Source organism: Rhinoderma darwinii, chromosome 2 (genome assembly GCF_050947455.1).
Source record: "Rhinoderma darwinii isolate aRhiDar2 chromosome 2, aRhiDar2.hap1, whole genome shotgun sequence".
In the NCBI taxonomy this organism is placed as follows: domain Eukaryota; kingdom Metazoa; phylum Chordata; class Amphibia; order Anura; family Rhinodermatidae; genus Rhinoderma; species Rhinoderma darwinii.
In genome coordinates, this window is record NC_134688.1 from 52,645,853 (window position 1) to 52,717,941 (window position 72,089).

Here is a 72,089-nt window from a genome sequence, read left to right on the forward strand (position 1 = left end):
ATTAAATAGTCTTAAAAAGCTACCGTATATTATCCTAATAAGGCTCAGCAGTAGCCAGGGCCGGCCTTAGGGGTGTGCGACCTGTGCCATTACATAGGGCGCATCCCTCCAGCAGGTGGAACGGGGCGCTGCGCTGGCTCCCTTCCACTGCTTGTGTTTTAGAAGCGGCCGGGCAACTCAGCATCTGCCTTTCCGCCCAGGTGCTTCTCTCACTGACATCGCGTTTCTAGCAGCGAAAATCGGGATTCCTCTAGGAGATGGGGGCATTGGGGATTGGCATTTGTAAATTGCCCACATTGTGACCCCCCCCTAATGTCAGTCATGGACACCTGGGCCTGGGTGTGACTGCAACCTCTTCACCCCTATAGTTATGTTCCCTGGGTTTACACTAACATTACAAAATGTTTTCAATGTCTGACTCGTCCTGTGATAGAAAATGAAAGGTGTGAAAGTAAATATATTATTATTCATTCTAGATATGGGGTTATTTTATGTTTATTCCATTATGTATTTTACAGACATTTATGACATCTGAATATGTGGCACCAGTGACAGCCGACATGCTAGGACATACACTGTATATATGTAAGTATTATAGCAAATGACAACCTATAGAAATTCTATAATCTGATGTCATCCAGAATGTTCCTATAGAGACACATGACAAGACTGTGGGAACAAATTCCCCAATGTTGTTCATCCAGGGCCTGTCTTAGGGGTGTGCGACCTGTGCGGTTACACTGGGTGCATCACCTGTCACTAATGAATGAGGCGCCACTGGTCTTGATGTCTGGGGCACCCATTGCTTGAACACTCAATCCCACTCTTCATGTAAAAAAAGTAAAGGGCACTGGTCAGGATGCAGATGCAATTCCTTGATAATGGATTACATTACAGTGTGGCAGACAATACTTGTCTGGCAGTGTTATTTGGGCACTGTATGATTGCAGTATTTGAGTACTATATTCTACGCCATAAAGCTGAATTCAGACGCTGCAGATTTGCTGCGCGGCAAAATTCACAAGTGTTACAGGTGAATAGTTACAGTCTCAAAAACTCATCCACATGTAGCAAAAGTAAACGCTGGGAATTTTGCTGCAGCTTTATATTATTATTATTATAGAAATGCTCCATAAAGAAGATATTATGGTATTAGTAATATATAAGGGACTTGTTATTTATGTAATTTTCTAATACACATTTGGCTTATGGGGGAGCACACAGCGCACACAGAGTGTCTACATTACCAGTACTGCAGTCTGTGCGCCACCATACAGGTCCGTCCACATGAAGTTGCTGTGTACATGAGCCCTAATGTACATTTCCTTCATTGTTGGGTGGTCTATACTGAGCACACGTCTGTCTGGAGAAATAAAACTACACAATTATTGTTTTTTCCAGGACACCTTAAGATCGGCTGCCTGCTGCCAGGGGGACTCTCTGAAGCAATATTTCATCTATGCAAGGTGCGTCTCTTATTAGTTGCTATATGCAGTATCCACCAATACCCTCCACAGTTAGAATGACACTTTTTGTATGTCCTGGGTCAGAATGCCCCTTTTGTATGGCCCCACAGTAATGAAGCCCCCTTTTCTAAGCCCCGACTCAGTCCTTTTATCCCCGATATTAATAGTGCCCCCTTTGCTCCTATAAAATAAAAAATTATACTCACCTAATAGACGACCAACCGGGTCAGACATTTCGCTTCCTCCCTGTGCCGTTATTGTTTGTCCAATTTCAGGGGCGTATGGAGCCCCAGAGCTGTGGGCCACCCCAAATCCCTGGACCCCAGCCGGTCATCCTATTTACCCCTTTGGTAATTTTACACTGGTTGGGGACTGGACTCTGTTCTAGATAGAAATGTTGCCATTGATTGAGATTTGTCCTAATACATTGTCTTTCTTTCTCCTAGAATTAATTCCTCATAAGAGTTAATGATAACCACACGTCCCAGGAGGGCAGATCAAAGATTAAGCAGAGCCCTCCACCTCACATCACATAACGTTCTACATTCAGTCGGATGTATTCAGTAGGAGAGTCCAAGGTCAGTGTATTTTATTAACTGCATCTCTAAATGATCACATAGTGTGTATTACTGGTCAATACTGAAGAGGGCACTACCACCATAGATGGCCTGGGCACCCTCAACTTACACTGCCGATTCGGCATTTAGGGCCCAAACCTATAATATAAAAAAACAGAAAGATACAATCCCTAGTTTATTGACTGGGTGATGTTATTTGGGCACTGTATGATTAAATTATTTGGACACTACATGGTGCATCATAAGGGGGAGGACGTCACAGATACTGCACATGTCACCAATAAAACTAAGGCCGGCCCTGGATGTGACACAATAGCTGCCACTTGACATGCCATCCACACGGACATGACCGCTGTGGCCTAGCAACTAAAGACAACAGAACCACCAGCGCAGGAGCCACAGGGAATTTAAAAAATGAGTAGGGACAATTTGTTATTTTTAGCCATATGCGGCTTAGACTAAGGTTTATGAAACTGTCAGAGAACCCCTTTAATAATTATTTTGTCTGTTGAATCCAGAAATCCAATTTACCATTTTCTACTCTCTCTACTCCAGTCCAAAAGACTCCACAAAAGACAAATTAGAAGTTTTCCATTAAGGATAAGATTATATAGAAGAATAACAATAAGCTCCTGGTCCCTGATACAAAATCTATACCAGGGTCCTCCAACTATTATGTGCCATTATACTGCTGGTGTTATTTTTGTGGCAGAGGGGCATTGGACTCGCCCTGTGATAGAAAATGAAATGTGTGAAAGTAAATATATTATTATTCATTATAGATATGGGGTTATTTTATGTATGTGCATTAAACCCATTATGTATTTTACAGACATTTATAACATCTGAATATGTGGCACCAGTGACAGCCGACATGCTAGAAGATCCACTGTATATATGTAAGTATTATAGCAAATAACAACCTATAGAAATTCTATAATGTGATGTCATCCAGAGTGTTCCTATAGAGACACATGACAAGACTGTGGGAACAATCTCCCTGATGTTTTCAATAGGCTGAACATATATTTGTTGATATGATGAACCATACTAAGCGCACGTCATAATATCTTCACAGTTTATACTTTTTGTTCCAGAATTTCTTGAGATCGGCTGCCTACTGCCAGGGGGACTCTCTGAAGTAATATTTCATCTATATGCGGTATGCCCATCATTAGTTACTTTATACAGTATCCACCAGTAGCTCTGTACATTGAAAAAGTAATGAGCGGGCAAAATACCAAGAAAGGCGTACCAGTGGGGAACCTTGGATAGTTGGTAGGAATAGGCATAATGTAAGTTAGGGGTATCTTTGTCCAAAATGCTGGCCACATGGCTCGGTTTGGGACTGAACGTAGGTGTAAGGTAATTGGGTGAGGGAGTGTAGGGGGATTTTAGACAGCTTTGGTCTGCCAAGAACATTTGCGATGTGTCAAGGCCTGGATGCAATAGACAAGGACTTAAGTGAGTTTCATTACACAGTCATAATCTGCAGGCATAGGTGATAATGGACACTGGCAGAATGTTTTTATATTTACAGCACTCAAGCGGAAAGCAATAAAAGGTGCCAGGATATTGCCACGTATAGAGCCCCCACAAGTCATGCAGCACAAGGACCTGGACTTGGGGTGTACTGGATTGTTTGGAGCAAATGGCATCAAGGAAGCAAGGCAGGTATCCTCAATGGTATCATTCTAGCAAAAATTTGAGGGAACATGGCACGATGATGGGCCAAGTGCCAGGATCCTTGCGCAGGGATCCAGGGTCGATGAAGGCAGCAATATCCCAGTAGGGCCTCATAATCTCAACATGGGAGAGGGACACCTTGGGGTTGCCAAAATGTTTAGAACACGGGGTACTGGCACAATGTTTGGAATTACAGGAGCAGCGCATCTGGATGTAAAGAGAAGCAGAAGAAGGCAACAGTAGCTGGTTGAGTCTGATTCTGATCTGTCAGATGATAATAAGTGGTCTGATGTTGGGGATAGATGGGCTAATGGGCAAGACGTTTAAGATACTGAAAAAAATGTTTACGCAGGATAAAGTAAAAAGGTAAAAGCGAGGAGGCGTGATACCGAAAGCCAATCCTTTACTGGAAAGAGGGGGTAAAGTTTGGGGCCAGGAAACATGTTTGTTGATTTCTACCTACACACACTTGTCCCAGGAAATGTTGGGAAACATAAGGGAGGAAAGGCTTGTCTAGTTTTTGTGATGTCTATGGAAGATTTTGTTTAGTATTGCAGTGTTATGGTGGTGGAGCAGGACCCCCTTATTGATCAGGTGCCAATAAAAAGGGATGGTGCCTGTGAAGCAGGCTGGTAAGTATAAAAAAAATACATCTGTCGCATCTAAAGGAGGCATCAGTAAACGATGAAATAGACAAGGAGTTGAGTGAGTTGCATCATTAAAGCAGAATCTGCAGGCACGGATGACAATGGATACTTGCAGAATGTTTTTTTGTGCCTACAGGACTCAAGTGAGAAGCAGTGGAAAGGACACGGATATCGCCACGGATAGGGCGTCCACGAGTCATGCAGCACAAGGAACTGGACTTCTGATGTAATTGACTGTTTGGAGGAGATGGCGTACATTTGCGAAGAATGTAGTTGGATTTCGAAGCGCGTAAGCAGTCTTGTATCATCACTTCAACATGCCGTGTGGTTTATAAAATTTTTTTCTAATAAAGTCATCACATTGTCATGAGGATTGCTGGACCGTATTTTCTTCTGTTTACTGTATATTTATTGGACAGTGCTAACGCCATACAGCCCTCCCTGTAGAGAACGCCATACAGCCCTCCTGTAGAGAACGCCATACAGTCCCCCTGCAGAGAACGCCATACAGCCCCCCCTGTAGAGAATGCCATACAGCCCCCCCCTGTAGAGAACGCCATACAGCCCCCCCTGTAGGGAACGCCATACATCCCGCCCCTGTAGAGAACGCCATAGAGCCCCCCCCTTGTAGGGAACGCCATACAGCCCCCCCTGTATGGAACGCCATACAGCCCCCCCTGTAGGGAACGCCATACAGCGTTCCCCCCCTGTAGGGAACACCATACAGCGTCCCCCCTCCCAAAAAAATGCGACCTACAGTGTGTCCTACAAAATACATGTATCCCCTATCCACAGGATAGGGGATACATGTGTGATCGCTGGCAGCGAAAGCTGCTTCTATCCTCTCCTCAGGGTCCCCGGCAGTCACTGACATCCGGAGACCCGACATTCAGCAGCCCGATCGCGCGGGCAGTAAGTTAAAACCGGAGTCGTAAAAAGTCTATGGCTCGGGTTTTAAGGACCCTGACCGCTGGCCGTAAAAATACAGCCAGCGGTCGGGAAACAGTTAATGGCAGAGCGGGGAGATACCTCCCTGCTCTGCCGTAGTGTTCAGTGGCGTCCCGCTGTAGCAGCCATAGCGGCTGCCAGCGGAGCCTCCGGCCATGGTGGGGGCCCGTGCTGGCGGGCGACACGGGCCCCCTCATGCCGCGGGCCCCGTAGCAGCCGCTACAGCTGCTACGGCAGTAGTTACGCCACTGCTCAGTACATATATACAACAACAAAAAAAATCTCAGTGTTATGACTGCGGACCTCTATCGCTCACCCTGTGATGAACGGCCGCGACCGCAACTTCCTGGCCACCTCCCCAGAGACCACGGCTGGCACGGCCTTCCCTTCCTGGAGTGTGCGAGGAGTGCCTTAAAGGGCCAGCGTGCGCACTTCCTAAAAGTTTTCAATCCTACCCCAGTGCACCCTGGATTATAAAAAGGTCTCTGCCCTTCCACTCCTTGCTTGAGCGTTGTTAGTACTTTTCCCATGTTTGTATTGCAAAGGGTCCCTTAGTATTTTCCTGCTTGATCCCAGAGTTCCCGTTCCCTGCATCCTATTTCCTGTATCCCTTGCTGTTTCCTAACTGTGCCTGCCTTTTATCAGAGTCGTGTGGTACCGCCGGCTGGATATGCCACGTCTGTGTGTCATCTACCATTCCTGCTGCCATCCGCTTCGTCTGGCGCAACCTGCCACACCTAGCCCTATCTGAGCCGGAGCCCACGGCCTAGTGGGTCCACATACGGATGTAGCCATCTTTAACTTGACTCTGATAACTTGTTGCAGCATGATATCACACAAAAATAATTGAAAAGGTCAAGATAAGGGATCTTTCCACTGTGTATTTAATGCGTTATTAGTCAAGTTAAAGTCATCTACATATGTTCCCTAGATTGTGACAGTACGCTCAGGCCATGGAACCCGCTGGCCAGCCTAAGACCACAGTTCAGGTCATACAGACGGATATGCGTGACCTATATGCACGTCAGCAATTACTAAGGGGTGGACCCCAATAGTATATATTGTATCTATATGCACGTCAGGATCAACTCCTCGTGGCTGTAAACTCCATCATCGCCCGACTGGATCAACTTCCTGTTCCTTCCCCAGAGACTGCTGCCGTTCCACTGTCTAATACTCCTACTGTCTGTTTTCCGGATCCACAGTTGCACTGCCTCTTTTTCCTCGCTATGACTGCGTGCTCACCATTTCTCCTCTGATGAGGCGAAGGTAGCGTTCATTATTTCCCTCCTCGCTGGCAAGTCCTCGCATGGGCGAACCCCATCCTGGAATGACAGGGGCCCAAATTTTCGGACTTAGCCCTGTTCTTACAGACTTTTTGTGACGTGTTCAAGAAGCCGGGTCGAACATCCTTAGCAGCAGCCACTCTGCTAACCCTCAAGCAAGGGGGTCCACAGCAGGAGAGTATGCCATCTCCTTCCGTACCCTGGCAGCAGAGTTGGCATGGAACAATGAAGCATTGGTGGCGACCTATGGCATGGACTGTCCTCACACACCATGGACGAGCTGGCAGCCCGCGACCTCCCACCTACCTTGGATACCCATATCCTGTTGGCTACCCGGGTCAACATGAGGATCCAGGAACGCGATGAGGAGGTTCAGTGGAGAGACGTTTTCACAGATTAGCACCCTCGTTCCAGAGACCACTACTGCCCCCTCTTGTTGCTCTACCTGAGGAACCAATGCAGGTAGACAGAGTCAAGTTGTCCGAGCAGGAGAAACAGCGCTGACGCTCTTCAGGTCTGTGTTTGTATTGCGGCCTTAAAGGCCCTTTCGTGCGCCAATGTCCACAAAAGCCGGGAAACTCCAGCTCCTAGAGAGGCAACTCTAGGTGGGATGATGCCAAACATCAAAACCTCTTCCAAATTATCTATTCCTGTGACCATCATCTCGGGAGAGATATCACACTTCTCCTCTGCCTATTTTGACTCCAGGGCAGCTGCAGATTTCATCCAGCAGGATTTAGAAGACCGACTACATCTACCCACAGTTCTTCTGGAGAGATCCCTTGCTGTTGCTTCTGTAAATGGACTACCATTGCCCGATCCTATTGTGGCTATCATGAAACCACTTACGTTACAAATCGGAGTCCTTCACTCAGAACAGATCAACTTCCTCGTCCTGCCTAAAGCCATCAACCCGGTTCTGCTGGGTCTGCCTTGGCTTCGTCTACACGCCCAGGTCCTTCACTGGAGTTCTGGAGAGGTCCCCCAATGGGGGCCAAGATGCCTTAGCCGCTGCCTGCAACAGGTCCGCCCTGTTTTGCCTCCACTGCCTCAGTCACTCTCCGATCTACCATCTCATTAAGCCAGTTTTGAGGACATCTTCAGTAAGAGCAGGTAGATAAAAACAGTGGGAACCTGGTGGGATCCACTGTAAAAAAGAGACACCATCCAGGCGCAATACTTTTTTGAGAAAAAAAATATATATAATTAATTGTCTAAAACATTAGATCATAATAAAACATACATAAAAAAGAGAGATAGAGGGTCGATTAAGGTACAACGCGTTTAGTGTAAACAGAACCACTTTATCAAGTAAACATGAGACCATAAAGTTTTTTCCAGAGAACCCCTTTAATGACCACCGTGAAAAGGCGTATTGTCATTAAGGGGTTAAATTCGCAGTGTTGGACGGTCATCTCCAGTTTACTGTTGTATCATTATTATACCGAAATTTATATTATATTATATAATATAATATAATAATATATTATATAATATATATATTATTATATTATACCTGTTAGGAGATGATGTCACCCCCAGATGAAGGCTGTGCCGAAACGTGCGTCGTTGTTGGTGCCATCCCGGTTGTGTCATATAGATGGCTATATATTGAGGCATGTTATTTCATATGCTGTACTCTTTTGAACATGTGTTGCACCTATCCTAGGACCACCACTACTTGTATTTAGCTTCTTGTCCATGTCCTTGTCCATCCTGCACTATTGTAAAGACAATTTATATTATATATGGTATATATATCCTTATTTCATATATATTGCTTAGCACTATACACTTTATAAATAAGATGTATCCGTATTGTTATGGGCATGTGTTCACCCTGTGTATTTCACTCTGGAGATGTTGCTATATCTATTGTGTGACACTTTTTATTCATTTGTCCTCTATATTTAATAAAGTTTTTTGATACTTTTCAAAAGCATCACTATTGGTGCTTGGTGCCATTATTGTTTAGGTCAGGTTTGCCCCCTGCCGCTAGGGGCTGTGGGGTAACACAGCAGGAGGCGTGTGCAGATGCCTGAGGGACTCAGTGGTGTGCCTGCTGAACATGGTGGGCGGTTCCCTGGTGAAGGGTGTGGGTCCATCCCAGGTTTTCGCGTGGGCGGTCCTGTTTCATTTTCCCTTGTTAACCCTCTTCCGGTGAGTTATGAGGCGGTTGCGGTCTCAGTCCAGACTGAGACACCTAATTAGGTAAACAGGGATAACTTGGCTGTGTATGTCTGCTTCGAGGGATCGGTGCCCATCTTAAGCAGGAGGTCAGGAAACAAATAGGGAAGGATGAGTATGTGGAGATGTTCTCCCTCCTCCCCTTGGAGAAGTTCTATCTGGATCAGGGGAAGAGGGGCTAGAGCATAAAAGAAGGAGGAGGAGAAAAGGCGTTATCTCCTGATTCCGCAAATGTTTACCAATTGGTTAATATGGTGAACATTTTCATTTGCGATTCTAGCTAGAGTGATTTGCGAAAAGACCCCGGAGCACTGCTCGGCCCTTTTATGTTTTATGGATTCTATTGGGGAAGCATATAGGGTGTATAAGGGCCTGGTATGGCTCCGTTATGATAAAGAAGTCACAGTACAGCTGACACTAAGCTTTATGCAGAACATAGTGGAATGTCAAAAACAGCAAAAAAAATCAAGAGAATCAAAAGAAATTTAATAAAACAACACCAGTCCCAAGTGAATATAATTTGTAATGTTGTAGGGGGGTAAGGGAATGATAATGCTGGGAACTCACTCTGTTATACTCTACTTAAACCCTATACACACACAAGAAACAGAGTATAGAGCCAAGTATATATGAAAAGAATAACAAATTTTATTAAATACATATAAAAACATACATGTTAAAAAGGTACATGAGTGGAGAGACTCTATATGATATGAACACAGGTAAGTAGGAAAACCAAGTGTATGGTGTGTTTAAAGTCCTTATATTAAGGACATATGAATAGGGCAGTGTGCTATCGTATATAACGTTAGTTGTTTGAGTGTGAGCTGTTTTGTTAAGGACAGAAGTGTCCAAAGGGTGTTTTCTAGAGTAAAATACTCCCAACATTAATAACTCAGATAGCCTTACCCATAATATTAGTCCTGGTAGCCTGGATACCTGTGTGTAGAACAATAAGATGTAATTTTTTATCAAAATTTCTTATTTTCACAGGAAACAAAATACCCCATTTTGTTGCCCAATTTGTCCTTGGTGCGGCAATACCCCATTTGTGGTGATAAACTGCCGTTTGGGCCCATGGGAGGGCTCAGAACGAAAGGACCACCATTTGGCCTACTGGAGTTTTTCTGGTGTAAAGTCATGTATGCAGAAGCCCCTGAGGTACCAGTACAATTGAAACCCCTGAGAAGTGACCCCATTTTAAAAACGACACCCCTTAAGACATTCATCTAGAGGTGTAGTGAGCCTTTTGACCCCTACAGCCCCCTACAGCGCACTGCGCATGCCTGGGATCCCTGTACGCGTCGGGGATCTTTGGTGTGCGCTCCAGTGCTGGGGGCTGGAAGTGGGGCATGCCTCACTTCCGGTCTCGGCAGATGACGTGCGCCGGAATCTCCTTGGACTGAGTTTCACTCGATTCACCTGGGGCTTGCGCTACTTATACCTCATATCTCTTTAGACACTTCACACCCCTTGAGGAAGCACATCGCGAAACGCGCGTTGGGGTTTTTCTACTCACACTAGCTCGACTCTCTGCATTTATCGTTTATTATGGGTAAGTTGTTGTATTAGTGGGTGGACGTCCGGCTTATCTAGGCTGCAGTCTGTGTACCCCCTCTCTTTCAATTTATATGATTGATAGTCTGTATACTCTTTTTAGATCTTCGCGTGACTGTAGGTCATACATCACCTGTTATTTATGATACTTTATCTTTATAAATCTACCCATGCTATTGCTGTCTTACAGTGCTGTTGTATATGACTTGCGTCATGATTAATACTGGTCCATTCACTTTAGTCTGTGTATTGTACACTGCCCTTCATTTTGCTACTTAGAGAGATTCTTGCTAGTTGTGTTCTAGTGAAATTATTCAGAGTCTTCATGTCCAGCTCTGTACCTTTTTATCTTTCATACATGTTTCTATATGTTTAATAAAATTATTTTCTTTTAATATTGGCTAGTATGCTCCTTTGTGTCTTTAGTGTATATCATTATATACGGGAGTTGCCCTCTCTCTTATTAGGGTAGTATGCTATACCTTAAGCATCCAGCCCCATACGTGCTATTTGAGCTGGTTTTTTGTTTATAATTCTGCATTCTGTGTTTTTCACAGCTACTGGTTCACAGCTTAATATGAATTTCAGAGCCCGTGACGATACATGGCTCTTACAACTGGACAAGATATTCAATGAGGACCCTGTTTTAGTTTCAACCAGTGGTGATAGGGATAGTAGAGAGCTCAGTAACAAATTGAAGCTCCTTTTAAGTAAAAGAACTAAAATTTGGTGGAATAAGGCCTTCCTCACTAAGTATATCTCCCGTGGCATGATACCTAGGGGACTTAGGGTTCAAGTGTTTCCCTCATTTGAAACAGAAAATGACGAATTTAAACTAAAATGGGAAAAACTGGCTGATATTTGCTCCATGGGTTTTATGGACCTTTTGGTCCAGTCGAACTCTAATACATTAGTCGACCTGGAGAAGGAGATAGAGGAGTTACAGAGTACCCTTAAAAGAGATTTCCCTAGTGAGATTATTGTTAAAATCCAAGATGATTTAGATAAGGACTATCTAAAGTGGGAAAAGGATATTTGTGCCATTAAATCTGGGAAATTTCAACGTGATTCCCAAGACTATCTTTCAAATAAAGTATATAAGTGGCGCATGAAACAGGGTCGATCCAGATCCAGATCACTTTCCCACTCAAGATCATCATCAGTCTCATCCCGAATGTCAGGTGATGAGGGTAATAAAGCGAGGGACCCTAACACCAATATCATCACTGGGACTAATCAGGGATCCTTTGGTCCAAGGCGGCAGTATGATAGAAATGCCAAGCATAAGAACACACGCAACTATCAACAGGACAGGAATCCAGCCAACAAATTAGAGGTAATAAACCTATCCTCACATGCCCTCTCTGATGCCCAATGTGAAGTCCTCAGTAAAGGGTTGACTTTTTCACCCACTAATCATTTCAATTTTTTTACAGCGTTGAAGGACCTTCACTTATTTTCCCGCAAACTGATTTTGAAAAAACTTCACAGTAGGAGTGGTGACAATTTTGTTGCTTCTTCCGAAATGGAGAGAGAAGCCCTACAGGCTCTTGAGGAGCTCTTGCGTGAACAGACTATCGAGGTAACAGGTCCTTTCCCTACGTCTATCATCCCCAGATCCACGAGGTTCCCCCCTTTGTCTCTGTGTCCCCAAGTTGAGATTTTCACCAAATTGGTGATAGATGAATTCAAACTTCTATCTACCCGAAGGGAGGGTGATAACCTTACCTCTCGCCAAAGGAAAGCATTGAGTGAATTACAACTGTTGAGCGATGTTGTCATTAAACCAGCAGACAAGGGGGGGAACATCGTGGTCTGGCCTGTGGTCAAATACGAAAGGGAGGCCTTTAAACAATTGCGTGACAGGAACACATATGTTAAATTAACACATAGCCCCGTGTCCTCTTTTTCATCGGATTTAGTCAAAATCCTTGATAGAGCGCTGGACAAGGGACTTATTCCTAAAAAAATCTATGAGGGACTCCTAACAGATGATCCCAAGATACCAACGCTCTACTTGTTACCCAAAGTACACAAGAACCTTGTGGATCCCCCAGGACGCCCGATCGTGTCGGGTATGGGAGGCCTCTGTGACCCTATCTGCAAATTCATTGACTTCTATCTTAAGCCACTAGTCACTGACCTACCCTCATACGTTAGAGACACGACGGAAGTCCTGGGGAGATTAGATGGTATCCAAATTGAACCGGATATGCTTTTAGTCACGGCAGACGTTGAGTCCCTTTATACCTGTATACGGCATTGTGATGGGATGGAGGCGGTCCGCTTCTTCCTGGGGACTAGCAACCGGGATGTAGAAATGTGTGATCTTATTTTAGAATTGTTGCAATATATTTTGACTCACAATTTTTTCGTTTTTAAGGATCACTATTATCTGCAGACCACCGGCACTGCCATGGGCGCGGCCTGCGCGCCATCCTATGCAAACCTGTTTCTCGGTCTTTGGGAGAGGCAGGTTTTCCTTGGGGGTGGCGCCCAGGCCGCCGAACATGTGCAGTGTTGGTTACGATACATTGATGATGTATTGTTCATCTGGCAAGGGTCGGAGAGTGAATTGACTGGGTTCATGCAGCAGCTTAATCTGAACCCGTATAACATCAAATTGACATATAAATCTCATAAACAACAAATAGAATTTTTGGATGTTCAGATTTTCGCTGACTGTGATGGATTTCTTCAGACGGATGTTTACCGTAAATCCACATCAGTCAACTCTCTCCTGCATGCATCATCTTTTCATACTCGTCCAACAGTTAAAGCCATCCCGGTTGGGCAGTTTCTCAGGATGAAGCGGATCTGCTCCACAGACAGACTCTTCGAGCGCCAATCAGACGAATTAAAATCTAGATTCGCTGATAGAGGGTACAGTACACGTCTCATTAAATCTGGGTATAGCAGGGCTAGGAGAACACCGCGATGTGACCTTTTAAGAACTAAAACATATCGACCAGTAGACAATAGTGTACGTTTCATTACTACTTATAATAGTCAATGGGACAAAATAAGATCAATCCTTGAACATCACTGGTCGATTCTGAGATCAGAACCGTGCCTAGCTAAATGTCTTCCCCTAAAACCCACGATGACGGCCAAAAGGAGCAAAAACCTTAAGGATCTTCTTACTAGGAGTCATTACGTACCTAAACATACTAACCCCTTTGGCCCACGGGAACCCACTATTGGATGCTATCCATGTGGTGGTTGCATGGCGTGCCCTAACATTAGTAGAGCCAAAGACTTCTCAACAGCTGATGGATTAAGAACATTTAAAATCAGGGAATACATCTCCTGTAGCTCTACATATGTAGTGTATTATGCACTATGTGCATGCCCCAAGATCTACGTTGGCCTGACTTCTAGGCAGCTGAGGATTCGCACAAGGGAACACGTTCGTGATATCTCTGGGGCGAAAACAATAAGTGATCTTGGACAGCTGAAAACGCTGCCTAGACACTTTAAACAATTTCACAATTGCAATCCTGTCTCTTTGATGATTCGTGGCATTGAACATGTACATTGTGGCATCAGAGGGGGCAATCTGAGGAAGGTTCTAGCCCAAAAGGAGTGCATGTGGATTGTGAAATTGGGATCCATGACTCCCGTTGGTCTTAACGAACAACTCAATTTCACCTCTTTTCTTTAGAATCCCTCATTTCCACTGGTTTTTAATTTGGATTTTAATTGTGTGTGTCTGCTTTTTCTTAATCATTTAGGTACTTGCTATTCCATAGTTCTGACAGCTCCCTGTGATGAGAACTCGTCCTTCTTGATCTATATGCATCTGGAAAACGGAGGGAGAAGAATTCCTGGCTATTCGTAGCCTTACCCTTCATGGGGGATATAACAATCCCCCCAACTATATGTCCGTTGTCTAAATATCACCTTTGTTTACACAGTGTATGTTATTTGTAATTTTACATATATATTTTTCTGATTTTTTGTTATCCATCCTACACCTGTAAATTTATGTTATCAGTATTGATTCTATGTGTCTGTAAGGTCACCTTATGGTGTATGTAATTCACTTTTATTATTTTTTAATTTTTTATCTTAATCACCGTTTATGGTTACATTATTACTTCCCCTCATATTTTCAATATGTGTGGGTCTTATAACTCACTTTCACTTATATATACTTTTATTTCTATTTTTGGGTCTGATGCTAATATATATGTCCTTTTTCATTGAGTTTCTGACACTATACTTGTAATATTGCTCATTGGATATTTGTTTTTTCTTTTTTAACTTATGGTATTTTCGGCTTATACTGGAGAGATCCTGACATAGCCCATTATAGGCAGTAGGACACTAGTACATATCTTTCTTCTCCTCCCGTGCTCACCGTCCAATCAGGTGCGCGCGTCCTCTGCGCGACGCTGGTTTGTGGCCGGCCCCCTTCCTTGCCCCCTACAGCGCACTGCGCATGCCTGGGATCCCTGTACGCGTCGGGGATCTTTGGTGTGCGCTCCAGTGCTGGGGGCTGGAAGTGGGGCATGCCTCACTTCCGGTCTCGGCAGATGACTGCGCCGGAATCTCCTTGGACTGAGTTTCACTCGATTCACCTGGGGCTTGCGCTACTTATACCTCATATCTCTTTAGACACTTCACACCCCTTGAGGAAGCACATCGCGAAACGCGCGTTGGGGTTTTTCTACTCACACTAGCTCGACTCTCTGCATTTATCGTTTATTATGGGTAAGTTGTTGTATTAGTGGGTGGACGTCCGGCTTATCTAGGCTGCAGTCTGTGTACCCCCTCTCTTTCAATTTATATGATTGATAGTCTGTATACTCTTTTTAGATCTTCGCGTGACTGTAGGTCATACATCACCTGTTATTTATGATACTTTATCTTTATAAATCTACCCATGCTATTGCTGTCTTACAGTGCTGTTGTATATGACTTGCGTCATGATTAATACTGGTCCATTCACTTTAGTCTGTGTATTGTACACTGCCCTTCATTTTGCTACTTAGAGAGATTCTTGCTAGTTGTGTTCTAGTGAAATTATTCAGAGTCTTCATGTCCAGCTCTGTACCTTTTTATCTTTCATACATGTTTCTATATGTTTAATAAAATTATTTTCTTTTAATATTGGCTAGTATGCTCCTTTGTGTCTTTAGTGTATATCATTCATCTAGAGGTGTAGTGAGCCTTTTGACCCCACAGGTACAGTGTAAAAGATAATGCGCAGCAGATGGGGCAGAGTGAGATTTGCAATTTTCTATATATATATGGCATGTCCGTGCCCGATATAGTGTGCCCAGCATGTGCCACTGGAGATATACACACCATAAGATGTAATGTGGGTTCTCCCGGGTACGGCAATACCCTACATGTGGCTGTAATGATAGGGGTAGGGAAACAGACAAGTGAGCCCTAATCTACCCGCCACTCTGTCCCTGCCTACTTGCAACGACCCGCCCTAGGCGACGGGGTACAATTGGGCGGCGGTCCCTACGCTCAGTAAGTGCACGAGACAAACAGACAAGGGTACACAAAGCTAAGGGAAATGGGGCAACAAGAGAGGTGAACGAGCCGAGTCAAACCAGGAGTGTACGAGGTACCAAACGCAGAGCAGAAGAGTAGTCAGTAAGCCAGGGTCAGTATGGAGCAGGATCAAATAGTCAGGAGCTGTAGCTGGGCCAGGAAACCACACGAGAAGAATCACAAGCACTGGAGGAACAGGAAAGGCAGGTATAAATAGACAGAGGGCGGGAGCTAGCTGAGTCTGGCCAGGCTGCGATAGGCTCTCCCACTCCTAAGCCTGCCAGCCTGAGTGGTGGAAGCTGGAGTCAGTCTCAGAGACATAGACTCAGGTGTCGACTGATTACCTATGGGTGTTAACCCCGCTGTGCCTGGCAGATCCTTTACAGTAACCCCCTTTTATGAGGGGCCACTGGACCCTTTCTAAGTGGACCTGGTTTATTGGGGAAACGAAGGTGGAACTTCCTGACCAATACCCCAGCGTGAACATACTGAGCGGGTACCCAAGTCCTCTCCTCAGGCCCGTATCCTCTCCAATGGACCAGGTACTGGAGGGAGCCTTGGACCATCTTGCTGTCCACAATCTTGGCCACCTCGAATTCCACCCCCTCAGGGGTGAGAACGGGAACAGGAGGTCTCCTCGAGGGAGCTAAGGACGGGGAGCAGCGTTTAAGGAGGGAGGCATGAAACACGTCGTGTATTCGAAAAGATGGGGGCAACTCCAGTCGGAAGGAGACAGGATTGAGGACTTCAATGACCTTATACGGCCCAATAAACCGGGGAGCAAATTTCTTGGACGGGACCTTAAGGCGCAAGTTCCTAGACGATAACCACACCAGATCCCTGACCATAAAGAAGGGGTTAACAGAACGTCTTCTATCAGCCTGAGTTTTTTGTACGCTCTGGGACGCCTCTAGGTTCTTCTGAACCTGGGCCCAGACTGTGCACAGTTCCCGACCCAATCATATTGACAGTCAGAGATAAAACACCTTAAATATTGTTCTAGAGATTGATTAGTCCTCTCAGTTTGGCCATTAGTTTCAGGATGGAAGGCAGAGGAGAAGGACAGATCAATCTCCAACTTTTTACAGAAGGCTCTGCAAAACAATGAAACAAATTGTACCCCTCTGTCCGAAACAATATTGAAAGGGACCCCATGGAGACGCAGGATGTGTTTGACAAACAAGGTAGCTAACGTCTTGGCATTGGGTAGTTTCTTGAGGGGCACAAAGTGGCACATCTTACTGAAGCGGTCTACTACAACCCACACCACCGACTTGCCTTGAGATGGAGGCAAATCGGTGATAAAATCCATGGAGATATGGGTCCAAGGTCTCTGGAGAATGGGCAAAGAACGTAGTAAGGCCGCTGGTCGGGACCTGGGAGTCTTGGACCTAGCACAAACTTCACAAGCGGCAACGTAGGCCTTAACGTCTTTAGGCAACACAGGCCACCAATAGTTTCTGGCAATGAGGTGTTTGGTACCCAGGACGGCTGGATGACCAGATAGTGCGGAGTCATGGTTTTCCCTAAGTGCCCTTAGCCGGAATTGCAGGGGAACAAACAGCTTGTCCTCAGGAAGGTTCCCGGGAGCTGAACCTTCATCAGCCGCGATTTCTGAGACTAAATCAGAATCAATAGAAGAAATGATTATACCAGGAGGCAGAATACAAGCAGGATCTTCCTCTGAAGGGGGGCTGGCCATGAAGCTACGCGACAGTGCATCAGCCTTAATATTTTTAGACCCAGCCCTATAGGTAACCAAAAAGTTGAAACTGGTAAAAAATAGCGCCCATTGAGCTTGTCTCGGGTTTAGCCTCCGGGCAGATTCTAGGAAAACCAGATTCTTGTGGTCGGTAAGGACCGCTACCTGGTGCCTAGCCCCCTCCAGGAAGTGGCGCCACTCTTCAAATGCCCATTTAATGGCTAAGAGTTTGCGGTTGCCAATATCATAGTTACTCTCAGTGGGCGAAAACTTCCTGGAGAAGTAGGCACAGGGACGGAGATGGGTGAGGGACCTGGTACCCTGGGACAAGGCAGCCCCCACTCCCACATCGGATGCGTCAACTTCCACGATAAATGGCTCCATTTGGTTGGGCTGAACCAGCACCGGGGCCGAGATAAAGCACTTCTTAAGGACCTCAAAAGCCTGGACAGCCTCAGGAGGCCAGTGGAGGAGATCAGCACCTTTGCGAGTGAGGTCCGTAAGAGGCTTAGCGATGACCGAGAAGTTAGCAATAAATCTCCTGTAATAATTAGCGAACCCCAAGAAACACTGTAACGCCTTCAGGGAGGCAGGTTGGACCCATTCCGCCACAGCCTGGACCTTGGCGGGGTCCATGCGGAATTCATGAGGAGTGAGGATTTGACCCAAAAATGGTATCTCCTGTACCCCAAACACACATTTTTCGGTTTTCGCAAGCAGTTTGTTTTCCCGAAGGACCTGGAGCACCTTCCTGACATGCTCAATGTGGGAGGACAGGTCCTTGGAAAACACCAGTATGTCATCAAGGTACACTACAAGAAAAACCCCCAGGTAATCCCTTAAAATTTAATTTATGAAATTCTGGAAGACCGATGGAGCATTACACAACCCAAAGGGCATGACGAGGTATTCAAAATGACCTTTGGGTGTGTTAAACGCAGTCTTCCACTCATCCCCCTCTTTGATGCGGATAAGGTTATACTCTCCCCGTAGATCAAACTTAGAGAACCATTGGGCCCCCTGAACCTGATTAAAGAGATCAGGAATCAAAGGAAGGGGATACTGGTTCCTTACAGTGACCTTATTCAAGTTACGGTAGTGAATGCATGGCCTAAGACCACCATCCTTCTTCCCTACGAAGAAGAAGCCAGCACCTACCGGAGAAGTAGAGGGGCGAATGTAAACCTTGGCCAGGCATTCCTGGATATACTCTCTCATGGCTTCACGTTCGGGACAAGAAAGATTAAATATCCTACCCTTAGGGAGCTTAGCTCCTGGTACCAATTCGATAGCGCAATCGTATTCTCTATGAGGAGGTAACACTTCGGAGGCCTCCTTAGAGAAAACATCAGCGAAGTCCTGCACAAACTCAGGTAGCGTGTTCACCTCCTCAGGGGGAGAAATAGAATTAACAGCAAAACATGACGTCAAGCATTCATTACCCCATTTGGTAAGCTCCCCAGTATTCCAGTCAAACGTGGGATTATGCAACTGCAACCAGGGAAGGCCTAAAACCAAATCGGACGATAATCCCTGCATCAACAGTACAGAGCACTGCTCCAAATGCATGGAGCCAACAAGGAGTTCAAAAACAGGGGTATGCTGTGTAAAATAACCGTTAGCAAGAGGAGTGGAGTCGATACCCACTACCGGAACAGGTTTAGGCAAATCAATCAAAGGCATAGCTAGAGACATAGCAAATTCCACAGACATGATATTAGTAGAAGACCCTGAATCCACGAAGGCACTGCCGGTAGCAGACCTACCACCAAAAGAGACCTGAAAGGGGATTTTATTACGTTTCATATTTACGGGAAATACCTGTGCGCCCAAGTGACCTCCCCGATGATCACTTAGGCGCGGAAGTTTTCCGGCTGCTTATTCTTACGCCTAGGACAGGTGTTCACTTGATGCTTGTCATCCCCACAATAGAAGCAGAGACCATTCTTCCTGCGGAACTCTCTACGTTGTCGGGGGGACACGGAGGCCCCGAGTTGCATAGGTACCTCCGAGTCTTCCGTGGAAGAGCGAAGCAACGGGACCTCGGGAGGTAACATGGGGGAGTCAGAGGGGAAAACACAAAAACGTTCAAGTTGTCGTTCCCTGAGACGTCGGTCAAGTCGTACCGCTAAAGCCATAACCTGGTCTAGGGAGTCAGAAGAGGGATAGCTAACTAGCAGGTCTTTCAGGGCGTTCGACAGACCCAACCTAAACTGGCACCTTAAGGCAGGGTCATTCCACCGAGAAGCTACGCACCACTTCTTAAAGTCAGAACAATACTCCTCAACAGGTCTCTTACCCTGAGGTAAGGTCACCAGCTGACTCTCGGCAAAGGCAGTCCTGTCAGTCTCGTCATAAATGAGTTCAAGAGCAGAAAAGAAACGATTAACGGAGGAAAGTTCAGGGGCAACAGGAGCCAAGGAGAAGGCCCACTCTTGGGGCCCTTCCTGGAGCCGGGACATAATTATACCCACCCGCTGGCTCTCAGAACCTGAGGAGTAAGGCTTTAAGCGAAAGTAAAGCCTACAACTCTCCCGAAAGGAGAGAAAAGTCCTCCAGTCCCCTGAGAACCGGTCAGGCAACTTGAGGTGGGGTTCAAGGGGTGAGGTGAGGGGCACTACCATGGTAGTGTCAGGCTGGTTGACCCTCTGAGTCAGGGCCTGGACCTGTAGGGAGAGACCCTGCATTTGCTGGGCCAGGGTCTCAAGGGGGTCCATAGTAGAGACAGGGACCAGGGTAGACTAGGTAACGGGCTTGTGATTATGTAATGATAGGGGTAGGGAAACGGACAAGTGAGCCCTAATCTACCCGCTACTCTGTCCCTGCCTACATGCAACGACGGGGTACAACTGGGCGGCGGTCCCTACGCCCAGTAAGTGCACGAGACAAACAGACAAGGGTACACAAAGCTAAGGGAAATGGGGCAGTTGCCCACGGCAACACCGTGAGCAACAAGAGAGGTGAACGAGCCGAGTCAAACCAGGAGTGTACGAGGTACCAAACGCAGAGCAGAAGAGTAGTTAGTAAGCCAGAGTCAGTATGGAGCAGGATCAAATAGTCAGGAGCTGTAGCTGGGCCAGGAAACCACACGAGAAGAATCACAAGCACTGGAGGAACAGGAAAGGCAGGTATAAATAGACAGAGGGCGGGAGCTAGCTGAGTCTGGCCAGGCTGCGATAGGCTCTCTCACTCCTAAGCCTGCCAGCCTGAGTGGTGGAAGCTGGAGTCAGTCTCAGAGACATAGACTCAGGTGTCGACTGATTACCTATGGGCGTTAACCCCGCTGTGCCTGGCAGATCCTTTACAGTGGCTGTTATTAGCTGCCTGGGCACACGGCAGGGCTCAGAAGGGAAAGATGAGGGGCATAAGCTGTGCGGAGTGTATCAGGGTAAATTAAAAATTAAGGGATGTATGATAAATTCGAAAACAATCTTTCATACAGAGCCCTGGTTTTTCGGGACACGTGTCGCATTCATATATTGTTTACCTCCTTATCCCCCTCTTTGAGCAGACTCTGCACCTCTTTTGACTTTTTCCCTTCTTGCCAGTTTGGGGAACTTCTCCTGGAAAGTGTTGCCCTGGTACGATGCGTGTGGCCTCGCTTCCAGAAGTACTGGATGCTCCCTATTCTTGGTCCTAAAGATTAGGTTCTTGATAATCACCTTTTGAAATTCCATGACCTGCCTAAGTAGAGTCGTGTGTTAACGAACCTTCCTTTAACCCATCCTATCCCCCCACCCCCACCTTTAGGAAAGACACGTGACACCGAGGTTGGATGTGAAATGGCCACAGCAGCCGTTTATTAATTTTACAGTTTTATAAAAACAATTTAAATCCGAAACCTTCGGATAACTAGTTAGGAATCCACCAGAGAATTCCTCCTAATAATTCACATGACCCAACATGGGTCAGAAACGTAAATAACAATTTAACGTTAACATTAACCCGAGCAGAGGAAGTCCTTGAAGCCCTTTCAGATATTCCTTTTTTAAGAACACACCGAGTTAGCCATCTGCAAACCACTAATTACCTCCAGCCGTAAACCAGCTCGGAAGCACCGTTCACCTCTGCAGATGGCTCCAACCACTAGAAGTCCACTTCAAGGGGATAACACCCGATGAAGCCCTCAAGTGATATACCGACCACTAGAAGTCCACTTCAAAGGGATAACACCCGATGAAGCCTTCAAGTGATATACCTTCTACCAGAAGACCACTTCAAAGGGATAACACCCGATGAAGTCTTCAACCATGTACCTTTTTTGGGGGACGCATACCCCCGATGCGACCCCCCCACCATTTTGCACTGACTGGCCTCAAGGACTCCCCCCGCCAGCTGCCATGACACCAGAACCTACTCAGGAAAAAAGGAAAAACATGTTAGATAAGCACACAAATAAAAAACAACACTCCTATATGGACGTACGCAAAGACCCACCACGTAACAAACCAAGGGCGGGAGGGTGGGAGCTTGTCCTTACTGTGTTACTCCCTCCGCTGCTTCCGGCTCAATGCCGAAAACAGCGGGAAGAGCAGCAACGGCCCCCTGACTCCTCCCTGACCCCCTCCAACTCCCTCCAACTCTCCCTCACAAGTTAACCCTTTCCCTACCAGGGAGGTCATGGAGGCTTCCCTTCAGCCCTGCAGGCTCCGTCCAGCCCCTTCTTGACCTGCCTAAGTAGAGTCGTGTGTTAACGAACCTTCCTTTAACCCATCCTATCCCCCCACCCCCACCTTTAGGAAAGACACGTGACACCGAGGTTGGATGTGAAATGGCCACAGCAGCCGTTTATTAATTTTACAGTTTTATAAAAACAATTTAAATCCGAAACCTTCGGATAACTAGTTAGGAATCCACCAGAGAATTCCTCCTAATAATTCACATGACCCAACATGGGTCAGAAACGTAAATAACAATTTAACGTTAACATTAACCCGAGCAGAGGAAGTCCTTGAAGCCCTTTCAGATATTCCTTTTTTAAGAACACACCGAGTTAGCCATCTGCAAACCACTAATTACCTCCAGCCGTAAACCAGCTCGGAAGCACCGTTCACCTCTGCAGATGGCTCCAACCACTAGAAGTCCACTTCAAGGGGATAACACCCGATGAAGCCCTCAAGTGATATACCGACCACTAGAAGTCCACTTCAAAGGGATAACACCCGATGAAGCCTTCAAGTGATATACCTTCTACCAGAAGACCACTTCAAAGGGATAACACCCGATGAAGTCTTCAACCATGTACCTTTTTTGGGGGACGCATACCCCCGATGCGACCCCCCCACCATTTTGTACTGACTGGCCTCAAGGACTCCCCCCGCCACAGCGAAACAGGCCTTGACCACCTTAAGCCTGTGAGTTCCTCCACACCACCACCGCCCTTTCTATGCCTTCTGCTATCGCCAAGCTCCAAAGATCAATGCCAACCTCGGTCAGATGAACCCCGTCACTCCTCCAGAAATTCCCCACTCCTGACTCCAAATCCCTATGCCTCACGCAAATGCCCCCGTTTTTTGCCACAAAACGGGACACCGCCCGATTAACTTTAATGCGAGCCTTATTGACTCTCTCCACAGATCTAGCTAACCGCCAGTGCTTTCTTGGGACTATGTCCGACCACACTATCACCAACTTGGGATAAGATACCCACAAACACAACATATCATGTTTGATATCCCGCACCAACTCACGAAAGGGGCGGACTCCTAAGTCATTCCCACCCACGTGCAACACTAAGACCTCCGGAACCCTATCAAGCCGAGCATATGTCTGGAATTCCGCCAACACCCTGCTCCACGACATACCTCTAAAACCCAGCCAATGCACAACCGCATCCTGTCGCGGAATGCGCAACTGGCGACCATCCGGGCGGACGTCCGCCCTCAAAGCCCCCCAGTGCACGTAAGAATGACCCATCAACCACACCAAACACGGAGGCGAATCTGAAACGGAAAAAACAATTAGGCACCACCATATAACATTTTTAAAGCGTTAACAACAAAATTCATAACATATGGGGGCGGACATAGGACTTAAACCTGTTGGACTCCCAACGACCAATACGCCTCACCCCCTCATCATCCAACCCCCAGCGCCCCGCTTCTGTTGCTGCGCCAATCCTGAAGGAATGAGATGAATTTGAGCCTGCCGCGACACCAACCGCCGTCAAACATTTTTTAAATACAGCTCCAAACTGAAACCTGGACAAAAACGACCCGTCCACATGACGTAACAAAGGCAAATCTGGAGACCCCCTGTTTGGCGTAAAACCCCGCATGCACTCTACTGGGCACATAACCGACCCCGGGAGGGCGAACAAAACTATCAGTTTTCCCTTCCCTACTTGGTCAGTTTTTGACCGACGCAACCATACCTCCAGCCGATCTGCGAATAGGCTCACCTCCCCAGATCTCAGCCCCCCTGCCTGTTTGGTACTTGGCGACACCAACTCACCTATTCTAAATGCCCCAAAGAACGCTAACGAAAAAGCCAACCGAAACAAATCCATTTCGTCTGAAGAACGACAGACCGATGCTAATGAACCGCCCAACGAGCTAAGCAAAGCAAACGACACAGGCCTTCTACTATCCGCCTCCACCCTACCTCGGCGCAACCCCTTCAAAGCCTGCGATACCAGAAATTCCTTCGATACATCCTGAAAGCCCCGCAACTTAAACCCAAACGCCACCGCAGATATGAACCGGTTCACCTTCGCCACTGAAAACCCCGCCTCCCAGGCGTCCCCTAACCAGTACAAAAGTGCCACCAACCTGTCTCTATCCGTATTGACGTCACCCAACTCTCTTACCCACTCCTCCCACTGCCTCCAACAAGCAGCATAAGCACTCCACGTCGTGCGCGCCAAAGACCTTTGTAACAGTTGTTCTACGGGACCGATACCAGATCCCAAAGATGCTCCGGACAAGCCAAACCAAGACGTTCCGCTCCCGGTGCCAATTGCCGAAACCGGTCCCACTGCGAGCGAGAAAGAGCATCAGCGATACAATTCCGTACACCCGGGACATGCACCGCCACCACCCACGCGTTCAACGACAAACACACCAACACTAAATGTCGCAACAATTGAACTACCGGAGGAGAGGACGCCGTGATGTTATTAATGGCAAGCACCACCCCCATGTTGTCGCAGTAAAAACGGACCTTCTTATCCCCGAGCCTGTCCCCCCAAATGGTAGCCGCCAGATTCCGCGTGAGTCCACTGGACACCCAGCTAGCCGGCCATTGACCTGCGCACCACGGACCTCCCCCGTAAGCTCCAAAACCGCCCGCCCCAGCCGCATCCGTAAAAATATTCAAATCACTCGTATCCTGCGCTGGGGCCATCCATAGCGAGCGACCATTGTACTGGCCCAAGAAGTCATCCCAAACCTGAAGATCAGCTCGGTGCTCCTCCTTGAGCCGCACAAAATGATGCGGTGCACGCACTCCCGCCGTTGCCGCCGCCAACCTCCTACCAAACACCCTCCCCATCGGCATAATCCGGCAGGCGAAATTCAACTTCCCCAGCAGCGACTGAAGCTCCCGCAGCGTCATTTTCTTCATTCTACAAGCCCGCCGAACCTCCAGCCTCAAAGCACCCAACTTATCCGCAGGGAGACGACACTCCATTGCCACCGAGTCTATTTCGATTCCCAAAAAACAAATCGTCGCTACCGGGCCCTCCGTTTTTTCTGGCGCCAAAGGAATCCCAAAATCCCTCGCCACCTTCTGCAGTGCATGAAGCAAATTACCGCAAACCGGCGAACCGCCCGGGCCAACGCACAAAAAATCATCTAAGTAATGGATCAACGAGTCGACCCCGGATACTCCCCTCGTTACCCACTCCACGAAGCTACTAACGCCTCGAAGTATGCACAAGAAAGGGAACACCCCATCGGAAGGCACCGATCCACGTAAAAAGCCCCATTCCAAAAACAACCCAACAGCCGTTGGCTTTCTGGATGAACCGGCAACAACCTGAACGCCGCCTCGATGTCGGTTTTTGCTAGCAGCGCACCTGGACCCGCAGCCCGCACTAACCCCACCGCCTTATCGAATGAGGTATAAACTACGGAGCACAACTCGTGATCAATCCCGTCATTTACCGACGAACCCTTGGGATACGATAAATGTTGAATCAAACGAAATTTTCCGGGCTCGCGTTTAGGGACAATACCCAACGGGGACACAACTAAATCTTTTACCGGCGACTCAACAAACGGCCCCGACATGCGGCCCAACGAAACTTCTTTTAACAACTTTTCCGACACGACTTTTGCATGCAAGTAAGCCGATTTTAAATTCCTCCGCGTAACCGGAACCTCATAAGGAGGCGGAGGAATAACAAAACCAACCCGAAACCCTTCGTAAAGCAACTTAGCCGCCGCCCTATCCGGATACTCATTTAGATAAGGGGCCATCTTTTCCACCCTCACCGGCGACACCCCCTTGACCAGCCGCGGAGGGCTGGTTTCCTGACCTCTTTTTCCGCATACATTTTGCCGCCCCGTGTGAAGCCCCATTACACTCGGAACACACGTGCTTGAACTTGCACGTGGCCCCGAACTTACACTGGCCTTCATTAAATTGCCAGCAAAAACCCGCCTTTCCCCCGCCGCTTTGTCCAACCTGACTAGACTGGCCTCCCTGGCCGGCGCTCCCGGGAAAGGACTGCCTAACCGGAGCCGTAACCCGTAACCAGAGAGCAATATCCTTCTGGTCCCACCGAATCGCCGGCCGAACCGCTTTTCGCTGACGGAATTGCTCATCGTACCGCAGCCACGCCTGACCCCCATACGCCCTATGAGCCTCCCCAATGGCATCAAAATAACAAAACAACGCCGAACAATTTTCCGGCGCCTTTTCCCCTATCACACTAGCCAATATGGCGAACGCCTGCGACCAATTAACGAACGTTTGCGGGATAAGCCTATACCGCCGCCGTTCTTCCTCGTCCTTTTTACTCTCGTCCCGCTTGCTCTTATCCAAATTAAATTTAGCGAGCGGCAAGAGAGAAAAAATCTCCACATATTCGTCCTTCCAGATCCGCTCGCGCACCTCCTGCTTTAAATGCGCCCCCAACGGACCCTCGAAACAAACGTACACCTCCCCCCGAGCACGGTCATCAATATGCACCCGATCGCCATCCTTTTGTGCCTCGGTCTGTACCGACACCGCGACCGCCTCCCTAACTGCCAGCACGGGCCGCGCCTGTACCAATCCCACGTCCCTGGAGCCCTCCCACACTACCGCCGGGGACACTTCCGAAACTACCGGCGCCGCCGCCCTATCCAGGCGCCCGACCAGCTCCCTCAAGCAACCCACTAAATCTGCCAGACCCGCGCCATCGCGCCCGCCCGCGCCACTACCGGCCACCGATGCGACGCTAGCAGCCCCCCCGCTGACACCCGACATAAAAATCGCTGGATACGACAATGATGGAGTTACACACTCACCGGGCCGCACAGGCGCTGTGTTCCCGTCAGCCGGACCATCCTGACCTCGACGATACACGTCCAGTTCACCTTCCTCCAGCTCCTCTCTCGCAGACGACTGGCCATCCCACCGACATCTTCGGATCGGAGATGATGAAGCGCTGACTGATGGGCCGGCAACCTGCCGCCCGACCGATGGAACCCAGACTTCCGACTGGACCTGTTGCCTCAACGTCGCTGCAGATCTAGGCGTCCGTCTCGCTGATCCTGAAGAGGCCTGCCCCCTGGCCGGAACATCACCAGGCGGGGCGGCCGTACCTCGTCTTCCAGATCTTCCATCCGATGGTGGAGGGGTGACAGGGAGCCCGGCCTGCGACTCCCTGCTCACCGCCGGACCCCGTCGCGGCTTGGGATTCCTGCCAGGACGCAGGGCCTGGGAAGGGGCGGTCCCCCCAGCTGCCTGGCCTGCAGCGTCCGAGATCGGGCTCCCTCTGCGACGCCGTGTCCGCGGGACTGTCTCAGGACTAAGGCGCTCTGGAGGTCGAGACCGCCGGGAGGGACGGGTCGACCTGGCCTGCGTCGCCGTCACCCCCGGCAACGCTCTCTGCCTGCTCCGGACAGGAGCAGTTGTTGCCGACTCCCCCCCCGCCGCCATGCTAGGAAGGGGGCCGGGGGAGGGGAGCCTGTCCCCTGCAACAGACCCCGAACGCCGGGCCTGACATGGCAACACGGCGTCCGGGATCCTCGCTAATGCAGCCACGGTCTCCTCCAGCCATCCGGGACCGTGGTGCACAGCAGCAGCTCGCAGCTGCTCTAACAAAAATGCCTCTGACATGCTGTACGAGCGCGGGCAACAGGGAGCTTGTCCTTACTGTGTTACTCCCTCCGCTGCTTCCGGCTCAATGCCGAAAACAGCGGGAAGAGCAGCAACGGCCCCCTGACTCCTCCCTGACCCCCTCCAACTCCCTCCAACTCTCCCTCACAAGTTAACCCTTTCCCTACCAGGGAGGTCATGGAGGCTTCCCTTCAGCCCTGCAGGCTCCGTCCAGCCCCTTCTGGAAAGTTCCCCTCTGGCCTGCACATCGACGTAGCACATACGCATTGTACAATTCCATCTGTATGATGTGCACGGCCAGCTTCTTATACCACACCCTCGATTTCCGCATGGCGCTGTAGGGCTTCAGGACTTGATCTGACAAGTCAACCTCTCCCATGTACCTATTGTAGTCCAGGATGCAGTCTGGTTTGGGGGTCTCTATACTGGTACCTTGTACAGGTACATAGGTACTGGTGTGGCCATGTATTGTTGTTAATACAAGGACATCTCTCTTGTCCTTGTACTTGACACACAATATGTTGCTGCTAGATTGTGCCCTGCTCTCACCCCTTCTGAGTGTTTGCCCAAGCAGAATCTTAGGGAGGCCTCTCAGATTTTTTCTAGCAGTGCCGCATGCCGCAGGACTTCTGTAAGCGAGGCACTTGAAGAGTGGGACGCTGGTATAAAAATTATCCAAGTAGAGGTGGTAACCCTGGTCCAGCAGTGGGTGCACCAAATACCACACAATTTTTGCATTAATTCCCAGTAAGGGGGGGCATTCTGGGGGCTGAATACTGCTGTCCTTCCCTTCATACATCCTAAATTTGTAGGTATACCCTGATGCACTCTCGCACAGCTTATACATCTTTACGCCATACCTTGCCCTCTTACTCGGCAGGTACTGGCGGAATTGAAGCCTCCCTTTAAAATGTACCAGGGACTCATCAATAGAAATACACTTCTCGGGGGTGTATGCTTGGGCAAACCGAGCACTGAAATGGTCTAATAGGGGTCTCAGTTTGTACAAACGGTCAAAACTGAGGTCATCTCGGGGTGGGCACTGCTCATTATCCTTATAATTTAAGAAGCGAAATATTGCCTCATAATGCATCCTGGACATGGCCATACGGTACATTGGGGGTATGGTATAAGATGTCCATGCTCCAGTAGGTCCTAATGGATGGCTTTTTCAGAAGCCCCATGTTCAAGTGAAGTCCCCAGAACTTGCCCAACACTGCTACATATACAGGGGTCCACCTGTAGGATTGGGCATAAAATGATGTAGGGTTCTTAGTAATATACTGTTGGACATATAAATTTGTCTGGGAGACCATAAGATCTATAAAGTCATCAGTGAAGAAGAACTTGAAAAAGCACATTTCACTGAGCCCTGCCGTATTAAATTTTAACTCTGGGATTTTGGGCTCATAAATGTCTGGTGTGGGGGTCCAAATGAAGGCTTGAACTGCGGCGGGGTCATTTCGCTCGGGGGCTTCAACTGCACTGGTGGTCAAGGGGCATCTCCTAGGAGGTTCCTCTTCTTCATCACTGGATGAGGAGGTGGATAAATAAAACAGAGTCTCACCATCCGACGACTCTGTGTCGGAGGCAAGAAATGAATATGCCTCTTCGGCACTAAATGTCCGTTGGGACATGTTTGATTGCTTTCCTAACTAGGAGCAATAGGCTGCTACCTAAACCAGCTCAAAAAATTGGTGTTTTTATAGAACGAGTGGGCTTCCCTGAGACTAAACCTAACAAGGGTGAGGGTTCCTAACACTAAACCTAACTAGATTTTATTTGAACTTCCCTGAGACTAATTCTAACTACGGCGACTATTCTCTGACACTTAACCTAACTAGATTATTCTGAGCTTCCCTAACACTAAACCTAACTACGGTGACGGGTGCCTGACACTAAACCTATCTAGATTATTCCGAGCTTCCCTGACGCTAAACCTAACTACTGTGATGGACCCCTAACGCTAGATTAACTATGGTGATGGATTCCTGACGCTATACCTAACTATGCTTTTTGACGGTTCCCTGACACTAACTAACACTAATACTAAACTAACTAGATAAATTGTCTAAATTAACAGGTTTTTTTTTCGTTTTTTTTTTTTTTTATATATTTTTTTATTTTATTTGTTTTATAAAGAAAAAAATAATCCCCAGGGACCAAGAAATTGGTCCTGAAGACTAAGAAGTGGTCAATGATAGGAGATCACTGACCAAAAATGTGGGGGGAACACAAGGAGGAAGGGTAAAGGACTGGGTAGTGGATTGGGGAGGTGGGAAGCAGAAAAAAGTTGTATTTTTTTCACTTTTTTTCACTCTTTTTCTTCTCTCCCTCTACTCACAAACGCTCTGAACGCCTCGCTATCTCCATCTCAGGGCGGGTGCGGCAGGATGTGATGTCAGGGAGAGGAAGTGAAGAGACCGATCGCCACTATTGGACAGTTACTCACTGACTGACCAATAGTGGCGATTGTGGAGGCGGGACCATCGCAATAGGTCCCGGCGTATTGAGCTGTGATAGCCTGCTGTCGGAAACAGCAGCTGTCACAGCTCGTGCACGCGCCGGTGGAAAATGTTGATGCATTTTCCCTGCGACATAATATTCCGTCGCTGAGCGCGAACGGGGCGGTCAGGGCGACGGAATATTACGTTGCTGAGCTCGAAGGGGTTAAATACATTGAATACACAGTGTCAAGAAACTTTAATTTCACTTTTTCAATGGTTTTCAGTGACTTAAGTGATAAATTATCACGCTGCAGCAAGTTATCAGAGTCAGGATAAGGATTGCTATATCTGTACATGACTCCAAACAAAGAAACAAGAAGTTCATCTGCTCACCAGGCCGTCCATGTGTCCAATAAACTCTCGGTGGGCGGATAATTGTCCGGTAACTTTATCCATTAAAATGGAGACGATCCAGAACTTAGGCTACATTCACACGACAGTGAAAAAAAATGGCCATTAAAAACTGATCAACTGTCAGTTTTTCATGGCCGTTTTGCATCATTGTGTCTGCAAATTTTTATACACTTCCAGTCCGTCTGTCCATTTTTAATGGCCGTTAAAAAAACTGATGAATTTCATTTGTCTGGCTTCTTTTGTCCCAACCCCCTGAAAACACCCAAACAAAGGTCATTGTCATGATTGTTTCACAGCCCCCCTGTAGATGATGCCACACAGCCCCCCTGTAGATGATGGCACACGGACCCCCTGTATATGATGCCACACAGACCCCCTGTAGATGATAAAACACAGACCCCCTGTAGATGATGGCACACAGCCCCCCTGTGGATGATGGCACACAGCCCCCCTGTAGATGATGGCACACCGCCCCATGTAGATGATGGCACACAGCCCCCTTGTAGACGATGGCACACAGCCCCCTGTAGACGATAGCACACAGCCCCCCTGTAGATGATGACACAGACACCTCTCCGGAGAAATCACCACACCCCCCCTCCCTGTGGTAATCTTCCGGGACTCTCTCTGTAAATTCAGGACCGTGCCGAAAAATTTGCTACAGTAGACAACAATATCCCCTGTACTAGCGCCATGCTACCATAGTAGTGAGCGCAACAATAGCCGTAATTTTTGTCAGCCTGAATGCCCTACATACTCACCGATGTATGACCGTCTATGTCACGAGTGATCTCTAGTCTCACTGGTTTTGCGAAGGCGGCGTGAAGACGTCATCTCGTCACCTTCGCAGAACCCATGAGACTAGAGACCACACATGTAGAGGACGGCGCTGCAACGGTGAGTATGTGTCATTGCGCCGCCGATTACCAGCAAGGGAGCCAATAGTTCCCTTGGCTCTTGAATCCCCAAATCACAGAACCATTTTTAACGGCTGTTACATGTATTGACGGCCGTTAAAAATTGATCCATTGACTTCTATGGGGGCCGTCTGGCCGTGAAAGCGGCCAAAAATAGGACATGTTCTATTTTTTGACGGCCAATATTCACGGGTGGTTAAAAAAAGGCCGTGTGAATATACCCATAGAACATCATTGTTCTGAAAGCGGACATTTTTTACTGTTGTGTGAATGTAGCCTAAAACGAAATTCAATAAAATGTATCCTTTATTAGTTCAGATGTTGCCGTCTTTACCTTGACTTTTAACGCATTAAATAAACAAACCCTTATCTTGACTTTTTCAATGGCTTTTGTTGTGTGATATCACGCTGCAACAAATGATATTTTATTTCACATATAGCGAAAAGTAGTAATCCAAAAATAGGTTTGTAACGTTTCGGTCTATACATTCAACCTTCTTTAGACACGGATATGCGGCGCTTGTGACCTCGGTCGCTGTTGGGTAATGGCGCCATTATTTTTGGATTACTACTTTTCGCTATATGTGAAATCAAATATCACTTATTGCATAATACCTTGGAGTGCTGAGTTCCCATTTTTTACACATTGGCGTGGAAGCCTACTCACGCACACTTGAAACACGGAGTGCTGCGGGATCAAGAAAGTATCACGCTGCAACAAGTTATCAGAGTCAAGTTAAAGATGGCTACATCTGTATAACACGTTTAGTGTAAACAGAACCACTTTATCAAGTAAACATGAGACCATAAAGTTTTTTCCAGAGAACCCCTTTAATGACCACCGTGAAAAGGCGTATTGTCATTAAGGGGTTAAATTCGCAGTGTTGGACGGTCATCTCCAGTTTACTGTTGTATCATTATTATACCGAAATTTATATTATATTATATAATATAATATAATAATATATTATATAATATATATATTATTATATTATACCTGTTAGGAGATGATGTCACCCCCAGATGAAGGCTGTGCCGAAACGTGCGTCGTGGTTTGCGCCATCCCGGTTGTGTCATATAGATGGGTATATATTGAGGCATGTTATTTCATATGCTGTACTCTTTTGAACATGTGTTGCACCTATCCTAGGACCACCACTACTTGTATTTAGCTTCTTGTCCATGTCCTTGTTCATCCTGCACTATTGTAAAGACAATTTATATTATATATGGTATATATATCCTTATTTCATATATATTGCTTAGCACTATACACTTTATAAATAAGATGTATCCGTATTGTTATGGGCATGTGTTCACCCTGTGTATTTCACTCTGGAGATGTTGCTATATCTATTGTGTGACACTTTTTATTCATTTGTCCTCTATATTTAATAAAGTTTTTTGATACTTTTCAAAAGCATCACTATTGGTGCTTGGTGCCTTTATTGTTTAGGTCAGGTTTGCCCCCTGCCGCTAGGGGCTGTGGGGTAACACAGCAGGAGGCGTGTGCAGATGCCTGAGGGACTCAGTGGTGTGCCTGCTGAACATGGTGGGCAGTTCCCTGGTGAAGGGTGCGGGTCCATCCCAGGTTTTCGCGTGGGCGGTCCTGTAAAACATTTTCCCTTGTTAACCCTCTTCCGGTGAGTTATGAGGCTGTTGCGGTCTCAGTCCAGACTGAGACACCTAATTAGGTAAACAGGGATAACTTGGCTGTGTATGTCTGCTTCGAGGGAACGGTGCCCATCTTAAGCAGGAGGTCAGGAAACAAATAGGGAAGGATGAGTATGTGGAGATGTTCTCCCTCCTCCCCTTGGAGAAGTTCTATCTGGATCAGGGGAAGAGGGGCTAGAGCATAAAAGAAGGAGGAGGAGAAAAGGCGTTATCTCCTGATTCCGCAAATGTTTACCAATTGGTTAATATGGTGAACGTTTTCATTTGCGATTCTAGCTAGAGTGATTTGCGAAAAGACCCCGGAGCACTGCTCGGCCCTTTTATGTTTTATGGATTCTATTGGGGAAGCATATAGGGTGTATAAGGGCCTGGTATGGCTCCGTTATGATAAAGAAGTCACAGTACAGCTGACACTAAGCTTTATGCAGAACATAGTGGAATGTCAAAAACAGCAAAAAAAATCAAGAGAATCAAAAGAAATTTAATAAAACAACACCAGTCCCAAGTGAATATAATTCGTAATGTTGTAGAGGGGTAAGGGAATGATAATGCTGGGAACTCTCTCTGTTATACTCTACTTAAACCCTATACACACACAAGAAACAGAGTATAGAGCCAAGTATATATGAAAAGAATAACAAATTTTATTAAATACATATAAAAACATACATGTAAAAAAGGTACATGAGTGGAGAGACTCTATATGATATGAACACAGGTAAGTAGAAAAACCAAGTGTATGGTGTGTTTAAAGTCCTTATATTAACTCCTTAACGCCGAAGGACGGATATATCCGTCCTCAGCAGCTGCTAGTTCGCGCAGGAGGACGGATATATCCGTCCTGTGATGGCGCGGGTACTGAGACTGTACCCACGCGATCAGCGGCAGGAGCACGGCTGTTATACACAGCCGGGCTCCTGCTGCAACTGCCGGAATCGAAGCGCGCTCCGATTCCTGCAGTTTAACCCATTAAATGCCGCTGTCAATAGTGACAGCGGCATTTAATGTGTTTGACAGAGGGAGGGAGCTCCCTCTGTCACCCGATCGGCGCCCCCGCAAACAAATCGCGGGTCGCCGTCGGGTTTCCATGACAGCCGGGGGTCTAACAAAGACCCCCAGGTCTGTCTTCCGCAACTGCCCGTTAGGCGATGCCGGTAGCCCCGGTAGCCGCAGGGAATTCCGCCCGCAAAACCGCACCAAATAGTGGCGCAGGTTTCGTGAGGCATGTCCGCTGCGGGAATCCTGCAGGGAAAAAAAAGTTTAGACTTGCCCCGGCCGTAGTCCTGGTGACGCGTCTCTCTCTTCTGAACGTTGCCCCGCCTCCTGGGATGACGCTGTAGACCATGTGACCGCTGCAGCAGTCACATGGGATGAAACGTCATGACAGGAGGCCGAGCTGCGCTAAGAATAGAGGATCGCGTCACCAGGACTACGGCTGGGGCAAGTCTAAACTTTTTTATAAATTTGAAAAAGTGCCTTTTTTTTTTTTCCTCATGTGTGCTTTTTGCGGCAGAACCGCAGCATTTCCGCAACAGAGGAGCAGCGATTCCACAGAATACATTGACATGCTGCGGCTTAAAAAGCCACACTGCAGGTCCATTTTTTTTGCAGCGTGTGAATGAGATTTGTTCACATCTCATCCACTCTGCTGCGACTGTAATACGCTGCGGATTTTCCACAATAAAATGTGTTGCATAAAATCCGCAGTGTTCATGCCTAGCGTGTTCCTACCCTAAGGCCGGATTCACACGAGCGTGTGCTTTTTGTGTGCGCAAAAACGTGGCGTTTTGCGCATGCAAAAGGTCCATAACAGCTCCGTGTGTTAGCAGCGTATGATGCGCGGCTGCGTGATTTTCGCGCAGCCGCCATTATTATGACACTCTGTTTGTATGTTTGTAGCACGTGGTGCTTTTCTGTTTTCATTCATAGTTTATACGGCTGCGGAAGTGCTGGGCGTGATTTTCACGCACCCATTGACTTCAATGGGTGCGTGATGCGCGAACAATGCACAAATATCGGACATGTCGTGAGTTTTACGCAGCGGACACACGCTGCATGAAAATCACTGACAGTCTGAACGGCCCCATAGAGTAACATAGGTCCGTGCGAGGCGCGTGAAAATCACGCGCGTTGCACGGATGTATTACACGTTCGTCTGAATAAGCCCTAACAATAAGGCCCAGTTCACAGAGTTTTTGGGCCTTGATATTGACTCGGACACTGCGTCAGAATCAGCACCAAAAAACTTCCAAAACCGCCTCCAATTGATTTAATCTGGAATCAATGGGAGCCAGTCGCGGAAAAAAGAAAAAGCAGCACGTCCTTTCTTGCCGCGATTCTGCCTCTGACCTCCCATCGAAATCAATGGGAGGCAGAAAATACATTTTTCCCTGCGTTTTTTTGTCTGCTGTCCTCAATCGCCGCGGGCAAAAAACGCGGCAAGATAGTGTGGGCAGGTCAAAATCTGCCTCAAAATTCAGTGCGTGGTTCCAGGCGGTCGCGGGTGCGCATGCGCGGGAGTTTGCGGATGCGCGCAAGCGGTCGTACGGGCGGCAGTGTTTGACGGCCCCCATGACGACCCCCATGCTACCCAGGGCCGCCATCAGGGGGGGTATTATGGGTACTGATGTGAGAGGCCCGGACAAACCTAATTGAAAGGGGGCCCCGCAGCTCACGACATTCTTTTGGTGAAAAAAACGGGCCCCATTGCAGGGGCCTGTTTTTTTTCTAACAAAGGCAAGTCGCGGAAGTTGCCGGGCCCCCCTTTCAATTAGGTTTGGCCGGGCCTCTCACATCAGTACCCATAATACCCCCCCTGATGGCGGCCCTCGGTACCATGATATAGTGCTGGACGGAGTACCGTTAACAGGCGGTGCCACGGTAGGGGGGCCCAGAAAATTTAGCTGTAGGGGGCCCTGAAATTCCTGATGGCGGCCCTGCGTACAGGTACATGGGTACTGGTGTGGCCATGTATTGTTGTTAATACAAGGACATCTCTCTTGTCCTTGTACTTGACACACAATATGTTGCTGCTAGATTGTGCCCTGCTCTCACCCCTTCTGAGTGTTTGCCCAAGCAGAGTCTTAGGGAGGCCTCTCAGATTTTTTCTAGCAGTGCCGCATGCCGCAGGACTTCTGGAAGCGAGGCACTTGAAGAGTGGGACGCTGGTATAAAAATTATCCAAGTAGAGGTAGTAACCCTGGTCCAGCAGTGGGTGCACCAAATCCCACACAATTTTTGTGTTAATTCCCAGTAAGGGGGGGGGCATTCTGGGGGCTGAATACTGCTGTCCTTCCCTTCATACATCCTAAATTTGTAGGTATACCCTGATGCACTCTCGCACAGCTTATACATCTTTACGCCATACCTTGCCCTCTTACTCGGCAGGTACTGGCGGAATTGAAGCCTCCCTTTAAAATGTACCAGGGACTCATCAATAGAAATACACTTCTCGGGGGTGTATGCTTGGGCAAACCGAGCACTGAAATGGTCAAATAGGGGTCTCAGTTTGTACAAACGGTCAAAACTGGGGTCATCTCGGGGTGGGCACTGCTCATTATCCTTATAATTTAAGAAGCGAAATATTGCCTCATAATGCATCCTGGACATGGCCATACGGTACATTGGGGGTATGGTATAAGATGTCCATGCTCCAGTAGGTCCTAATGGATGGCTTTTTCAGAAGCCCCATGTTCAAGTGAAGTCCCCAGAACTTGCCCAACTCTGCTACATATACAGGGGTCCACCTGTAGGATTGGGCATAAAATGATGTAGGGTTCTTAGTAATATACTGTTGGACATATAAATTTGTCTGGGAGACCATAAGATCTATAAAGTCATCAGTGAAGAAGAACTTGAAAAAGCCCATTTCACTGAGCCCTGCCGTATAAAATTTTAACTCTGGGATTTTGGGCTCATAAATGTCTGGTGTGGGGGTCCAAATGGGGGCTTGAACTTGCGGCAGGGTCATTTCGCTCGGGGGCTTCAACTGCACTTGTGGTCAAGGGGCATCTCCTAGGAGGTTCCTCTTCTTCATCACAGAATGAGGAGGTGGATAAATAAAACAGAGTCTCACCATCCTACGACTCTGTGTCGGAGGCAAGAAATGAATATGCCTTTTCGGCACTAAATGTCCATTGAGACATGATTGATTGCTTTCCTAACTAGGAGCAATAGGCTGCTACCTAAACCAGCTCAATAAATTGGTGTTTTTATAGAACGAGTGGGCTTCCCTGAGACTAAACTTAACAAGGGCGAGGGTTCCTAACACTAAACCTAACTAGATTTTATTTGAACTTCCCTGAGACTAAATCTAACTACGGCGACTATTCTCTGACACTAAACCTAACTAGATTATTCTGAGCTTCCCTAACACTAAACCTAACTACGGTGACGGGTGCCTGACACTAAACCTATCTAGATTATTCTGAGCTTCCCTGACGCTAAACCTAACTACTGTGATGGACCCCTAACGCTAGATCTAACTATGGTGATGGATTCCTGACGCTATACCTAACTATGCTTTTTGACGGTTTTTTATTTTATATGTTTTATAAAGAAAAAAATAATCCCCAGGGACCAAGAAATTGGTCCTGAAGACTAAGAAGTGGTCAGTGATAGGAGATCACTGACCAAAAATGTGGGGGGAACACAAGGAGGAAGGGTAAAGGACTGGGTAGTGGATTGGGGAGGTGGGAAGCAGAAAAAAGTTTTATTTTTTTCACTTTTGTTCACTCTTTTTCTTCTCTCCCTCTACTCACAACCGCTCTGAACGCCTCGCTATCTCCATCTCAGGGCGGGTGCGGCAGGATGTGATGTCAGGGAGAGGAAGTGAGAGACCGATCGCCACTATTGGACAGTTACTCACTGACTGACCAATAGTGGCGATTGTGGAGGCGGGACCATCGCAATAGGTCCCGGCGTATTGAGCTGTGATAGCCTGCTGTCGGAAACAGCAGCTGTAACAGCTCGTGCACGCGCCGGTGGAAAATGGCGATGCATTTTCCCTGCGACATAATATTCCGCCGCTGAGCGCGAACGGGGCGGTCAGCGCGACGGAATATTACGTTGCTGAGCTCGAAGGGGTTAAATACATTGAATACACAGTGTCAAGAAACTTTAATTTCTGTAATGGTAGGAAGGAGGTGAAGGGAAAGTGAGCCCTAATCTACCCACCGCCCTGTCCCTGCCTACTTGCAACGACCCGCCCTAGGCGACGGGGTACAACTGGGCGGCGGTCCCTACGCTGTCTAAGTGCACGGGAGAACAAACAGGGAACACGCAAGGGAAGGGGCAGTAGCCCACGGAACGCCGCGAGGAAACGAGCGGAGAATGAGTTGTCAGGACCAGGATGAAGTGGAGTATACCCAAGTGAGCACGGAGGAGGAAGCAAGCCGGAGGCAAAGCAGGTTAAGCAGAACAGCAGCAAGGCAGAAGCACGGCAGAAGCAGGCTGGAGCAAGCAGCAGTGGGGCCAGGAATCCAAAAGAATTACAAGCACTGAGTAGGAGAACACAGCAGGTAATAAAGGACAGGGGGCGGAACTAACTCCGACTGACCAGGCCGCGATAGGCTCTCCCACTCCTGAGCCTGCCACCCTGGTTGGTGGGAGATGGTGTCAGTCGAACAGGTCTGGCCTCAGGTGTGGATTGATTAATCCCAGGAGTATACCTAGACGTAGTACCTGGCAGATCCCTAACAGTACTCCCCCTTTTATGAGGGGCCACCGGACCCTTACTAAGAGGACCCGGTTTAGTAGGGAAGAGAAGGTGGAACCTCCTGATCAATACCCCAGCGTGAACATCACGGGCAGGTACCCAAGTCCTCTCCTCCGGCCCGTACCCTCTCCAATGGACCAGGTACTGGAGGGAGACCTGGACCATCCTACTGTCCATAATCTTGGCCACCTCGAATTCCACCCGCTCAGGGGTGAGAACGGGAACAGGAGGTTTCCTCGAGGGGGACCAGGACGGGGAGCAGCGTTTAAGGAGGGAGGCATGGAAGACGTCATGTATGCGAAAGGATGGGGGCAGCTCCAGACGGAAGGATACAGGATTGAGGACTTCAATGATCTTATAAGGCCCAATAAATCGGGGAGCAAACTTCCTGGACGGGACCTTAAGGCGCAAGTTCCTGGACGACAACCAGACCAAATCCCCGATTACAAACCGGGGGTTAGCAGAACGTCTACTATCCGCCTGAATCTTTTGTGCGCTCTGGGACGCCTCTAGGTTCTTCTGAACCTGGGCCCAGACAGTGCACAGTTCCCGATGAACATCCTCTACCTCAGGATTATTGGAACAACCAGGGGAAACGGAGGAGAACCTTGGGTTAAACCCGAAATTACAGAAAAACGGGGAGACCCCTGACGAGTTACTGACCCGGTTATTCAGGGAAAATTCAGCAAGGGGAAGGAATGAGACCCAATCGAATTGACAGTCAGAGATGAAACACCTTAAATATTGTTCCAGGGACTGGTTAGTCCTCTCCGTTTGGCCATTAGTTTCGGGATGGAAGGCGGAGGAGAAGGACAGATCAATCTCCAACTTTTTACAAAAGGCTCTCCAAAATAAGGAAACAAATTGTACCCCTCTGTCAGAAACGATATTGACTGGGGCCCCATGGAGACGCAGGATGTGTTTCACAAACAAAGAAGCTAACGTCTTGGCGTTAGGTAGCTTCTTAAGGGGCACAAAGTGGCACATCTTGCTGAAGCGGTCTACTACCACCCACACCACCGACTTGCCCTGAGATGGAGGCAAATCGGTGATAAAATCCATGGAGATATGGGTCCAAGGTCTCTGGGGAATGGGCAAGGAACGTAGTAGGCCCGCAGGTCGGGACCTAGGGGTTTTGGACCTAGCGCAAACCTCACAAGCGGCGACGTAAGCCCTAACGTCTTTAGGCAACCCAGGCCACCAATAGTTTCTGGTAATGAGGTGTTTGGTGCCCAAGATGCCAGGATGACCAGATAGAGTGGAGTCATGGTTTTCCCTGAGTACCCTTAGCCGGTATTGCAGGGGAACAAACAGTTTGTCCCCAGGGACGTTCCCGCGAGCTGCACCCTGATCAGCCGCGATATCAGAAGCTAAATCAGAATCCGTGGCAGAAACTATTATACCAGGGGATAAAATACTAGCAGGATCCTTCTCGGAAGGAGGATTGGCCATGAAACTACGTGACAGGGCATCAGCCTTAATATTCTTGGACCCAGCCCTATAGGTAACCAAGAAATTAAATCTGGTAAAGAATAGTGCCCACCGAGCTTGTCTAGGATTAAGCCTCCTGGCCGATTCTAGGAAAACCAGATTCTTGTGATCCGTAAGGACCGTTACCTGGTGTCTGGCCCCCTCCAGGAAGTGCCGCCACTCTTCAAAAGCCCATTTAATGGCTAGAAGTTCGCGGTTGCCAATATCATAGTTACTCTCCGTGGGCAAAAACTTCCTAGAGAAGTAAGCACAGGGGCGGAGATGGGTGAGGGAGCTGGTACCCTGGGACAAGACGGCCCCCACTCCCACCTCGGATGCGTCAACCTCCACAATAAATGGCTCCTCTTGGTTGGGCTGAATCAGCACGGTGGCCGAGATAAAGCACTTCTTGAGGGTCTCAAAGGCCTGGACGGCCTCAGGGGGCCAATGGAGGACATCAGCACCCTTGCGAGTAAGGTCCGTAAGAGGCTTAGCGACGACCGAGAAGTTGGCAATAAATCTCCTGTAATAGTTGGCGAACCCTAAAAAACACTGTAACGCCTTAAGGGAGGCAGGTTGGATCCATTCCGCCACAGCCTGAACCTTGGCAGGGTCCATGCGGAATTCATGAGGAGTGAGGATTTGCCCTAAAAATGGTATCTCCTGTACCCCAAAGACACATTTTTCAGTCTTAGCAAACAGATTATTCTCCAGAAGGACCTGGAGCACCTTCCTGACATGCTCCACGTGGGAGGACCAGTCCTTGGAAAACACCAGTATGTCATCAAGGTACACAACAAGAAAATTACCCAGGTAATCTCTCAGGATTTCATTAATAAAATTCTGGAAGACAGCAGGGGCATTACACAACCCAAAGGGCATGACCAGGTATTTGAAATGACCCTCGGGTGTGTTGAACGCAGTTTTCCACTCATCCCCCTCTTTGATGCGGATAAGGTTATATGCCCCCCGTAGATCGAACTTAGAAAACCATTGGGCTCGCTGAACCTGATTAAAAAGATCCGGAATCAAAGGAAGTGGGTACTGGTTCCTTACGGTGACCTTATTCAGGTTACGATAATCAATGCACGGCCTAAGACCACCATCCTTCTTCCCCACAAAGAAGAAGCCAGCACCTACAGGAGAAGTCGAGGGGCGAATGAAACCCTTGGCCAGGCATTCTTGGATATACACCCTCATAGCTTCACGTTCAGGACATGAAAGATTAAATATCCTACCCTTAGGAAGCTTGGCACCAGGCACCAAATCGATGGCGCAATCGTAATCTCTATGGGGGGGCAACACCTCGGAGGCCTCCTTAGAAAACACATCGGCGAAGTCCTGAACAAACTCAGGAAGCGTGTTTACCTCCTCCCGGGGAGAAATAGAGTTAACAGAAAGACATGACATAAGACATTCACTACCCCATTTGGTGAGATCCCCAGTATTCCAATCAAACGTGGGATTATGCAACTGCAACCAGGGAAGACCTAATACCAGATCAGACGATAATCCCTGCATCACCAGTACAGAGCACTGCTCCAAATGCATGGAGCCAACCAGGAGTTCAAAAACAGGAGTATGCTGAGTAAAATAACCATTAGCAAGGGGAGTTGAGTCGATACCTACTACAGGGATAGGATAAGGTAAATCAATAAAAGGCATTTTTAGAGACATAGCAAATTCCACAGACATGATATTAGCAGATGAGCCAGAATCCACGAAGGCACTGCCAGTGGCAGACCGGCCAGCAAACGAGACCTGAAAGGGAAGCAGAATTTAATTGCGTTTCACATTAACGGGAAATACCTGTGCGCCCAAGTGACCTCCCCGATGATCACTTAGGCGCGGAAGTTTTCCGGCTTTTTATTCTTGCGCCTGGGACAGGTGTTCAGAAGATGCTTGTCGTCCCCACAGTAGAAGCAGAGACCATTCATTCTGCGAAACTCCCTACGTTGTCGAGGGGACATGGAGGCCCCGAGTTGCATAGGTACCTCCGAGTCCTCCGTGGAGGGGCGAGGAGACGGGACCTCGGGGGGAATCGCAGAAAAGTCAGAGGGGAGCACATTGAAGCGTTCAAGCTGACGTTCCCTGAGACGTCGGTCAGGTCGTACTGCTAGGGCCATAACCTGGTCAAGGGAGTCAGAAGAGGGGTAACTAACCAGCAGATCCTTCAGGGCGTCAGATAATCCTAACCTAAACTGGCACCTTAGGGCTGGATCGTTCCACCGAGAAGCTACGCACCACTTTCTAAAATCAGAACAGTACTCCTCAACCGGTCTCCTACCCTGACGTAAGGTCACCAGCTGACTCTCGGCTAAAGCAGTCCTGTCAGTCTCGTCGTAAATGAGTCCGAGGGCAGAGAAAAAGCGATCAACAGAGGAAAGTTCAGGGGCGTCAGGAGCCAAGGAGAAGGCCCACTCTTGGGGCCCTTCCTGGAGTCGGGATATGATGATACCCACCCGCTGGTTCTCGGAACCTGAGGAGTGGGGTTTAAGGCCTGGACCTGTAGGGAGAGGCCCTGCATCTGCTGGGTCAGGGTCTCAAGGGGGTCCATGATAGCGTGAGCGTAGGGTAAATGGTAGACTAGGTAAGGGGCTTGTAATTATGTAATGGTAGGAAGGAGGTGAAGGGAAAGTGAGCCCTAATCTACCCACCGCCCTGTCCCTGCCTACTTGCAACGACCCGCCCTAGGCGACGGGGTACAACTGGGCGGCGGTCCCTACGCTGTCTAAGTGCACGGGAGAACAAACAGGGAACACGCAAGGGAAGGGGCAGTAGCCCACGGAACGCCGCGAGGAGAATGAGTTGTCAGGACCAGGATGAAGTGGAGTATACCCAAGTGAGCACGGAGGAGGAAGCAAGCCGGAGGCAAAGCGGGTTAAGCAGAACAGCAGCAAGGCAGAAGCACGGCAGAAGCAGGCTGGAGCAAGCAGCAGTGGGGCCAGGAATACAAAAGAATTACAAGCACTGAGGAGGAGAACACAGCAGGTAATAAAGGACAGGGGGCGGAGCTAACTCCGACTGACCAGGCCGCGATAGGCTCTCCCACTCATGAGCCTGCCACCCTGGTTGGTGGGAGATGGTGTCAGTCGAACAGGTCTGGCCTCAGGTGTGGATTGATTAATCCCAGGAGTATACCTAGACGTAGTACCTGGCAGATCCCTAACAATTTCACTTTTTCAATGGTTTTCAGTGACTTAAGTGATAAATTATCACGCTGCAGCAAGTTATCAGAGTCAGGATAAGGATTGCTATATCTGTACACGACTCCAAACAAAGAAACAAGAAGTTCATCTGCTCACCAGGCCTTCCATGTGTCCAATAAACTCTCGGTGGGCGGATAATTGTCCGGTAACTTTATCCATTAAAATGGAGACGATCCAGAACTTAGGCTACATTCACACGACAGTGAAAAAAAATGGCCATTAAAAACTGATCAACTGCTAGCGCGCTGAACAAGATGGACGTGTGAAAGGAGAGCTCTCCCGGTGACTGAGGACAAATACCAGATTATACCGACTTAGCAGAATAGATCTCACCCTGATCCATCTGACACTTACGGTGAGGACATCAGGAGTGATAAGAGGTAAAAATCAGACGGCTGGAGAAGGTGGCGTGAAAACACGAGACCAGCCACAGGCCTGTGATAAGAGTAGCCGACACGAGGAGAACTCTCCTACTAGCAACCCTCTCCCCCAGAACTCTCCCCCTCCGGATAGCACATCGGAGAGTGTTACCGGAGAATACCGGAACACGGAGACGGATTACTACTGCCAGGCAGTGGGAATGAAAGCCTGCTGCATTGCTCTCACACAGCAGCTTTTGAGGTGGGAAGGAGACGGCGTTATCATCGCGAGTACGACGCCATTACGCCGCCATTACACCGCTACTGCAACAACTTAAGATATCAGCATAAGTTGGACGGAAGGAGATCTCTGCTGAGCCGTGAGTAAACAGACTTGGTGGGGTTTACCTACTCACTCACTACTATACCTATATATTACAAGACTGTAACCCTGCGACGGAGGCCTGTTGGTACTGTGAGACCAGGACCTCAATTAGCAACACAGGCGCACACAGGAGTGAACGGGTGAGAGAGGCTACATAGCAGCAGTGATTGACACAAGCGGGACTGTGTATACACCTGGGAATATGGGCATAGCTCAAATTTTTCTTGAGGACTACTCAAGCCTCTAATACGAACACTGATATAAAACACCTATTAGGGTCATAGGCCCAATTTTTTCCCAAATTTGAACTATTTATATAATGGAACCAGTCTGAGAAGTGAAACTAGGAGAGGAGAAACTGGTGGACAAGCACAAGACGTATACTTTGAGTCTTACCAAACATAGCGTTCAAAAATGGTCAGAGGACATAAAATGGATAGCTGGGACACCCCCAAACAGAAGAAAAAAGGACAGACAGATATGGATAAATTCCTACATAAAAAATCTCCTACATCGAAAAAAGAAGGCCGCAAAAGTGAGCAAGTGCCCTCCCAACAAGTAGATCAGTTAGAATCTTCAGATGAGAGTTCAGATGAGGAAGCTCCAAGAGGTGCTGGTTCAATAAATATATCCACAGCGGCAATGCAAAAGATAATTGAAAACGCTTTGAAACCGGTTCTGAAAGAACTTGTAGACTTCAAGCAAGAGGTGCGACAAATGCACAAGAGGGTCGAAGTACTAGAGGAAACCCAAAGCAAATTGATAACGCACAGTGCAGCAACAACTACCGCAATGGAGAACTGCCTAATTCATTTTAATAGTATTCTCTCCTATGTAGAGGATCAAGATAATAGGGGGCGGAGAAACAACTTGCGAATAAAAGGTATTCCAGAGACGGTCATGCCAACTGAAATCCTGTCGACAGTAAGCAAAATGTTACAAGTGTTAATACCAGACGACCAAGGCGGCACTCTAGTAGTAGAAAGAGCGCACAGGGCGCTGAGGCCAAAGCCAAAGGATGGAGACCCTCCAAGAGATGTTATCTGCCGACTTTTAAACTCATCACACAGAGATAAAATTCTCCGAGCAGCCAGAGAAGCTCATACGTTAATGTACAATGGCTATAATTACACAATATTTCAAGACATCTCTCCAGTTACTATGAACAAAAGACGACAACTAAAACCGTTGACGGAAGCTTTAAGAGCCAAAGGTATCCAGTACAGATGGTTATTTCCTTTTGGGATCGCCTTCGGAATAAATGGGGCTATGAAAACCATAAGATGTCCGGATGACTTAACACCTTTATACAATGAGCTTGGCATGGACTCGCAACGACCGTTGTCCTGGCTTCAAATCGTGGATGTCGCATCGCTTCCGAGACCCCCGATCCCTACCATCACTGCATCAGGAATAACGGCGCGGGGACATAACAGTAGGAAGAGACTTTCCACCCAAACAGAAGTTGACCCAGAGAAGACTTCTTGAAGAGATACTCGTATCCTTACCTGGAATGCGTGTTTTCGAAATGTTTCTAAAATATTACGCAGGAATGTTTAATGTTTAATTTTTCAATTTGAGTTAGACGCGAGGAGTTACGCCATATATGGTCAATATCTGCACTTTTGAAGGTTTTGTGTATTTAGCTCAGTTTATTCTATGCTCTCCTCTCCTGGTTCATCACGTATTGTGAAATACCTATTTAAGTAATCCACTGTACTTGTATAGGATATTGTTATTGATCTTGTACAACACATTGCTAAACTTACACCAAATATGTCCGACATACACGTAACAACATGGAATGTAAAAGGGATGAATTCACCAACAAAGCGATCTAGACTTTTCCAGATCCTGAGATCTCAGAACACAGACGTGGCGATGTTGCAAGAAACGCACTTGACAAAGAGGAAAATGCCCCAGCTATCCACAACATACTTCAACAAGTGGTTTCATTCACAACACCCTGATTTAAAAAAATGTGGTGTATCAATAGCTATCAAAAAATCAGTGCCCTTTACATATATATCACAGCTTTCTGATGCAGAAGGGAGATTCCTCTTTGTTAAAGGCTTGATTGCGAATACACCAATCACGTTTGCGAACTTTTATGCGCCAAACACTCAACAAGTCAAATGGTTGGTAACCACTTTGAAACAACTGAAGCTGTTCCAACATGGGATATGTATTTTAGGAGGTGATTTAAATGTCACTCTAGAGCCATTGCTAGATTCGTCCAAAGGTAGCTCACAGCAATCGTATAGGAGTCTTAGATTGCTACAAAAAACACTAGCAGACCTACAATTGAGAGACACATGGAGGTCGTTTCACCCAACGGTTAAAGACTATACACACTTTTCTGCGCCCCATCAGTCCTATCAACGGCTGGACTATATATTTGTTCAAGCCCCACAGCTCACTAAGGTGTCCGCAATAACAATTAAACAAATTGTAGTATCAGATCATGCCCCGGTGGTTATGGGCTTTAAGGTAATGTCTCTACCCAAATCGTCAAATGTCTGGAGATTAAATGAAACACTACTGAGGTCCTCGGTACACACACAGAGGATTTCAGATAGCCTTAGTCACTATTTTAAAGAAAATATAAATGAAGATATATCACTGGCTAACACATGGGAGGCACACAAGACAGTAATTAGGGGTGAGTTCATTTCTATTGGCTCTCGTGCTAAAAAGATTCATATGCAGGAAATAGATGAGACTATGAGGAAAATTTTAGAGTTAGAAGGACAACATAAATTATCCTTGGCAGCAAAGACCCAAAGAGAGTTAGTTACACAACGAGAACACCTCAAGCAGATACTTAACTTAAGAGCCTCCAAAGCATATTTAAACTCCAAACATGCAGTGTACCTTCACGGGAATAGGGGGTCAAAACTCATGGCCCTAATGGCTAAAAAACGACAGGACCAAGCCTATATTAGAACAATCAAGACAGAAAATGGGAAAATACACACAACAACAGAAAATATTGCACAACAATTTAAAACCTACTATGAGGCTTTATATGGGATAAGAGCACAGGAATCCGGGGAACAATTTGCACAGCGAAGCGAAGAAATAGATAATTTTTTGGAGAATATAAATCTTCCTAGGCTAGACGACAATCAGAGAGAAGTGTTGTCTCGACCCTTCTCTCCCACGGAAGTAGAAGAGGCCTTGAAAGGTATGCCTCTGGGGAAGAGCCCGGGACCTGATGGGCTCCCAGCGGTATACTACAAAACCTTTCAAGAATTGCTTTTGTCACATATGGTTTCGACATATAACTCAATGTCTGAGGGTAGTGGGTTTACCCGTCAGACTTTAGAGGCACACATCTCTATAATCCCCAAAGCTGAAAAAGACCCGGCTCTTTGTAGTAGTTACAGACCGATATCATTACTAAATGTAGATATAAAAATTTATGCTAAAATCATCGTTAATAGACTGAGGCTGCTGATACCGAATTTGGTCAATATGGAGCAAGTGGGGTTTGTAGCGGGGAGGGAGGGAAGAGACAACACACTGAGAGTACTACATCTGATACAGCTGGCTCGTAGACGTAAAATTCCCTTGGCACTGTTATCTACCAACGCCGAAAAGGCATTTGACCGCGTAGATTGTACTTTTATGGTCAAAACACTTCACAAATTTGGCTTACCGGAACTCATGATTAAAGAGGCTCTGTCACCAGATTTTGCAGCCCCTATCTGCTATTGCAGCAGATAGGCGCTGCAATGTAGATTACAGTAACGTTTTTATTTTTAAAAAACGAGCATTTTTGGCCAAGTTATGACCATTTTCGTATTTATGCAAATGAGGCTTGCAAAAGTACAACTGGGCGTGTTGAAAAGTAAAAGTACAACTGGGCGTGTATTATGTGCGTACATCGGGGCGTGTTTACTACTTTTACTAGCTGGGCGTTCTGACGAGAAGTATCATCCACTTCTCTTCACAACGCCCAGCTTCTGGCAGTGCAGCACTGTGACGTCACTCACAGGTCCTGCATCGTGTCGGCACCAGAGGCTACACTTGATTCTGCAGCAGCATCAGCATTTGCAGGTAAGTAGCTACATCGACTTACCTGCAAACGCCGATGCTGCTGCAGAATCATCTGTAGCCTCTGGTGCCGACACGATGCAGGACCTGTGAGTGACGTCACAGTGCTGCACTGCCAGAAGCTGGGCGTTGTGAAGAGAAGTGGATGACACTTCTATACACAACGCCCAGCTAGTAAAAGTAGTAAACACGCCCCGATGTACGCACATAATACACGCCTAGTTGTACTTTTACTTTTCAACACGCCCAGTTGTACTTTTGCAAGCCTCATTTGCATAAATACGAAAATGGTCATAACTTGGCCAAAAATGCTCGTTTTTTTAAAATAAAAACGTTACTGTAATCTACATTGCAGCGCCTATCTGCTGCAATAGCAGATAGGGGTTGCAAAATCTGGTGACAGAGCCTCTTTAAGCAAATTATGGCCTTATACGCCTGTCCTTCAGCAAAGGTTAGAGTGAATGGTATCCTATCCCCCCCTTTTCGGATTATGAATGGAACGAGACAGGGTTGTCCGCTATCGCCTCTTTTATTTGTCTTAGCTATTGAAACGATGATTCAACAAGTTCGTCAATGCAAACAGATTCAAGGGGTGGAGATTGGGGGCAGAGTACACCTGACAGCATCCTTCGCTGATGATCTCTTGATATTAACCTCAAACCCACAAATCTCATTCCCCATACTGGCCGACATGTTTGTCAAATTTGAAGGAATCTCTAACTTTAAAATTAACCCAGATAAGTCGGTTGCATTGAACATCACGTGCTCTGAAGAGGTGGTAGCGGAGACCCAGCTTTCGTCCCCATTTAAATGGTCATTAAACTCGATTAAGTATTTGGGCATACAGATTGCACCTTCCCCGGACTCATGGTTTTCAATGAACTATAAACCCTTGATCTCACAAATTGAGAGTATACTGACGAATTGGAAATTACCATATATATCCTGGCTAGGCAGATGTAACCTAATAAAAATGTTCATAATTCCCAAAATATCCTACCTGATACAGACAATTTACCTACCACAAAAATACTTTCATAACATTAACAAGAAACTGCTAAGATACATATGGGGTGGAAGGGGACATCGGCTGGCGTTCAAAACCTTGATTAGACCAAAAGCACTAGGGGGAATAAATTTCACAGACCTCCAAACCTTCTACCAAGCTACTCAGATGAACAGAATACTAGACTGGTATGGGGTAACACGACACAAACTATATGTATATATAGAAGAAGAGGTGAGTGGTAGGCCTTTAACTCAGAGGTTAATACGGTCAGTGTTGCCTGGCATGAATGATACAACCACTAATATCCTCACAAAAGCGGTATTAGCTGTATGGAAAAAGTTGTCACTAGAAGAAGATGTTTGTCACACTCCTACATTACTGACAACACTAGGTGATCTATTAGGGCTTAAAGAGAAGAGGGAAGGGGCTCATATCTGCATGGGATCAGAATTGAGAGAAGTGGCCTTAGGAAACATTGTACACATGGATAAATTTCCCTCATTAGAGTACATTAGAGGTAAATACCCTCAAATGAGAATACAGGGTGGGCCATTTATATGGATACACCTAAATAAAATGGGAATGGTTGGTGATATTAACTTCCTGTTTGTGGCACATTAGTATATGGGAGGGGGGAAACTTTTCAAGCTGGGTGTTGACCATGGCGGCCATTTTGAAGTCGGCCATTTTGTATCCAACTTTAGTTTTTTCAATGGGAAGAGGGTCATGTGACACATCAAACTTATTGAGAATTTCACAAGAAAAACAATGGTGTGCTTGGTTTTAACGTTAATTTATTCTTTCATGAGTTATTTACAAGTTTCTGACCACTTATAAAATGTGTTCAAAGTGCTGTCCATTGTGTTGGATTGTCAATGCAACCCTCTTCTCCCACTCTTCACACACTGATAGCAACACCGCAGAAGAAATGCTAGCACAGGCTTCCAGTATCCGTAGTTTCAGTTGCTGCACATCTCGTATCTTCACAGCATAGACAATTGCCTTCAGATGACCCCAAAGATAAAACTAAGGGGGTCAGATCGGGAGACCTAGGGAGCCATTCAACTGGCCCACGACGACCAATCCACTTTCCAGGAAACTGTTTATCTAGGAATGCCCGGACCTGACACCCATAATGTGGTGGTGCACCATCTTGCTAGAAAAACTCAGGGAACGTGCCAGCTTCAGTGCATAAAGAGGGAAACACATCATCATGTAGCAATTTCAGATATCCCGTGGCCTTGAGGTTTCCATTGATGAAGAATGGCCCCACTATCTTTGTACCCAATATACCACACCATACCATCAATTTTTGTGTTCCAACAGTCTTGGAGGGATCTATCCAATGTGGGTTAGTGTCAGACCAATAGCGATGGTTTTGTTTGTTAACTTCACCATTTACATAAAAGTTTGCCTCATCACTGAACAAAATGTTCTGTGTAAACTGAGGGTCCTGTTCCAATTTTTGTTTTGCCCATTCTGCAAATTCAGTGCGCCGATCTGGGTCATCCTCGTTGAGATGCTGCAGCAGCTAGAGTTTGTAAGGGTGCCATTTGTGAGTAGCTAATATCCGCCGAAGGGATGTTCGACTGATGCCACTCTCCAGTGACATGCGGCGAGTGCTACGCTGTAGGCTCTTGCTGAATGAAGCTAGGACAGCCACTGATGTTTCTTCATTAGTGACAGTTTTCATGCGTCCACATTTGGGCAAATCCAACACTGAACCAGTTTCACGAAACTTGACAAGCAGTTTGCAAACTGTAGCATGGGAGATGGGTGGTATCGTAGGGTGTCTTGCATTGAAATCTGCTGCAATGACCCGGGTACTGCGTTCACCAGACATCAACACAATTTCTATCCACTCCTCACGTGTTAACCTCTGCGACATGTCAATGGCTGTAAACCAAGAGAAGCTTGTAAATAACTCATGAGAAAATAAAGTAACATTAAAACCAAGCACACCATTGTTTTTCTTGTGAAATTCTCGATAAGTTTGATGTGTCACATGACCCTCTTCCCATTGAAAAAACGAAAGTTGGATACAAAATGGCTGACTTCAAAATGGCCGCCATGGTCAACACCCAGCTTGAAAAGTTTCCCCCCTCCCATATACTAATGTGCCACAAACAGGAAGTTAATATCACCAACCATTCCCATTTTATTTAGGTGTATCCATATAAATGGCCCACCCTGTACATTATCTGGAGTACTTACAACTGCTCTCAAACTATAAATTTCTGGTAAAACATGGCTTTGTTATCAGACCACTGACATGGTTTGAGTCACTGCTGTCCTCAGCAACACCAATACCGAAATCCCTCTCCTTACTATATAAGAAGCTAGCTTCCATGAAGGGAAAGAGCGATTTACCACATATCTTATCATGGGAGAAAGAGCTGAAGGTTCAATTTACAAAGGCGGAAATACAATATATCTATAAATCCAGCAGCGGGCCCTCTAGATGCATAAACCTACAAGAAACCTCCTATAAATTAGTCACTAGATGGTACAAAACGCCGGAACTATTGCATCGTATAGACCCAACGATATCTCCCCTTTGCTGGAGATGTAACCAACAGGTAGGAACATATACGCACATCTGGTGGGAGTGTACAAATATTCAATCCTTTTGGAGAAAAGTACAACGAATTCTGACAATTATTTGCCCCACAGCACAGACTTTAACACTTACCTATTTACTGCTGAACCTTCACTCTGTCAACCCCTCAGGTCATTCACGGGAGAAACTGTGGCCACAATTAGTTTTAGCAGCAAAGGCTTTGATACCGCTAAATTGGAGGAAGACAACCTCCCCATCAATTACCCAATGGTTAAACAAAATAGCTCAAATGTCGAGACTAGAGGAACTAAGCTATCTGGCCTTAAGAAACGTAGGTAAATACTATAGTATTTGGCAACCTTGGTTGAACTTCCTAAATGATACAAAGGGATATATGGAATGCTTAGAGGAATGAAACAGTGGGTATCTGTAGGTCTCATCGCCATACAAAGTAGTAACGAGATCGAATGATGTGTCTACCAATGGTAAGGAGTCATAACACCAATACAGAGACAATATGTGGATCGGTTGATGGAAAGTTAAGAAGTAGAGAAGTAAAAGAGAAATATTGGATGCAAATTTAAATGGAATAGGGGAATCTTGTATGATGTTGTCACAAAAGGTATTAAAGGGTTATGTAATTAACAATGGAATTATATGTATCTCTAGTACAAATGATTCATCCGAATTGTATTTTATAACATGTATGTTAAAAAATTTGGAAAAAAACAATAAACAAAGTTTGACAAAAAAAAAAAAAAACTGATCAACTGTCAGTTTTTCATGGCCGTTTTGCATCATTGTGTCTGCAAATTTTTATACACTTCCAGTCCGTCTGTCCATTTTTAATGGCCGTTTGACATCCATTTTGCATCCGTTTTTCATGGCCGTTAAAAAAACTGATGAATTTCATTTGTCTGGCTTCTTTTGTCCCAACCCCCTGAAAACACCCAAACAAAGGTCATTGTCATGATTGTTTCACAGCCCCCCTGTAGATAATGCCACACAGCCCCCCTGTAGATGATGGCACACGGACCCCCTGTATATGATGCCACACAGACCCCCTGTAGATGATGAAACACAGACCCCCTGTAGATGATGGCACACAGACCCCCTGTAGATGATGGCACACAGACCCCCTGTAGATGATGGCTCACAGCCTCCCTGTAGATGATGTCACACAGCCCCCCTGTAGATGATGGCACACAGCCCCCCTGTAGATGATGGCACACAGCCCCCCTGTAGATGATGGCACACCGCCCCATGTAGATGATGGCACACAGCCCCCTTGTAGACGATGGCACACAGCCCCCTGTAGACGATGGCACACAGCCCCCCTGTAGATGATGACACCGACACCTCTCCGGAGAAAGCACCACACCCCCCCTCCCTGTGGTAATCTTCCGGGACTCTCTCTGTAAATTCAGGACCGTGCCGAAAAATTTGCTACAGTAGACAACAATGTCCCCTGTACTAGCGCCATGCTACCATAGTAGTGAGCGCAACAATATCCGTAATTTTTGTCCGCCTGAATGCCCTACATACTCACCGATGTATGACCGTCTACGTCACGAGTGATCTCTAGTCTCACTGGTTCTGCGAAGGCGACGAGAGGACGTCATTTAGTCACCTTCGCAGAACCCATGAGACTAGAGACCACACCTGTAGAGGACGGCGCTGCAACGGTGAGTATGTGTCATTGCGCCGCCGATTACCAGCAAGGGAGCCAATAGTTCCCTTGGCTCTTGAATCCACAAATCACAGAACCGTTTTTAACGGCTGTTACATGTATTGACGGCCGTTAAAAATTGATCCATTGAGTTCTATGGGGGCCGTCTGGCCGTGAAAGCGGCCAAAACAAGGACATGTTCTATTTTTTGACGGCCAATATTCACGGGTGGTTAAAAAAAGGCCGTGTGAATATACCCATAGAACATCATTGTTCTGAAAGCGGACATTTTTTACTGTTGTGTGAATGTAGCCTAAAACGAAATTCAATAAAATGTATCCTTTATTAGTTCAGATGTTGCCGTCTTTACCTTGACTTTTAACGCATTAAATAAACAATCCCTTATCTTGACTTTTTCAATGGCTTTTGTTGTGTGATATCACGCTGCAATAAGTGATATTTTATTTCACATATAGCGAAAAGTAGTAATCCAAAAATAGGATTTTAATGTTTCGGTCTATACATTCAACCTTCTTTAGACGCGCTTGTGACCTCGGTCGCTGTTGGGTAATGGCTCCATTATTTTTGGATTACTACTTTTCGCTATATGTGAAATCAAATATCACTTATTGCATAATACCTTGGAGTGCTGAGTACCCATTTTTTACACATTGGCGTGGAAGCCTACTCACGCACACTTGAAACACGGAGTGCTGCGGGATCAAGAAAGTATCACGCTGCAACAAGTTATCAGAGTCAAGTTAAAGATGGCTACATCTGTATTACAGTATAAAATCCATCTAGTAACAGATTACACGTTTCATACATTACATGTTCTTAGTCGTAGCCCCTATAACCACACATGTATCTTTCTTCCATGTTTATAAACAGCAGTCCCATGTAACGCCTATATCCAGTGTATGCACAGACAGTCTATCCAGGCAGTAGGAGATAATTAGATGATGTAACAGATACTGCAGCCGCTTATGATGTCACTGATGATGTCATAGACAGTACTAGCCGTTAGGTTCTATGTGCAGCTGGATTACATATTTTTTACAATTTCTGCCAATGACGTCTGGACCGGGACTGTGATTGACTGTGTGATTGACAGGTAAGATGCAGCATTTTATCATTAATTCTACAGTTCAAGTTCCAGTAAAATGTTTCTATTAATGCAAGTAACAACTGAACATTTTACATTCAGATTTCAATGTTTCATATTTTCTCATTAAAGTTACAACTCAGTACATCAGAGTATGTTTACACAGCCTATTTTCAGCCGTATTCCTGGCCGTAAACACCCCGAAAAACAGCCGAAAATACGGAGGCTGGACGCTTCCAAACATCTGCCCATTGATTTCAATGGGAAAAACATTTTTTTTTTCCGATGGTGCATTTTACGTGGGCGTTTGATAAAGCGGCGCATAAAAAACACCCTGTAAAAAGAAGTGCATTTCACTCCTTCGGCCGTTTTTGGAGCCGTTTTTCATTGTCTCAATAGAAAAACAGCTCCAAGAACGTTGGTAAAAACGCCTCAAAAAATGTTTGTGGTTTAAAAAATGGCTGAAAATCAGAGGCTGTTTTCCCTTGAAAAGAGCTCTGTATTTTAGAGACGTTTTTTAGTTAAGTGTGTGAACATACCCTTACCATTGTCTGAGAATTGCAGCTGTCAGTAATGTGGAATGTGACTTCTCAGTCGTTTTCAATATGATGTCTAATTTAATTTAATTAAATAGTCTTAAAAAGCTACCGTATATTATCCTAATAAGGCTCAGCAGTAGCCAGGGCCGGCCTTAGGGGTGTGCGACCTGTGCCATTACATAGGGCGCATCCCTCCAGCAGGTGGAATGGGGCGCTGCGCTGGCTCCCTTCCACTGCTTGTGTTTTAGAAGCGGCCGGGCAACTCAGCAGCTGCCTTTCCGCCTGGGAGCTTCTCTCACTGACATCGCGTTTCTAGCAGCGAAAATCGGGATTCCTCTAGGAGATGGGGGCATTGGGGATTGGCATTTGTAAATTGCCCACATTGTGACCCCCCCTAATGTCAGTCATGGACACCTGGGCCTGGGTGTGACTGCAAACTCTTCACCCCTATAGTTATGTTCCCTGGGTTTACACTAACATTACAAAATGTTTTCAATGTCTGACTCGTCCTGTGATAGAAAATGAAAGGTGTGAAAGTAAATATATTATTATTCATTATGGATATGGGGTTATTTTATGTTTATTCCATTATGTATTTTACAGACATTTATGACATCTGAATATGTGGCACCAGTGACAGCCGACATGCTAGGACATACACTGTATATATGTAAGTATTATAGCAAATGACAACCTATAGAAATTCTATAATCTGATGTCATCCAGAATGTTCCTATAGAGACACATGACAAGACTGTGGGAACAAATTCCCCAATGTTGTTCATCCAGGGCCTGTCTTAGGGGTGTGCGACCTGTGCGGTTACACTGGGTGCATCACCTGTCACTAATGAATGGGGCGCCACTGGTCTTGATGTCTGGGGCACCCATTGCTTGAACACTCAATCCCACTCCTCATGTAAAAAAAGTAAAGGGCACTGGTCATGACCTGCCTAGGTAGAGTCGTGTGTGTTAACCTTAGACCTTACTATCCCCCCCACCCCCACTTAGTAAAGACACGTGACACCGAGGTTGGATGTGAAATGGCCACAGCAGCCGTTTATTAACTTCACAGTTTTATAAAAACAATTTAAATCCGAAACATTCGGATAACTAGTTAGGAATCCACCAGAGAATTCCTCCTAATAATTCACATGACCCAACATGGGTCAGAATCATAAATAACAATTAAACGTTAACATTAACCCGAGCAGAGGAAGTCCTTGAAGCCCCTTCAGATGTTCCTTATTAAGAACACACCGAATTAGCCATCTGCAAACCACCAATTACCTCCAGCCGTAAACCAGCTCGAAAGCACCGTTCACCTCTGCAGATGGCTCCAACCACTAGAAGTCCACTTCAAGGGGATAACACCCGATGAAGCCCTCAAGTGATATACCGACCACTAGAAGTCCACTTCAAAGGGATAACACCCGATGAAGCCTTCAAGTGATATACCTTCTACCAGAAGACCACTTCAAAGGGATAACACCCGATGAAGTCTTCAACCATGTACCTTTTTTGGGGGACGCATACCCCCGATGCGACCCCCCCACCATTTTGTACTGACTGGCCTCAAGGACTCCCCCCGCCAGCTGCCATGACAACAGAACCTACTCCGGAAAAAAGAAAAACATGTTAAATAAGCACACAAATAAAACACAACGCTCATAGACGGACGTACCTAAGACCTAAGGAGTAACAAACCAAGGGTGGGAGGGTGGGAGCTTACTTGCATCTATGTTACTCCTCCCGCTGCTTCCGGCTCAATGCCGAGAAACAGCGGGAAGCGCAGTAACGGCCCCCCGTCCCCCTTAACTCCTCCCCGTCCCTCCTTCAGCTCCTTCCAACTCTCCCTCCCTAATTAACCCTTTCCCTACCAGGACGGTCATGTCGGCCTCCCTTCACCCTGCGGCTGCGTCCAGCCTCTTCTGGATGCAGATGCAATTCCTTGATAATGGATTACATTACAGTGTGGCAGACAATACTTGTCTGGCAGTGTTATTTGGGCACTGTATGATTGCAGTATTTGAGTACTATATTCTACGCCATAAAGCTGAATTCAGACGCTGCAGATTTGCTGCGCGGCAAAATTCACAAGTGCTACAGGTGAATAGTTACAGTCTCAAAAACTCATCAAACATGTAGCAAAAGTAAACGCTGGGAATTTTGCTGCAGCTTTATATTATTATTATTATAGAAATGCTCCATAAAGAAGATATTATGGTATTAGTAATATATAAGGGACTTGTTATTTATGTAATTTTCTAATACACATTTGGCTTATGGGGGAGCACACAGCGCACACAGAGTGTCTACATTACCAGTACTGCAGTCTGTGCGCCACCATACAGGTCCGTCCACATGAAGTTGCTGTGTACATGAGCCCTAATGTACATTTCCTTCATTGTTGGGTGGTCTATACTGAGCACACGGCTTCCTTTGCTGCATTATCTCATTGTAGCCTTGGCCGTTTAATAGCTCCCTCGATCGCCCTGTCATTGCATGGCGTTTATTTTCTTTTTGCTATCGGCGATGTATGCTTGGCCGCCTGTAGCTCCCCCTTGTTACTAACGATATGTTCTGCATCTGTTCCATTGGCTGCGTAGTTACCAGGGAGCCGACCTGTGGGTGGGCGTCGCTGGTTGACGTCTTACTCTCCCATTGGTTCGGCCCGGCGTTACTCAATGCCTGGGAGGCGGGGCCTGGGCTTTAAAGCTTCCTAGTTTCCTCGGTGCGCGCTAGACCGCTATCAGTGTCTCGTATGCGCCGCTATACAATTTGAACAGCTGAATATCAGCTGACCGGCACTTCGTGAATAAATACGAGAATTATCAGGCAACTCGTACCCCTGAGGACGCTCCCCTAATGTGGTGCAGAAACGCGTTGGGAAGTGTGCCTTTGAATCTGTGGCAATCAGACTTTACTAATATTTGCCAGCACATTTAAAGAGGGGCTGTGGGATATTAACATCTGACTTTTCAGGCACTTGTCAATGAGCGCATGCTGATTGTCTATCTCACACACTCTTTACTGTGCGTTCCTGATCTGGTTGCCAACGCCTGTACTTGGATCTTTTGGCACTCTGTGCCCTACTATATTTTAATAATAAATTATCAATAAATAATTATTTTAAACGTTTATACAGGCAGAACATTTGTATTCTAACAATTTAAACGTATACCTATACATCACCTATTTTGGACTAATTTGACAATACTTACTGAAGGGGGATGGCAGGCTTTCTCACAGCCGATATCAATATGGAAAGATGGATGTGTGACGCCAGGGAGGTTTTCTCGGAGAGTGATTTTCTACAACAGTCGCACAACCTGAGTATCAATAGTGCATTTAAACATCTCACTAAGTCATATAAGGATCATATTAGATCATGGTGGGAGGTCCAGACTATCGAGACTTATCTCAAGAATAATATTGTACCAAGAGGGTTGAGAATCTCTCTGATTCCGGCGGCTAGGCTGCGTTCAGTTGAATTGCTCAAAAGATGGGAGAAAGAGTCAATTGACTCATCTCTCAGGTTTATGGGGATTCTTCTTGAAGAGGAAAAAAATCTGCTTTTACGCAGCTCTAAGGAGCTTAAGGACTGAATTGAGCAAGTTTAGAAGTTCGCTGGTAGTGCAGAATATGAAAGAAAAGAAACTACTCTGCAACAAGCTATTGAAAAGTTCACTGCACATATTAAGGAACGTAAGCATTTTCAATACGTTCGTGATACGACCGATTTTAAGGAAGGCAGAGTTTTTGAATTCAGTTCTAAACAGATGGGGCATCAGGAGATAGATACGGAGTTATCCTCCTCTGAGCCCGATCTATCAGATACGGACATGCAGAGGTATCCTTTGAGGACTACCCGTACGAATAGGGCTCAAGGGAAAGCTTCCTTACGGTCCACACAAAGAGGGAGAACGAGGGGGAGGGCTCCTACTAGGGATGGTTTTTTATGCAAAAGCCACCCCATTCTCGACTATCTCCACAGGGACCCCAGGGACGTCTAATTTTGGGCATCCCTTGTCACGACGATGAAATGCAAATTATCAACCTGTCTGGGAGAACTTTATCCCATTCTGAGACCGCAGTTCTCAAGAGGGGTTTATCCTTTATCCCAACCAATAGATTTGATCTTTTTTCCTGGGTCAAGGATCTCAATTTGTTTATCAGGAAATTGAAATGGAAAAAATTCTTCTGCACACATGACAGGAGACAGTGTGCTGAACTCGGCATTCAGGAGGAGGATCTTGTTAATGTTAGGGTACTGCAGGAGTTACTGGATGAGGGACAGCGAGGTGTGGGTGAGGGCCCCTTCACTGATTTGAGGGCTCCCTCAACCACTAATCCTCCAATCAACGATAATACTCTGTTGGATGTCTTTCTTACGGTTGTTACTACCCAGCTTCAGAAATTGGAGGCAGATAAATACTTGCATTACAATCTGTCCCGGGAGGAAACATTGGCACTTAAGGCACTTGAAAATGACACTGACATCATTATTAAACCCTCGGATAAGGGGGGTAATGTAGTTGTGATGGACCGTGCACAATATGTAACCATGTGTACCAATATTCTGAAGGACAAAATGTGCTATCAGACTATGGCTGATAATCCCACAACAAGATATTGGGCTGAGCTTAAAGGGAACCTGTCACCAGTATTTCACCTATTAACCGGTTAAGGACTAGGCTGTTTTACAGCTAAATGACCAGAGCAAATTTCACAATTTTGCTATGCGCTTCTTTAGATGACTATAACTCAGCAGGTGAATAAAGTTCATCTTTGAATTTTACACTCTTTTTAAAGGACAGATAGGGCTTTGTTTTAGTGGCATTTGTCAGTATATATCATTTTTTTTTTTCTCTAAAGTGGGCAAAATTGGGAAAAAATGCAAGAATTTAACAATTGCGTCGGTTTATGCTAGCATTTTTCACACACGGTATGAACCACGGCCAAAATTAATCTCCTTTCACATTCTTCCACTTCTCCCGTGCATGGGGATACCAAATATGTGAGCCTTATTCACTGTGCGGGCATGTGCCAGGGCTTGGCATAAAAGGAGGCTTTTTGGCCTTTTCGGTCCAGGAATTTTGCATTTGATTTTAGAGCCGCATACTGTTTTCTGGGGGGCCTAATGCTGCTGAAACATTAGAAACACCCCATAAATGACTTCATTCACACAAGTAGACCCCACAAGGTTTCCTTCAAGGGGTTTATCATATTTTTAGCAAGTCCAGTTTTCTTCTGAAAGTTTCTTGAATAAGATGGAACAAAATAAAATCAGCACTTTTTTAGCAAATGCGTCAGTTTAGGCTAGTATTTTTCACACACGGTATAGACCACGGACAAAATTAATCTCCTTTCACGTTCTTCCACTTCTCCCGTGCATGGGGATACCAAATATGTGTGTGTGCCTTATTCACTGTGCGGGCATGTGCCAGGGCTTGGCATAAAAGGAGGCTTTTTGGCCTTTTCGGTCCAGGAATTTTGCATTTGATTTTAGAGCCGCATACTGTTTTCTGGGGGGCCTAATGCTGCTGAAACATTAGAAACACCCCATAAATGACTTCATTCACACAAGTAGACCCCACAAGGTTTCCTTCAAGGGGTTTATCATATTTTTAGCAAGTCCAGTTTTCTTCTGAAAGTTTCTTGAATAAGATGGAACAAAATAAAATCAGCACTTTTTTAGCAAATGCGTCAGTTTAGGCTAGTATTTTTCACACACGGTATAGACCACGGCCAAAATTCATCTCCTTTCACGTTCTTCCACTTCTCCCGCTCATGGGGATACCAAATATGTGTGCCTTATTCGCTGTGCGGGCATGTGCCAGGGCTTGGCATAAAAGGAGGCTTTTTGGCCTTTTCGGTCCAGGAATTTTGCATTTGATTTTAGAGCCGCATACTGTTTTCTGGGGGGCGTAATGCTGCTGAAAGATTAGAATCACCCCATAAATGACTTCATTCACACAAGTAGACCCCACAAGGTTTCCTTCAAGGGGTTTATCATATTTTTAGACAGTCCAGTTTTCTTCTGAAAGTTTCTTGAATAAGATGGAACAAAATAAAATTACCTTTTTTTTTTAACAAATGCGTCAGTTTATGCTAGCTTTTTCACACACAAAATGGACCACGGACAAAATTCATCGCATTTCACATTCTTCCACTTCTCCCGTGCATGGGGATACCAAATATGTGTGCTTTATTCACGGGCATGTGCCAGGGCTTGGCATAAAAGGAGGCTTTTTGGCCTTTTCGGTCCAGGAATTTTGCATTTGATTTTAGAGCCGCATACTGTTTTCTGGGGGGCGTAATGCTGCTGAAACATTAGAAACACCCCATAAACGACTTCATTCACACAAGTAGACCCCACAAGGTTTCCTTCAAGGGGTTTATCATATTTTTAGACAGTCCAGTTTTCTTCTGAAAGTTTCTTGAATAAGATGGATCAAAATAAAATTAGCAATTTTTTAGCAAATGCGTCAGTTTATACCAGCATTTTTCACACACGGCTTAGACCACGGTCAAAATTAATCTCCTTTCACATTCTGCCACTTCTCCCGTGCACGGGGATACCAAATATGTGGCCTTATTTATCACATAGAGATGTAGGAGGGCGGAGGATAGAAGTAGATTATTTCACAAATCGCTTTTTTTCAAAGCTGGTTTTACAAAACTCAACAGAGTTTCTATAACACTTCCAAAATATCTGCTCTTGAAGCAGAAATCCCAAAATATTCATCTAGGGGTATAATGGGAATTTATTTTTTGGGGTTTTCTAAAATAAGAAATTGCAGGTTTATGCAAATGGAGCTCTCCAGCAGATGAACTTTAGAGAATATGCAAACATGACATCCACCCCCCACCCACCCATTCCCTCCCTCACCCTTGGAGTAAAATCAGGGCAAATATATTTTCAACAAATTAACTAAAATCTAATAATTCAGAACAGTGTGGTATTTTTTAAAACATGGCTCAATGCACAGGCCTGGTTGCGAGGGACATGAGGGACAGAAATATCGGGAATCTTTGCGGTGCCCGTCTTTTCTGCAGACGCGGCACTTTTTCTGGGGGTTGCTTCTGGTTGCTGTTGGGGGAATCCGACTGATGAAGTGTCTTTCAGTCAGTCGCGTGACATCCTCAGACTGGGGGCATTCTCGGGTGTCCTGAACATCAAAAATGAGGCCTTCAATAATTTTCTCCTGGAAATCCAGGTATGTGTCTCTGCCTCTGTTTTTTTTGTAGAGCACAAATGAGTTGTGGATGGCCACCTGTAACAAATAAATGGCCACCTTTTTGTACCAGGTTTTAGTTTTGCGTTTTACTAAATAGGGCTGTAAAACCTGGTCGCTTAAATCCACCCCCCCCCCATGTACTTGTTATATTCGGACACGCTCACTGGTTTGTGCTTGTCCGATGTTGCCCCTCTTTCCCTCACTGCCACTGTTCCTGCGGTATGAATCGTGCTTAGCACATACACATCTTTGCGATCCCTGAACTTGACCGCCAGCAATTCTTCAGATGCATAAGCACAGGAGTCCCCCTTTACCATGCGCTTCCCCACTAATTGCTGTGGAAAACCAATTCTGTTTTTGCGCATGGTACCACATGCCCCAGTCCTTGCAGCATGCAAATGCCTAAACAGGGGCACACTCGAATAAAAATTATCACAGTACAGGTGGTACCCCTTGTGAAGCAGAGGCTGCATTATCTCCCACACGATCTTACTGCTGGTGGAAAGATCAGGGGGGCATCCAGGAACATTTATTGTGCGGTCCCGCCCTTCATAAATCCTGAAGGCGGTGGTATATCCTGACCCGCTTTCACACAATTTGTAGAGCTTAACGCCATATCTTGCCCTTTTGGAAGGTAGATATTGGCGAAAGCTAAGTCTGCCATGAAAGTTGAGGAGGGATTCGTCCACACTTACATTCTGCTCAGGGGTGTAGAGTTGCAGAAATAAATTATTCAGGGAATTTATTAGCGGTCTTATTTTGAACAACCGATCCCGGTTTGCATCGGTACTTGGGGGGGCCTGTGCGTTGTCATTGAAGTGGAGGAACCTCATTATTGTCTCATAACGAGACCTGGGCATTACTGCAGAATATACTGGGGTGGCTTGGGCGGGTCTTGTTGACCAGTAAGACCTAATGGAGGGCTTTTTGACAATACCCATATTTAGGGTGAGCCGCAAAAAAATTTTTAATTCCTGCAAATTGGTGGGCGTCCAATCTCTGGCATGGGTGGATGAAGGTTTCTGCCTTATATATTGCGTGGCATATAAATTTGTTTCGTGGACAATCTGATTTAGGATGTCGTCCGTTATAAATAAATGGAAGTAATCCATTTGGACAAAATTTGTATTGTCCACGGTTATGCCAGGAGTGGCCGTAAATCCGTGGATTCTAGGCCCAAAAGATGGGGCAGGTGCCCATACAAGAGCCTGGACTGGAGGGACCAGGCTGTCCCGTGCTACAGCGCTACTTGGCCCTGCGCTTTCATGTTCTGCAGTTTCGACTGCATCAGGGACAACGTCCCCTGAAGATGAACCTGAAGTGACGCTGTCATCGTCACTACCTAAAACAGGTTCCATCTCGGACGCCATCTCTGATGCGGTCTCCGATTCAGACCACAGCATGGCGTATGCCTCCTCTGCGCTAAACAACTTCCTCGCCATAACGTAACTAACACTAACACTAACTAAACAAATTTTTTATTTATTTTTTTTTTTATAAAACACACAAACTAACTGCTATATATATCTACACTACCGCTAACAAAAAAATAAACCGCTATTGCTATATATATTATATATATGTGGATATATATATAATTATATACTCCCTACCTGCCTATTCTAATAGAATAAAAGAAAGAAAGGTAGATAGATAGAAAAAAAGATAGATCTATCTATACAGAGAATGTTTTAGTGTAACTGTATTTTTTTTCACTGTATTCTTCTGGCAGCAATTCTCCCGAGTCTCTTCTTCTCCTCAAACTGAAACAATGTTTGAGGAGAAGAAAAGAGGCAGGAGATTTACTGCCAGAAAAGTCAAAATAAAACAAATGTGGTCGCTGTGATAGGTTTTCACAGCGACCACATGATCAGGGACCATCAGATTGGTCCCTGATACTCTGCCCAGTGCCCAGAGCTGTTGGTAACAGCGAGGGCACAGGGCTGTGTGCACGCGATCGCGTGCACACTGTTTTCTATGCAGAAATGCATGTGATCGCTGTGATTGGTTGTCACAGCGATCACATGTTCAGGGGCCAAAAGATTGACCCCTGACATTCTGCCCAGTGCCCATGGCTGTTAGCAACAGCCAGGGCATAGAGCTGTGTGCACGCGATCGCGCGTGCACAGTCTCTGAAGTGCGGCCGTATATATACTATACGCCGGACTTTAGAGACCCTGACCGCTGGCCGTATATTTACGGCCAGCGGTCGGGAACCTGTTAAACCAGCAATACCTGGTGATAGTGGGTGAAAAATCATTTCTATATAACCTATAATTGTCTTCTTAGTCGGCTCTGTAGCTTTAGTATTCAGCTTTTTAGTGTTCCCACACCGTATGCTAATGAGCATAAAAGAGTCAGATCTTCATTTGAAAAGAGTCAAATCCTCGTTTGAAAAGAGTCATAACTTCATTCCTCAAGTCTTCCCGAGTTTTTCCTGCCTCCTTACTTTTGATTGACAGCTCCTCGTCTTCCCCCAGCACACAAAATCCCGCGCTTATGCACTGATGTCCTTTTCTGGTGTGTGCGCACAAAGGGACACCGGATTATTACGATAAAAGGCGCAAAATGTTTGCAGACCGTTATTTACAGTCGGAGGAGGAGTTTAGGAGAGGAGATAACGGCAATGAACTTTTGACAGCAGCGGCCAGTGAGGGATAAGTAAAGATCAATAGGTGAAATGCTGGTGACAGGTTCCCTTTAAGGTGATCTTGGGGGAAGCTAAGTATGCTAAGATCATTGATGCGCGAGAACTGGCATTTATTGTGGGAAAATGTCCACAGGTAGCTACTTTCTATAGTCTTCCCAAGATCCACAAGGGTCTTAGCCCACTTAAGGGAAGACCGATTCCGTCGTATGTCCGTGACACGATGGAAGTACTTAGGAAGCTTGAAGGGATTAAAGTTGAGTCCAATGTCCTTTTGGCGAGCCTGGATGTAAAGGCCCTTTACAGCTCTATCCCCCACTCTCTGGGCTGTGGGGCTGTTGAGTATTTCCTCAAAGAGAGAGGGGCTCAATTTAGTGTACATAACCAATTTGTACTCAGCCTATTACGCTTCGTTTTGGAGCATAATTTTTTTGTCTTTGAGCACAGGTTCTTTCACCAGCTCAGAGGAGTGGCTATGGGTAGCCCTTGTGCTCCCACTTATGCCAATCTCTATTTGGGCTGGTGGGAGAGAGAGTTTGTGTTTTGTGATAAAATGGAGAAGTATGCCTCGTCCATTTTATTATGGCTAAGATTCATTGACGATATTTTCATACTTTGGTCCGGTACCACAGCGGAATATACTGAATTTGTTTAAATTTTGAACGTCAATGACCTGGGTCTCTATTTTACCTCTGAGATCAGGGACAAACAGATTGCATTCCTTGATATTCAAATAGAGAAGACGGACCAGGGCCATATCCAGACACAAATGTACAGGAAGAGTACGGCCACTAATAGCCTTCTTAGATGGGACAGCTGTCATCCCAGACCCTTGAAAATGGGTATACCTAAGGGTCAGTATATTAGAGCTAGGCACAATTGTACCACCATGGCAGATTTTAAGATGTCGGCCAACAACCTGAGGAGGAGATTTGAACATAAAGGATATCCTAGTGGTGTTTTGAAATCGGCATACCAACATGCCATGGTAGCGGATAGGGAGTCTCTGTTAAATCCGAAGACACCCACACAGATGGATAATGTCATGAGAATAATAGGCACTTATGATGCCGCACACTTTGAGGTGAGACAAATACTTACCTCTTACTGGGATATCCTTAAAGCGGACCCCGACGTGGGTGGTCTGGTTGGGGACCGGCCTCAGATCACCTTCAGGAGAGGCCGTAATCTGAAGGATCGACTGGTACACAGTCATCTGGATGTGACTGGTGCCAATACCTGGCTCTCCACCAACGTTACTGGTTCGTACCAATGCGGGAGGTGTAAAGCTTGTACTGTGTTGAAAAGCAAAACCTTTAAGAGCACAGTTACAGGAGCTCTGTTTTATAACAGGTCTTTCATCAACTGCCTTACTAAGGGGGTGGTATACCTCATCACTTGTCATTGTGGAATGCAGTACGTTGGCAAAACTAAAAGGGAGTTTAGACGCAGAATCCGGGACCACATGTGTGATATCAAGAATAAAGCTGATACTTCTGTATCTAGGCATGTGTGGGACTGTCATCTGGGAGACTCTTCTGCCATTAAATTCCAAGGGATGGAATATATTAAGCCGCCTATCAGGGGAGGAGATTGGGATAGACGTATTCTGCAGAAGGAGGCCCAGTGTATTTTCAGGATGCAAACCATCAAACCACTGGGCCTTAATGAGTCTATTTCCTATCTTCCTTTCCTGTAAATATTCCAGGTTTATTTAGTTCATCTGTCCTATCCTGTAGCTCCTGACATTTATTTATATTTAGTCCTTATCTATACTTAGTCTCTATCTCTGTGTATCGTCTAGTGTACTGTGACAGTATCCTCCATTTCACTATTACTCCTCTGATGCGATTGCTACCTTTGCTGCATTATCTCATTGTAGCTCCCTCGATTGCCCTGTCATTGCATGGCGTTTATTTTCTTTTTGCTATCGGCGATATATGCTTGGCCGCCTGTAGCTCCCCCTTGTTACTAACGATGCGTTCTGCATCTGTTCCATTGGCTGCGTAGTTACCAGGGAGCCGACCTGTGGGTGGGCGTCGCTGGTTGACGTCTTACTCTCCCATTGGATCGGCCCGGTGTTACGCAATGCCTGGGAGGCGGGGCCTGGGCTTTAAAGCTTCCTAGTTTCCTCGGCGCGCGCTAGACCGCTATCAGTGTCTCGTATGCGCCGCTATACAATTTGAACAGCTGAATATCAGCTGACCGGCACTTCGTGAATAAATCCGAGAATTATCAGGCAACTCGTACCCCTGAGGACGCTCCCCTAATGTGGTGCAGAAACGCGTTGGGAAGTGTGCCTGTGAATCTGTGGCAATCAGACTTTACTAATATTTGCCAGCACATTTAAAGAGGGGCTGTGGGAAATTTACATCTGACTTTTCAGGCACTTGTCAATGTGTCAATGAGCGCATGCTGATTGTCTATCTCACACACTCTTTACTGTGCGTTCCTGATCTGGTTGCCAACGCCTGTACTTGGATCTGATGGCACTCTGTGCCCTACTATATTTTAATAATAAATTATCAATAAATAATAATTGTAAACGTTTATACAGAACATTTGTATTCTAACAATTTAAACGTATACCTATACATCACCTATTTTGGACTTATCCTTCATTGTTGGGTGGTCTATACTGAGCACACGTCTGTCTGGAGAAATAAAACTACACAATTATTGTTTTTTCCAGAACACCTTAAGATCGGCTGCCTGCTGCCAGGGGGACTCTCTGAAGCAATATTTCATCTATGCAAGGTGCGTCTCTTATTAGTTGCTATATGCAGTATCCACCAATACCCTCCACAGTTAGAATGACACTTTTTGTATGTCCTGGGTCAGAATGCCCCTTTTGTATGGCCCACAGTAATGAAGCCCCCTTTTCTAAGCCCCGACTCAGTCCTTTTATCCCCGATATTAATAGTGCCCCCTTTGCTCCTATAAAATAAAAAATTATACTCACCTAATAGACGACCAACCGGGTCAGACATTTCGCTTCCTCCCTGTGCCGTTATTGTTTGTCCAATTTCAGGGGCGTATGAAGCCCCAGAGCTGTGGGCCACCCCAAATCCCTGGACCCCAGCCGGTCATCCTATTTACCCCTTTGGTAATTTTACACTGGTTGGGGACTGGACTCTGTTCTAGATAGAAATGTTGCCATTGATTGAGATTTGTCCTAATACATTGTCTTTCTTTCTCCTAGAATTAATTCCTCATAAGAGTTAATGATAACCACACGTCCCAGGAGGGCAGATCAAAGATTAAGCAGAGCCCTCCACCTCACATCACATAACGTTCTACATTCAGTCGGATGTATTCAGTAGGAGAGTCCAAGGTCAGTGTATTTTATTAACTGCATCTCTAAATGATCACATAGTGTGTATTACTGGTCAATACTGAAGAGGGCACTACCACCATAGATGGCCTGGGCACCCTCAACTTACATTGCCGATCCGGCATTTAGGGCACAAACCTATAATATAAAAAAACAGAAAGATACAATCCCTAGTTTATTGACTGGGTGATGTTATTTGGGCACTGTATGATTAAATTATTTGGACACTACATGGTGCATCATAAGGGGGAGGACGTCACAGATACTGCACATGTCACCAATAAACCTAAGGCCGGCCCTGGATGTGACACAATAGCTGCCACGTGACATGCCATCCACACGGACATGACCGCTGTGGCCTAGCAACTAAAGACAACAGAACCACCAGCGCAGGAGCCACAGGGAATTTAAAAAATGAGTAGGGACAATTTGTTATTTTTAGCCATATGCGGCTTAGACTAAGGTTTATGAAACTGTCAGAGAACCCCTTTAATAATTATTTTGTCTGTTGAATCCAGAAATCCAATTTACCATTTTCTACTCTCTCTACTCCAGTCCAAAAGACTCCACAAAAGACAAATTAGAAGTTTTCCATTAAGGATAAGATTATATAGAAGAATAACAATAAGCTCCTGGTCCCTGATACAAAATCTATACCAGGGTCCTCCAACTATTATGTGCCATTATACTGCTGGTGTTATTTGTGTGGCAGAGGGGCATTGGACTCGCCCTGTGATAGAAAATGAAATGTGTGAAAGTAAATATATTATTATTCATTATAGATATGGGGTTATTTTATGTATGTGCATTAAACCCATTATGTATTTTACAGACATTTATAACATCTGAATATGTGGCACCAGTGACAGCCGACATGCTAGAAGATCCACTGTATATATGTAAGTATTATAGCAAATAACAACCTATAGAAATTCTATAATGTGATGTCATCCAGAATGTTCCTATAGAGACACATGACAAGACTGTGGGAACAATCTCCCTGATGTTTTCAATAGGCTGAACATATATTTGTTGATATGATGAACCATACTAAGCGCACGTCATAATATCTTCACAGTTTATACTTTTTGTTCCAGAGATCGGCTGCCTACTGCCAGGGGGACTCTCTGAAGTAATATTTCATCTATATGCGGTATGTCCATCATTAGTTACTATATACAGTATCCACCAGTAGCTCTGTACATTGAAAAAGTAATGAGCGGGCAAAATGCCAAGAAAGGCGTAGCAGTGGGGAACCTTGGATAGTTGGTAGGAATAGGCATAATGTAAGTTAGGGGTATCTTTGTCCAAAATGCTGGCCACATGGCTCGGTTTGGGACTGAACGTAGGTGTAAGGTAATTGGGTGAGGGAGTGTAGGTGGATTTTAGACAGCTTTGGTCTGCCAAGAACATTTGCGATGTGTCAAGGCCTGCATGCAATAGACAAGGACTTAAGTGAGTTTCATTACACAGTCATAATCTGCAGGCATAGGTGATAATGGACACTGGCAGAATGTTTTTATATTTACAGCACTCAAGCGGAAAGCAATGGAAGGTGCCAGGTTATTGCCATGCATAGAGCCCCCACAAGTCATGCAGCACAAGGACCTGGACTTGGGGTGTACTGGATTGTTTGGAGCAAATGGCATCAAGGAAGCAAGGCAGGTATCCTCAATGGTATCATTCAAGCAAAAATTTTAGGGAACATGGCACGATGATGGGCCAAGTGCCAGGATCCTTGCGCAGGGATCCAGGGTCGATGAAGGCAGCAATATCCCAGTAGGGCCTCATAATCTCAACATGGGAGAGGGACACCTTGGGGTTGCCAAAATGTTTAGAACACAGGGTACTGGCACAATGTTTGGAATTACAGGAGCAGCGCATCTGGATGTAAAGAGAAGCAGAAGAAGGCAACAGTAGCTGGTTGAGTCTGATTCTGATCTGTCAGATGATAATAAGTGGTCTGATGTTGGGGATAGATGGGCTAATGGGCAAGACGTTTAAGATGCTGAAAAAAATGTTTACGCAGGATAAAGTAAAAAGGTAAAAGCGAGGAGGCGTGATACCGAAAGCCAATCCTTTACTGGAAAGAGGGGGTAAAGTTTGGGGCCAGGAAACATGTTTGTTGATTTCTACCTACACACACTTGTCCCAGGAAATGTTGGGAAACATAAGGGAGGAAAGGATTGTCTAGTTTTTGTGATGTCTATGGAAGATTTTGTTTAGTATTGCAGTGTTATGGTGGTGGAGCAGGACCCCCTTATTGATCAGGTGCCAATAAAAAGGGATGGTGCCTGTGAAGCAGGCTGGTAAGTATAAAAAAAATACATCTGTCACATCTAAAAGAGGCATCAGTAAACGATGAAATAGACAAGGAGTTGAGTGAGTTGCATCATTAAAGCAGAATCTGCAGGCACGGATGACAATGGATACTTGCAGAATGTTTTTTGTGCCTACAGGACTCAAGTGAGAAGCAGTGGAAAGTACACGGATATCGCCACGGATAGGGCGCCCACGAGTCATGCAGCACAAGGAACTGGACTTCTGATGTAATTGACTGTTTGGAGGAGATGGCGTACATTTGCGAAGAATGTAGTTGGCTTTCGAAGCGCGTAAGCAGTCTTGTATCATCACTTCAACATGCCGTGTGGTTTATAAAATGTTTTTCTAATAAAGTAATCACATTGTCATGAGGATTGCTGGACCGTATTTTCTTCTGTTTACTGTATATTTATTGGACAGTGCTAACGCCATACAGCCCTCCCTGTAGAGAACGCCATACAGCCCTCCTGTAGAGAACGCCATACAGTCCTCCTGTAGAGAACTCCATACAGCCCCCCCTGTAGAGAACACCATACAGCCCCCCCTGTAGAGAACGCCATACAGCCCCCCCCTGTAGGGAACGCCATACATCCCCCCCTGTAGAGAACGCCATAGAGCCCCCCCTGTAGGGAACGCCATATAGCCCCCCCTGTAGGGAACGCCATACAGCCCCCCTGTAGGGAACGCCATACAGCGTTCCACCCCCCCTGTAGGGAACACCATACAGCGTCCCCCCTCCCAAAAAAAAGCAACCTACAGTGTGTCCTACAAAATACATGTATCCTCTATCCACAGGATAGGGGATACATGTGTGATCGCTGGCAGCGAAAGCTGCTTCTATCCTCTCCTCAGGGTCCCCGGCAGTCACTGACAGCCGGAGACCCGACATTCAGCAGCCCGATCGCGCGGGCAGTAAGTTAAAACCGGAGTCGTAAAAAGTCTATGGCTCGGGTTTTAAGGACCCTGACCGCTGGCCGTAAAAATACAGCCAGCGGTCGGGAACCAGTTAATGGCAGAGCGGGGAGATACCTCCCTGCTCTGCCGTAGTGTTCAGTGGCGTCCCGCTGTAGCAGCCATAGCGGCTGCCAGCGGAGCCTCCGGCCATGGTGGCGGCCCGTGCCGGCGGGCGACACGGGCCCCCTCATGCCGCGGGCCCCGTAGCAGCCGCTACAGCTG

At 46.3% G+C, this 72,089-nt stretch overlaps 1 protein-coding gene across 1 annotated transcript; it reads right to left on the bottom strand.

Moving 5' to 3' along the window:
- Positions 1-22,926: 22,926 nt before the first annotated feature.
- LOC142741705 (uncharacterized) lies at positions 22,927-31,532 on the bottom strand. The gene is made up of 3 exons (XM_075851046.1): positions 31,483-31,532; positions 27,024-27,139; positions 22,927-24,543 (listed from the first exon to the last, which is right to left on the bottom strand). The coding sequence occupies exons 1-3, from the start codon at positions 31,530-31,532 to the stop codon at positions 23,573-23,575; spliced, it is 1,137 nt and encodes a 378-aa protein (XP_075707161.1). The 3' UTR covers positions 22,927-23,572.
- Positions 31,533-72,089: the final 40,557 nt, after the last annotated feature.

Coding starts and splice junctions, on each gene's coding strand:
- LOC142741705 (XM_075851046.1), bottom strand. CDS start 31,532: ATGACGTCTTCACGCCGCCTTCGCAAAACCAGTGAGACTAGAGATCAC. Junction 27,140..31,482: donor AGTGAGACTAGAGATCACTC/GTGACATAGACG, acceptor TCCGATCCGAAG/ATGTCGGTGGGATGGCCAGT. Junction 24,544..27,023: donor CACAGCGCCTGTGCGGCCCG/GTGAGTGTGTAA, acceptor TCTCGCTCGCAG/TGGGACCGGTTTCGGCAATT.